This window comes from Rhododendron vialii, chromosome 4a (genome assembly GCF_030253575.1).
Source record: "Rhododendron vialii isolate Sample 1 chromosome 4a, ASM3025357v1".
Classification (NCBI taxonomy): domain Eukaryota; kingdom Viridiplantae; phylum Streptophyta; class Magnoliopsida; order Ericales; family Ericaceae; genus Rhododendron; species Rhododendron vialii.
The window spans coordinates 24,640,281-24,712,369 of NC_080560.1; the positions used below are offsets into that span (position 1 = coordinate 24,640,281).

General features: G+C 41.2%; 3 protein-coding genes, 1 long non-coding RNA gene and 1 other non-coding gene across 11 annotated transcripts; 4 read left to right on the forward strand and 1 right to left on the reverse strand.

Moving 5' to 3' along the window:
- Positions 1-3,485: 3,485 nt before the first annotated feature.
- On the forward strand, positions 3,486-4,236 carry LOC131323827 (uncharacterized). Its single transcript, XM_058355666.1, has 2 exons — positions 3,486-3,783; positions 3,880-4,236. Exons 1-2 carry the CDS (start codon positions 3,486-3,488, stop codon positions 4,200-4,202), a joined length of 621 nt encoding a protein of 206 aa, XP_058211649.1. The 3' UTR covers positions 4,203-4,236.
- Positions 4,237-10,814: 6,578 nt separating this feature from the next.
- Positions 10,815-14,659, forward strand: LOC131323533 (uncharacterized). 7 transcript variants are annotated; one of them, XR_009199202.1, is made up of 6 exons: positions 10,817-11,520; positions 13,091-13,165; positions 13,514-13,639; positions 13,952-14,066; positions 14,171-14,446; positions 14,559-14,659. It is a non-coding gene; the product is annotated as an uncharacterized LOC131323533 (long non-coding RNA). The 7 variants fall into 7 exon arrangements; XR_009199203.1 differs by lacking the exon at positions 14,559-14,659 and having other exon boundaries at positions 10,818-11,520; positions 14,171-14,202; positions 14,287-14,538; XR_009199206.1 differs by lacking the exon at positions 14,559-14,659 and having other exon boundaries at positions 10,815-11,520; positions 13,955-14,066; positions 14,171-14,538.
- Positions 14,660-18,696: 4,037 nt separating this feature from the next.
- LOC131323828 (uncharacterized) lies at positions 18,697-19,527 on the reverse strand. Its single transcript, XM_058355667.1, has 2 exons — positions 19,378-19,527; positions 18,697-19,263 (listed from the first exon to the last, which is right to left on the reverse strand). The coding sequence occupies exons 1-2, from the start codon at positions 19,525-19,527 to the stop codon at positions 18,697-18,699; spliced, it is 717 nt and encodes a 238-aa protein (XP_058211650.1).
- Positions 19,528-29,267: 9,740 nt separating this feature from the next.
- Positions 29,268-30,152, forward strand: LOC131323829 (uncharacterized). The gene has a single exon (XM_058355668.1). The coding sequence runs from the start codon at positions 29,268-29,270 to the stop codon at positions 30,150-30,152; it is 885 nt and encodes a 294-aa protein (XP_058211651.1).
- Positions 30,153-57,065: 26,913 nt separating this feature from the next.
- On the forward strand, positions 57,066-57,172 carry LOC131324972 (small nucleolar RNA snoR100). The gene has a single exon (XR_009199549.1). It is a non-coding gene; the product is annotated as a small nucleolar RNA snoR100 (small nucleolar RNA).
- Positions 57,173-72,089: the final 14,917 nt, after the last annotated feature.

Below are 72,089 nucleotides of genomic sequence, written 5' to 3' on the forward strand. Positions count from 1 at the left end.
TAAGGGGTAGAGTCTATCGTGACGCAAGGGGTGGAAACACAATTCGCAAGGGGTGGAAATTCGTTGGAAGAAGTGTGTGTGTGTGTGTGTGTGTGAGAATTGCTATGATACTTGCAAAAGGTGTTGGCGTGCATTGTTTGGATTTGTCATATACTTTGATTTGTTGTATACACGCTTACCCTCACATTACATATAGATTTCATAGAGAATTTCCTACTGGCTAGTGTAGCTCAACAAAATCCTTCTTTTCAGGTCCTAGTGCTGGGCAGTAGCTTGCATTGCATCCAATGCTCAGTGTGGAAGACATTTTTGGAAGAATGAAGTCTAGTTATTTAATCATCTTCGTAAATCACCTACTTTTGTTAAAGATGATTTTGTAACTGATTCATCTTGATTTCTTTTGACTAAACCATTTGTATTTAAAGACTTGTTCATACTTGTGTTTAAATTAATTTGGGCCGTGGTGCCAAGGATGTCTTTTTCTAAACTTGGGGACTTCATTTGTAATTAAGTAGGTGGGAAACTCATTTTTGGTATTATCTACCTTATATGAGTATCTTTTATCGAAATGAGTTATATATTTATGTTTAAAATCAAGGGTGTGATAGCTAGATTCTCTTCCTTCGGCAAATCCCCCGTGAATGACTTTGATTTCTCCTACGGGGCCGACTGGGGGGTTGTACCATCTTTACCTTTTTGTTTGTATCTTCTTTTCTGAAAGGTTTCTGGTACTTCTTCGTTACAAAACATTGAAGTATACCTTGTAGGATTAGGTCCTCAATCTGCTGCTTTAGGTCAATACAGTCATATGTGTTATGACCATGATTTTTGTGGAACCTGTAGTACTTATCCTTAGCTCTTCTACTAGGATCAGATCTCAGCTTCCCAGGCCACTTGAGGTTCGGATCGTCCTGTAGGTTGCTAAGAATTTGCTATGCCGTAGCTATGAGCGGGGTGAACTGCTTGTATCTACCTTGGGGCGGTCCTCCCCCTCCGTGTTTTGGGGAGGACCTCGAGATAAACTTTTTGTTCTTTGGTTCGCCTCCCATTTTGCGGGCAGCTTCTCTTCTTCTTTTGCCTGGTGGAGGAAACTCACCAACCTGTGATGGCCCTGGTTGGGGATCGAAAACATCACGTGAACGCCTTGTGTAGATAGCTTTCTTTGCATTCATGTATTTCTGAGCCCAGAGTATAAGCTCTACTAGAATTTTGGATGGTTCTTGAGACACGAGGTATAAGAACTGTCCTGAATATAGTTCACTTATGTATGTAGTTATGCTCACATTATAGTCGGCTTTATCTATCTGGACCACATCCTTGTTGAACCTTGCGGTATAATCCCTTAATGACTCCTATCTTCCTTGCTTTACCGTTAGGAGATGTGTTGCTAGTTTGCCGTAGCGTTGCCCAGCAATAAAGTAGCTCACAAAGCTTATGCTAATTAAGTTCTTTAAAGCTACGTATGCTTCCTGGTGGGATTTTATTGAACCATGCTTGGGCACTTCCTTTGAGGGTAACTGGGAATGCCCGGCACATTACTTCATCTGGTACTACTTGTAGATGCATTAGGAACTTGTATGTTTCAAAGTGATCTAGTGAATCAGCATTGTCTCTGGCTCCGACCTGATCCTGTAAAAACAAAGAAGGAGCTCAAGTCACCGCTGTGGTGGCGTGCCAATCACCCTCCAATGCCTAAGTCAGTAAAGAACTTGCTATATCATGAGGGAATTGAGATTCTCGGTTATAAGTTGCGTGTGTATACCTTTATGAGAGTTCTACCGTTATATTTATAGGCATCTTGATAGAAGGTTGAGTCCTCGTAGGACTGTATTTCGGAGATTTTTGATCGCTTTAACGAAGTGCGTGGAGTCCTGCCTTAGCTGGAACTCCACGTCCACCTTGCTTTAGCATGGAATCCTTATCCGTCATTAATCGTGTTTATCACTGGCATTTTATGCTTATCTTACTGACATCTTTCCTTTATCCCGTAGGATTATGGTTTCTCAGAGTGGTATTTTTTATTTGAATAAGTTTGTTTCGTGAATATTACTTATCCAGCCTTAGCTTTGTATCAGAGCTGGTCTTTAGTCCTTATGACAGCTTCGTCTGGTGGATGGGGCTGGCATACCCTGACTTTGTCACAGGTGATACTTTCCAGGGGTGCATAGGCAAAGCCAACTTTTACTCCCCAGGTCCGTATTTCTTGCAGTGCTGAGCTCCTTAGGTCTATCCTACTTATCAGGTACTCCTCTCTTTCCAAGCTCCACCTTTTCCCTGGAGGTAGGGAACATAGGTCAGACCTAAGTGGCGGTTATCGCTCTTTTTCCTTTTGCAGAGGGTTTTAAATACGTGGGTCACGTCATGGGACAGGTGTCGAGATCTTCACTATTCTGGTGTTTAGAGGTGGACGACGAAGATCAAGGAGTGTTCCTCGGGATTAATGCTCATCGTTTAAGCTTCTCCTTGGTTTGATCAAACCCTATTAGAGGAGTATTTCGAATCGAATCCACTCAGGCGATTTTCTTCTTTGTCGTTCTCTTTCGTCGTCAAGTTTTAGAGCCCGTCCCCTGTAGGTACGCTCCTCTTTCTTTGCTGTTCTTTCCTCTCTTTTACGCTGGATTCTCCTTCTAGTGTAGAGATCACAGGCCCAACGTGGGTCGCTTCAGGGGAGTTTATTTGCGCTAGGTTGGTTGGTTTTTCTTGTATCAATCTGCATTCCCCTATTATAGAGGATTTTGCACCTTACTCCCTTGTTCTTCAGAACAGGGTTTTTCGCGACCTCTTTTATCTATCAGCTTCTTTGTAGCCATGATTCTCTGTCGGAACCCTGATGTCAGAAGGTTTTATTAACTTTTCCTCGATTCTCAACGCTGAAGAGTCGACTGTGGAAGAGGAGGTCTCAATGCGTCGTAGTAGTGGTTTTAGGGTTTCGTTTGACTTGGGTCAGTCGAGTAGCTTTAGAGCGTCCTCGCTTCCAGTCAATCCCTTGAGGGGGTCCCGTGGGCGCCCCTCTTTTACCATTTTAAATATTCCGTCGATGATTATGAACGAGGAACTAGCTGACCTTCGAGTCCGGTATTCAATTCCCTCTTCTGTTACCCTTAGGAAGCCTTCTGAATCCGAGTGAGCCTGCTCTTTTGTTGAGAATGAAACATGTCTCTACGTTGGGGCTATAGAAGGAGGTCTTAGTTTGCCCTTCCTCGGCGTGGCTAGGGAAGTGTTAAGTTTTTTGGGTTTGGCACCAGGCCAGATTGTTCCCAATTCTTGGCGTTTGTTGATCGACTATGCTACTATTTGGGGAGCTATGTCAGATGGTCTTACTCCTCTATCCAAAGGTCCATTTCTCAATTAGTTCTCCATAAAAGAAGCCCCTGGGGGAACCGGATGGTATTATTTTACCAAGAGGCCTGGTGGAGAAGAGTTGATTACTGATCTCCCTAACGTCCATAAGAACTGGAAGGATAAATTCTTTTTTGTTGGGGGAGATGGATGGGAGCTCCCAAGTTGGGAGGTTGAATCCTATACGCAGTGTATTCCCAGTATATGGGGGGTACCCATTGCCAGTTGTAAGCCATAGCTTTTCTTTATCTTTTGACTATCATGGAATGTTCTTTCTTCTCAAAGGTGTCTGTTTTTATCTTTCCTCAGCTCATGCTCCATTCCCTTTAACCTCCACTGCAGAGGCGGAGCTTAGATTGGCCCAGAGCTACAAGATTCATAGCTGGGGGTTGCTTGTAACACTAAAGTCTTTAGCTACTTATCTGTTGGGTCCAGAAATATCTCGTGAGGCCTTAGCCCTTTCTAGAGGTATTTTATGCTTTTATTTTGGCACGTTATTGTCTGCTGACTTTCTCATTGTTTTCATTTCTTTCTTTTTAGAAGAAGAAGGTGAAGGTAAAGAAATGACACCAAAAATGGATAAAGCCTTGCTGGCCCAATTAAAAGCTGAGAGGGCAAAGCAATCGTTTGGGGCCGTAGCTCCAAAAAGGAAGAGCTCCCGTCTTCAGAGGGAGCTGAATGTTGAGAGCTTCTTGGATGCTGACCTTTCTAACGATCCTGCTCTTGACTTAGTGGTTGGGCAGATCGTTGAGGGAGATGCTGAGAAATCAAAAAGAAAGGTGAAGGGTGCAGCCGTGGAGAGTACCCCTCTTGCAAAGAAGTCAAAGACTGTTGTCGGTCCTTCTATTCTGGGTAACTATTAGGAGGCTCTCGAGTGCGCTTCTGGGCTGCTCTGTGTAGCTGATAAAGACTTGATGGCCGAGATGTCTCTCCAGGCTGTAGGGGAGCAAATGTTGGTCGAGTTGGCCATGGTATGCTCCTCTTTTCTATTTTTACAATTTATCAATTGTTATTTTCTTTATTGACTTCCTTCTCTCTTCTTGCAGGTTGCAGCTCGTGGCCGCTATCTCACCTCTCAAAGCCATAGCTTGGGGAAGCAAGTGGTTACCCTTATTGAGGCCAACATGAGGCTCACAAAGCAAGGTGCTACCATGGTGGCAGAGCTCCAGAAAGTGACAAATGAGAAAGATGATGCCCTCAAATCGAAGAGAGGCTTGGAAGAGGAGAGAGACGTTGCCATGGCTACTATTTGAAGTTTAGAGCAGAAGATTTCTGAATGGGATGTGGAGATGGAGGAATACAAGACTATGAGCTTGGGGATGTTGGAAAAGGTGAAGAAGGCTCGCAGGGATGCCATTGCACTCTTCTTGCAGTCCCCCGAGTACCGTCTGGACATAACCCAGCAATATTTTGATGGGTTTGAAGCTATGAGGAGCTGGGCGGCCTTGGCTTTCCCAAATTTGGATTTTTCCAAGTTTGAGGTTGATGATGATGAGGGGCCCTCATTTCTTGATGGGGGACAGAAAAAGGAGGAAGAAGGTGATGATGCGGTATCCAAAGACAACCATCCCGAGCTCTTCGATTGCATCCCATCTCCGAACTCCAGAAAAAGTCTCTCTCCCTTGAAACTCAAACTCCAGTAGCAACACCTCCTGGCCCATCATCAGGTGATGGGCAAGTAAACGAAGTCCTTACCTCTGGCCTTTGAATGGCCGAAGAAAAATTCAATTTACTGGGTTTGTAACTAAACACATTTTAATAGTTTTGTACTTTAACTGTGTTTAGTTGGGAGTAGTTTTTATTCCCACCTGGTTGGCTGGATGACTTCTAGAACTTTGTTCTTTTTGATAACTGATGGGGATGATCTCAATGAGATCATTTTTTGGGGGCCTTTTAGAGGTTGTTTGTTTTGATAACTTGACAGGCACAAGTTCAAATGAAAGCGTACTCTAAATTTGAGTCAGGTTATGGCAGTTTCAACAATCTTCGTATATGCTATAGTTGTGCTATGCATAGTGAATTTTGCCAATTCTTGCCCTTGTTATAGCTGTGCTTAAGCTTAGTCTTTTTGTCAGTGCTGTAAATCTTTACTGTACCAAGTTTTGAAGCTAGATATTCTATTCTAAGCTTCGTTCATTGCATAGCCGTGCTACGTCTTTTAGATTGGAAATTTTTCCCAAACTTCTTTAAATGCATAGCCGTACTACGTCCTTTGAGCTTGGAAAATTTTTCTAAGCTTCTTTAAATGCATAAATGTACTATGTCCTTTGAGCTTGGAAATTTTTCCTAAGTTTTATTTTTAATGCATAGCCGTGCTACGTCTTTTGAACTTGGAAATTTTTCCTAAGCTTCTTTAACTGCATAGCTGTGCTACGTCTTTTGAGCTTGGAAATTTTCCTAAGCTTTGTTTTTAATGCATAGCCATGCTACGTTTGTTGAGCTTGGAAATTTTTCCTAAGCTTCTTTAACTGCATAGCTGTGCTACGTCTTTTGAGCTTGGAAATTTTTCCAAGCTTTATTTTTAATGCATAGCTGTGCTACGTCTGTAAGAGAGTGGTAGTATTCCTACTCTCCTAAGTGTAAAAATTATTTGCGTCCAAACAATTAATACACTTATTGTAGTTCCCCGTAGGATATGCTTCAAGTCTGACAATTATTTCCGTAGAATATTGTATGTGTTTTAAACATGAGAGATTGGCTCTTGGAGTCCAAATCTTTTGCTTTAAAAAAAAAAGCGATCGTTTCAACTGCCCGAGGTAATCGGATGTGGAATTTCCCATTACTCTAAGCACTTGAGCTGGCGGTTTTAATTGCAGTTTTGATTATGGTCATGCTGATTGGTTTGGCAAACGGTTAGTGAACCATCTAAGTTGTGCTATAAAAACCAGCAGTTGTGACGTTTTATTCTTCATTCCATAATCAGTTTTCAAATTGCGATGGCGAACAACGAGCGAATCTCAAAGTCGTGCCAGGAGCTGCAACGCCTAAAGGCGGCCATTGATGGGCTGTCTTCAAAGATGGAGACCATGGCGGAATCAATTTCCGTCATGGAGAATACGGTCCGCATGGTGCTGATAGCCAACTGGGACTAGTTGGAGGCTTTCCGAGGGCAACCGGCTCTGCCAATTCCTTCCCCTCCGAGGGAGGGAGGTAGTAGTTAGGTTGCAACTTTGTGGGTTTTAACCACAAAGTTTTTATGTAAAAATTTGTCCATACCCCTTGGGGTGTGGCTTCATTAATAAAATTTTGAATAATTTTATTCTTCTACTTGCCTTTTTCAATATCATGTGTACAGGAAAATTGAGCAATCGTCCCTCGTGGGGAGTTTTATTGGCCACAGGGGCTAACAAAGAGAACACGTGTTCCTAATGACTACAACTTTGCTGCTAAAATTTCCTAAAAATTGGAATAAATTTCCTAAAAACAGAAATAAACTTCCATTGCAAGTACCTACTTGTAATACTTCTTGAGATGCTCCGCGTTCCATGAATTTGGCAGCTCTTTTCCCCTTAGGGTTGCAAGCCTGTATGCACCAACCTTTACATGATGCAAGACCTGATAGGGTCCTTCGCAATTTGGGCCAAGCTTGCCCACCTTCTTTGCAGTCGGATCAACTTTCCTAGGACTAGGTCACCAGTTCGAAAATCTCTTGGCCTAACCTGGGCTTCATGGCACTTGACCATTCTTTGCTGGTACACGACTATTTTGGCCATTGTTGTTTCTCTTGTTTCTTCCAAGAGATCCAACTCAGCCCCGAGATCTTCCTGGTTTTCTTGGTGATCCATGCTTGCGGTCCTATAATTGAGGAGTTCAATTTCAATGGGAACTACTGCTTCAGCCCCAAATGCAAAGGAGTATGGAGTTTTTCCAGTTGCAGTTCGGCGTGTTGTCCAATATGCCCATAGCACATTATAAAGCTCATCTGGCCAAGCTCTTTTGGCCTCTTGCAACCTCTTCTTAATCCCTTTTTTGATGGTTTGATTCGTGATTTCCACTTGCCCATTAGCTTTCGGGTGTGCTTTTGTAACGCCCCGAATTTTGGGTACGTTAAATAAGAAATTTTATTGAAAAATAAACTGAGTCGGGCTCTTTATTACAACAAAGCATAAAAGAAGTACTTTTATTACAAACGGAAGGGAACTAAGGTTCCTAACTACTGCTCCGCTTGTTCTTCCATCATAGCTAGCTCCTCGGCTCCGAAGGCCTCCAAAGTATAAAGCTCACCCTGCTCATCTATGAGATCTGACATATTATACCAGCGTTGCCACCGATATAATATGCTAGGGTCACCAAAAAGGCAACACCGTGAGCTACAACGCTCAATAGAATATTCCAAACCCTCTAACCCTTAACTTATGAACAAGAGAATCATAATAACAAGATATAAATCATGCGTAATGACAACAATTAATCAAATCCACATTCCTTATTCAAACTAACGTTAACGTTGAATTTTCTGACTCATCGTAGACCGTGACGTTATTTTCACCTTTCTTTTTCCAAACACCTTTCTAACTCACCCAACCTCGGTTCCGCCGCGCCGGGTTCCCGAGTATCCTCACAATGGTTCCGCCGCACTGGGCTCCCATTGGCACACAATTGCATTGGCTCCTCTCCACAGATAACCAAGCCACACACCCAACCTCGGTTCCGCCGTGCCGGTCTCCCGAGTATCCTCACAATGGTTCCGCCGCGCCGGGTTCCCATTGGCATACACACACACAACTCACATAATGCCACTCAAAACCGGTCATTATGTAGTTTCAAAATATTTCCTCCCTCGGATAAACACATTGTCATCTTCGTTAACACACCCTAGGTGCCATGTCTATACTTTCTTGGTTCTCGTGTCACGTTATCATGCATAGACTCCGTGGTGTCGGACTTTCCACATAAACAAGCATTTATCGAAACTCAAAATGAATCCAGCAAGATCATCCAACTCTAGACTACTTAACATGCTTGAATCACCAATAACAAACATCATGCATTTCATACGTTCCCAACAAAAGATAACCTTATCTTAAATAAAATGATCGAAGTTACTTCCTAATGAACTTATATTTAGAGTTAGGGTACAAAACTACTTTATACTTAGGATAGTAGATAAGGATAACTACCGTTCTTCTTGGCGGTGGTCGGCTACGAAGATTTGGTCGTCGATTTTGAAATTCGCCGGCGTAACGGCGTCGGATTGCTTCGAAAGGAAGAGAGATAGACTTTTCTCTTCCTAGAAACAACTTGCTAACTAAACTAAGCTACTTTTAGAGATCTAGTGGTGGTTTTGGAAGTGGTTTGGTGGTTTCTCTCAAGAACTCTCAAGAACACAAGAAAATAAGAATTTTAGGACTAAGAACACTTGGAATTTCTAGAGAGAAGGAAGAGCAAAGCTTGAAGGTGTGAGTTTGAAGCTTGGAATGGCTTCTATTTATAGGCCAAGACTCCCCTCTCTCTCTCTCTAGCCGATTCTCTCTCTCTCTCTCTCTCTCTCTCTCTCTCTCTCTCTCTCACTTTTCTTTCACTTGTCATGGTTGATTGAAAGGTTGATGGGTGAAGTTAAGGCTTGCTTGCACACTAACCACCTAGTTTTAGGCTTGCATGGCTAGTTTAGTACCTTGGATGGGACTATGGAAGATATGAAGGTAGAGTTGTACAAGATTTGGCGTTTAAAGAATAATTGAAGGACAAAAGGTGATGGATTTGGAAGATATTCAACCCAAAAGTTGAAAGGATGAAAGAATAACAAGGTACAAGTCCCATCCTCCTTCTTCTTCCTTCTCCCTTCCCTCTCTCTCTCCCTCTTCCTCCTTTTCTCTCTCGGCCTCTCTCCTCTCTCTCCTCTCCCTCTCTCCCTTTCTCTCGGCCTCTCTCTCCTCTCCCTCTCTCTCTCCCTCTCTCTCCTCTCCCTCTCTCCCTCTCTCTCTCACCCACATATATATATGTATATATATGTACTAAGGAATACTAATAATAATAATATATAAGCAAGTACATAAGTACTAAGATTCTAGGGTGGAAAGTCAAGATTCTCCCATTATACTAATACAAAAGGTACTAGTACTTAATTAATATAATAGTGTACTTTGTACTCTCGGGAATCTTAATAAAGGATTAGTTTAATAGGCCTAGTACTTAGTTGGCAAGACTAACCTATTGACCAATGGATAATAAATCCCATAATGGTTAATAACCAATGGGTAATAAAGGACGAGTACCTTAAATAATAAATTAAGCCTTATAAAAAGACTATATGTCCTTTTGCATGAGGCAAATACACATATGCATATATATATATATATATATATATATATATATATATATTTATATATATGTACTTATTAAGATATAATATTTGGAAAAGCTATTGTCCAATGGTTAATGATTACCCTAACAGTTATTGTCCAATGGTTAATGGTTGAAAGGTAACTAAATGGTTAACTAGTTTGGTTATACCAACTAGTTGGTTGAAAATCGACTAGGCATGGCAATTAGGGTTTCTAGTCGAGGAATATGATGATAAGGCATTCAATTGCTTGAAGGCAAACTGCTAGAAATTAATAAGAAACCAACGAGCAATTAAGAGAAATTAAGAAATTTTGAATAACAACGAGGTTTTTATTGAATGAAAAATCGGAGTTGTTACAGCTTTGGACGCATAATGTACATGTATTCCCTTGGAAACATAGTATGCTTTGAACTGAGCATTGTCAAATTGCTTTCCTCGGTCTATGACTATAACTCGTGGTAATCCAAATCAGCTGATAATTAATTTCCTAAGAAGTCAATTGTAACCTCTGCTATGATTGTGGCCAGCGCCTTAGCTTTGACCCACTTTGTAAAGTAATCCACAGCTATGATGGCATACTGAACTTGGCCTGCTGCCATAGGAAGTGGGCCAATTAGGTCTACTCCCCATTGGGCGAATGGCCAAGGTCCTTTCATTGGAGTTAAGACCGTGGGTGATCCATGAATGATATTTGCAAAGCGTTGGCACTTCTCACATTTTTGGACCATAGAGTAGCAATCCTTTTGCATGCTTGGCTAGTAGTATCCCAATCTAAGGAGTTTATAGGCCAGCATGCGGCTACCTTGGTGATCCCCACAAACTCCTTGATGGACTTCTTCCATAGCCCGTGCTGATTCTGCCGTGGTCAGACATCTAAGATATGGTAATGAGAAGCTCCTTCTATATAGCACATCTCCCATCATCAGGTATTTTGCAGCTCTGATTTTGAGCAGCCTAGCTTTGACCTTATCGTCTGGCAGTGTCTCGTTTGTTATGTAGTCAACTATGGGACCTGTCCATGAGTTGCCATAGTCAATAGCTTGTACTTGAACGTCCGGGGCAAAGATACACTACAACACATGACTTTTAATTGCATAATCTTATAGCGTTTTAAAAAAAATGCTATAATAGAGTTGTATATTGAGGCTACCATAGCGTTCATGGTACTGTAGCGGAGGGGAAGAAGTTTCACAGCGTTCCATTAAACTCGATTATAGCGTTCAACTCAATTACAGCGTTGCGGATAAAAATAAAATAAAAATTATAGCGTTCACTGAGGGAAAGGCGCCATTCTCCCAAATATTTAGAGCCAAAATCGACTGAAAATCCCTTCTCTCTCTTCCTCGTTCAAACCCTAACTCTCTCGCTCTCTCTCTCCCTGAACTTAGCTTCTGTAGTTTCCCTGTTCCTCTCTCTCTCTCTCTCTCTCCCTCAACAACTAATTTCCCTGTTCCCAAAACTTTTTAAGTTTACTTGAATTCTGAGAGAAAAATGGCGATTTAGAAACCCTAACCCCCAAATCGATTTCCATGCACCTCCTTTACAACGGCAAACATTGGGCCAGCCTTCTCCCTACCGTCCTCTATCCCCAACCTCTTTCCCTTTACCCGTTCCTATTTCTTTCCTCTTTCCAGTTGTTTCCATTCATCCGCTCGAAGGTAGTCGATTGCTGATCTGGGTCGGTGATCTTGGTCCTCTTTGGGTTCATCGGTGTTTCGAGCTGTCACCGATTCACTCCCAGTCATCGTCTATGGATTCTCAGTTGAGACCCCGATCTTTTCCACACTCCTCAATCTATCGCCGGCTGGGTGTCCGTTGGGTCTTTAGAGCTCATTCTCTCTAGCACTGTCGACCGTTCGCTGGGTTCTCTGCGTCACTCGACCTCCGTCACTAAGGTTAGTTCGTTTTGATTTGGTTGGATACTATGCTAGTGCTTGCTATTTCAAATCTGTATGTGTCTGATCTATTTTGTGGAGTATCTATCTTTGGTTAGCTGTGATTTTTTGCTACTGCTTGAGTTTTTTGTTATGACATAAATCGTTCGGCTATGGTAGTTGGGAACCAAAGCGTGGGAGGATGGATTCTTGTGATTAACAAACAGAGGAATAAGATTAATGGGTTAGGGAGTAATAATCAATCTTTGTTTACTCTATTCATTGACAACTTGCCAGAGGAGGTTAATCAAAATTGGCTCAGGAGAACTTTCACTAATTATGGTGTTGTCAAAGATGCTTTTATTCCTAATAAGCATAGCAAAAGAACTGGTTCCAAATTTGGGTTTGTTAGATATGATTGTCATGTCCTAGCAGAGGTTGCAATATCAAAATCCAATGGTTTGTGGGTTAGTGAATCTTTTGATCAATATAAGAACAAATTAGATTTGAAGGTTGAATTTTGGGGGTTTGTGATTCTGCATTGTTTATTAGAAATTAGGGGGGTTTTGGATCTATGTGCTCTAAGGCCATCCACAGTGGTATAATCAAAAGCCAATTATTTTTAAAGTTAGCAATGTTGGTACAAAGATGGCTCACAATGGTATAATCAAACTTAGCAATATTCTTAGAAATAATCAAATTTTGGGTTTTAGATAACCTAAACTAGCAACCTTGTTCAATAATTAAAATTTGTGGACTCCACACCACATAAGTTAACTAGTTCCAAAATTTGTATACACGCGTGTTTCAATTGGCATTTTTTTTTCTCTTCTTCGTCTACTCTATATCTTCTTCACTTCACCCACAAACTATTTCTTTTTCTTTCCATCAAAAAGTGAAGCTTATATCTCTCGATCATCTACAATTCAACCCATTATCGTCCGATTAAGGTATTTCACTCTTCTTTCCCGTTTCTATTTTTTTCCCCCCCAAAAAAAACCATAATAGGAGGGAAAAAATTAAGTCACTAATTTTTTCCCAAAATTAAGAGAGGGAATCGATATATTTTTGCCAAAACAAAACGTAAATAGAAGGAAGTGAATGACATGAACAGGGGGGGAGAGAGAGTGAAATTGTAGTGGACCCTTATTTTGGTTGTGGACTAGAAGTGACCATTGTGAAGTTCAACATTGTTAAGCTTAACAACCTCTTAAATGAATAATCAAAAGCTGATGTGTCAACTTTTGGTTATTCTTTTTTGATTATACTACTGTGGATGGCCTAAGTATTCTACCTTGTTTAAATCTCCATTTTATATACATAGTTCGCAGAGATAGAGCATAAGGTTCTCCACTGCATTAGGGTTTCCTGCTATATTTCCGATGCTATGGATCTACAAGTCATAGTTCGGGACCGTTTTCTTTTCTCTTGTTGTTCATATTTTTGTGGCTGCTCATATTCTTCTCTGCGGGCCGCATCTGTGTTTTCATTTCATTCATTCCAATGATTTTGGGGCTTTTGTGCTGATCCATTCCGAACTATTTGTATTTGTTTTAGGTCTGTTATGAGTTGTCTTTCTATATTTTGGTAGGACAAGGAACCTAATGACAGAAAAATCAGTAAACTTTGTGAATATGCTTTAAGAAACCCTCTCCGGATTCCTAAGGTTTGAGCCTTTTCGTATAACCTAAAGCTTTAACACCGAAGATGGCTTATAAATTGTTATTATGAAATATATGTTATGTGTAATAGAGCATTTTCAACATAGTTTTTTGTTGTTGGTTGTGTACTTAAAATGTAATGGACCTAATGGTATGGAGACGAGCAGCTTTTACTTGTCTTGGAGTAAACTACCTTCAGTAATTTACTAGACTAGTCACTTGTCTTGGAGTAAACTATCTTAAGTAATTTACTAGACTGGTCACTCCACTTCAATGAACTATACATCTTTTTTCCTTTCCTCTCTTTTTGTGCTTGATTACTATGCTAATTGAGTTCCAAATCTTATTCTCAGATCACGAGCTCTCTTGAGCAAAGGTGTTACACAAGGATTTAAGAAGTGTGTCATTTGCATTCTATAAAAGTTTTCCCGACTCCTATGTATCAACAGGAAGTTGTTAATATCTTGGAAGGAGCAGATGTGAGTTCTTCCTTTGATCAAACATTAATTTAATTTGTATTATGTTTGTTTACCCTCTTTTTGTCTTTTATTTTTTTTGGGTAGAATGACTATAATCTAGATTGCATCCCTGGAAGAAAATTTTGTTGTCCTTGTCTTGTTTGTTGGATAAGTTTTTCCGATCAATACCTTCATTATGAGTGGTAACTACTTCAGGCAATGTCACACACACTTTCTCAAGTATTAATATTAGTTTCTCACGTTCTTTGTTCTATATGCTTCATTTTGCTTTCTGAAACTTGTTTATAGTATTCACCATATTTAACTATGCAGCAGGGGATATTCTGAGCCTCTTTGCCGTCATTAACTATTCCTCTAGCTTCGCTTTGGTCAACTATAGGATGGAGCAACTCGCATATGCTTGTATTTGGGCCGCTCATCATAACAGGTTGTTTGTCACATCTTTAGTTTAATATTAAGCTGCCTGTTTGAACAAACCACATGGATCAAACAACGATGTTCTGATTTCCCTGCTTACTTTCCCTTTGACAGCTTATATGTAAGCAATGAGCTATTTTTTTAAGGTAATTTTGCATATGGTTAAGTTGTGTATATATCTTATTGATGATTTCAAGTTAAGAACTATCTATCATCTTGTACATATCTAGATTGGAGGAACATTACTTGGTGGATGGTGGATAGTGGAAGTCCTTGAAAATTCATGCAGGTATGGTCTAAGTGTGTTTTGCTTCATATCTCTTTCAAGGTTGAAGTGAGAGTCACAGAAGTTATATAGGTTAGAGATATCATTGCAGGATAAGATGTAAGGTACGTAGATGAAGATTTGCCCTTGTTGTTCTATTGAGGCTTTTTTTGTGAGTTCACAACTTATGTGTTTTTTTAATTGCTTTCTTCTTCCCTCTCTTTAGATCTGTTGAAGGTCAAAGGAAAAATTAGATAGGCAACTTTGCCACACTTTTGGTGGTTCGGAAATCATAACAAAGACACCACCAAAACCCCAAATGGCAAAACGATGGCCATCTTCTATTACAAAGTGTTCGACAAACCTATATGCTAATCTTTGTATTCGCTCATATTTCTATGAGCACTATGTTCTCTATTTGACACTGTCTTTCAAAATTTATGTTCCAATATAGCTTAAGGCCCGACTAATACTTAAGTGGGTATGGTTGAAGTTCCTCTTTGCTTCGTTTTCATGGGCGGAGAAAGCATGCATTCTTTTCACTGTAGAACATACTTAAATGTGTATGGTTGAAGTTCCATACTTAAATGTGTATGGTTGAAGCATGCATTCTTTGTTTTCATGGTTGAAGTTCCTATTCATTGGATTGTTTTGTTTTTTCCTTTTGTCTCTTGGATTAGCAGTTTTTGGAGTTGGGGAAAGTGCTTGGTTAGATTATGTATCCTCCAAATTTATTGTCGTTTGTTGATTATACTTTCACAAGTGAATGGTTATTCAACTTATATTTGTTGTTGTGATGTGCTAATAGCTTAATACTGCAATCTCAAAAGTGAATTGGATGCTAAGTGCTGAAAAATATCATTTACCACAAAAAAAACTAAAAAAGTGCTGAAAAATATCTTTGATCAAAGAATTTTTCTATAATGATAACAAAAAATGTCTTGGAAACTCCTAAGAGAGAGTGTTGTCTCCCAACCAAACTTGATCGTAGAACCTAGTTGCTCCTCCTGAATAAACCTTGATTCTGAATCCTTGTTGCATAATCTCAAACAAGCAAGATGAATGGTGTTGTTTGCAAAGAGCATACATTACTGAGCCCATACTTATTTGTAATCACTTTAACAGAGGGTTTCTTTCTCTTGGGAGAACCTCCACCACCATTTTGCCAATAGAGCTTGGTTATGAACCATAAGCTTTTCTATTCCAAGACCACCCTGTGCTCTGCTTCTTGTCACCACATCCCATTTGACAAAATGAACTTCTTTTTACTGGACCCTCCCTATAGGGACTGTTGAATTCTTTCTAGTTTCTTTGCCACCACCATAGAGATTTTAAAGAGTGACATGTGGTATATAGGCATATTAGTAAGTGTTAACTTAATAAGAGTGATCCTCCCTCCGATAGAAATGTACCTAGCTTTCCAAATGGCATGTTTTTTGGAGACTCTATCCACAATTGGTTGCCAAGTCTTAGTTCTCCTGGGATTTGCTCCTAAAGGCATACCCAGATATTTCATTGGAAGGTCCCCTTTCATGCATTCAAACAGATTTGCTAAGGCTTCCACCTCTTGCTCATTATTGTTTAACTTTTGGCCCTTTCAAATAAGATGTTGAGGGCTTCCACCACCACGTTAAAGAGGAAAGGGGATAAGGGATCTCCCTGCCTTAGACCCCTGAGTTTTAAACTTCTGACTAGGAGAATCATTGATCAGGGCTGACATTAACACTGTGGAGATACATTCCCTATCCCAGCTACACCATTTGTCCCCACATCCTATCTTTCTTAGCAAAACCAGCAAGAACTTCCAATTCACAATCATAAGAACTTCTCGAAAGGGTCTGTGCCTCTATGGATCTATAGATATGTACTTTGAACTATTTAATCATGTTGCGATGATTGATTGTGTTCCTTTGAACAGTTATGTACGGGCATGAAACAATTTCTTTTTCTTCTTATTTCTGTATTCTTTGATTAGGCTTTCAAGAGGTCCATCACGAATAACGTCCATTTTCTTTACTTGCCTTAATGTTATTTATAAGATCAAGGTATGGTGGATAGTTGTTACATATGGTGGATAGTTGTTACAACATACAGCTGGGAAGAAGAAAAAGATTTGAACGGTTTTCTTTACTTGCCTTAATGTGATTTATGTGTCTTATCTTGCAAGGCTATGAAAGATGCCGATGACCCTCCAACACATCGTAGACATGCATCTACGGCTTCTGACATGAGCAACATTAGTTCTCAGTGCTTTTCTTGTAATAGAGGTTAGTTTGCGAACTGTGTTTAATTTGCGACACTACAACACATATGGGCTTAACAATGATGATAGTGAGTAACTATATCCCAATTGGTTAATGTGAACTACTCTCGCCCACTGTGTGTATATATGTCGACACACGCACAAAACTCTAACCCATTTGGTTAATGGGGATGATTAGTGTTACCGATTTTGTGAGAATTTTATTCTTCTTATTAAGGTCTCTTTACTTGAAGATTGTTATGCATGTATTCATTTTTGTTTTGGAAAGAGCTGAAGATTGGTTTCCTCAAGATTGATTTTGTTTGAGAAGTTGGTCCCTCCAGCTACTCCATTGGTTATATTAAAGGACTATGCTCAACGTCTCATGTATAGATTTTCTTTCCTCAATTATCTTAGTTTAAGGGCTAGCTAATAATAATTATGGGAATGATTCGAGCTCGTTCCCCTGCTTCTTGTTTTCTTTTGCTTCGGAGTAATTAAAACTTTGAGCCATTGATTGTAGTTTATGGGTAAATTTCATTTATCTTTTGCATGAGCACTATGCTCATTGTCTACCACCATTGATCAATAATGTATGTGTTTGAATAGCTAAGTGGCTCAGCTGGTAGTTAAATGTGTGTGGTTTAAGTTCCAGCTTTTTACATAGTTTTCTCACATTAACAGTTATGTTCCACAATTGCGCTTGGATTTGTATAGGTCGTTCGCCAATTGGTCTTGGAATGGCTGCTTCTGATATTGTTCTTGGTTCTTATCTGCTACTGATTTCCCGATTGGCATGCATATTGGGTCCTAGATCATATATGCCTTGACTTGTTTAATGAAGTCCAAGTGAGACTAGCTAAGACTTAAACAATGAGATCAGTGCACGTTAGCTTGATTAGATTTTGATATGCGGAGGACTTAGATTTTGTTGACAATTATCCATCATATTCTTCTTTTTCTAACTGCAATTTTTACTTCATGTTTGGACTGTTTGCTAACATTCTGCTGCTTTAAAATTGTTTTTCTAGTTAATAATTTTTACTATATCTATGGTGTTACTTTGAATAGTTCTATACTTAAGGGTATGTGTTCGTTTGTTGGGAGCAAAAGGGAGTCAGAAAAGACGTAAGTTTCAAATAAAGAACATCTCTGCGGATGAAGAATTGGGGGTACTTGAAAGAGATGGCTGCCTCGTTTATGATATTAGTGTTTTTTTATGAGTGTAATTAGTCTGACTCTTAAATGTAGTTTGTGTTGGAAAATTATTCTCCAAGCTATTGTAATAAATCTTCATACAATGGTTGAATTATTTATCTTACATTGAAATCGCATCACGTTTGGATGTACTTTGGTGTTGAATGGAATGCAAATTTTTCTGTATGAAAATGCTAGTATATTGGCAATTGTAATATTTAAAAAAAATGCTAAAATTGGCTAAGATAGCATTCACAAAACGCTATTGTTTACCTTTAACAGCATTCATTGCATGCTATAAAAAGAAATAACAGCATTCATTGCATGCTATAAAAAGAAATAAGATAACAAGCAAAAAACGCTATCAAAGGTAGAAAATACAAAAGCAGACAATGAACGCTATAGAAAGTTTTTTTAATAGCGGGCAATGAACGCTATAAAAAGTTTTTAACAACAGGCCATGAACGCGATAGAAAGTTTAGATTAATAGCATGGGCTAATACAGCGTTCTCTAGAATGCTGTCTATTACCTACTATAGCGTTTTTTGCATGCTATTAAAAGCGTTTTTTGTTGTAGTGATACTTGGTAACTCCAAATATCATACCGGATGTTAGCTCCTCCGAGTGAGGTGACATAACACTCCCATGCTGCTTTCTGATCTCCTCTGACGCGAGTAACTCCCTTTGGTGTTGGGAACTTTATCATCAAATGATATGTGGAGATTATTGCCCTAATCTTATTCAGAGTTGTTCTCCCCAATATTGCATTGTATGCTGAGGGACAGTCGACTACTAAGAAATCTATTATTCATGTGATCTGACTTCCCTCTCCCCCCATAGTGATTGGTAGGGCTATTTGACCAGCTGGGTAAACGGGCGTACCTGTAAATCCAACTAATGGTGATGTCATAGGTCTTAACCTTTCTCGTCCAACCTTTAGTTGGTCATATGCATGGAGGTAGAGAGGATGTCAGCTGAGCTTCTGCTATCTATCTGTACCCTACGTGTGAGGTAGTTTGCTATGACAATGGTTATTACCAGTGGGTCATCATGAGGGATTTGAACTCCCTTGATATCTTCCTCTGAGAAAATAATGGGTATTTCTTCCTTTTTCTGGACCTTGCTTGGGCGGCCAACCGTGTTGACCTCTAAATGTTCTTCTAATCTTAGTTTTCTTAGGTGAGTTTTTCTAGCATTGCTGGACTCTTCGCCTCCAGCAAATCCTCCATGGATGACCTTGATCTTTCCAATGGGACCTGACCGGGGGGTGGCGCCATCTCTACTCTCCTTGCTGGTATTTTCCCTCCTGGATTGCTTCTGGTACTTCTTCGTTACAAAATGTTGAAGTCTCCCTCTTTGGATCAGATCCTCGATCTGCTGCTTTAGGTCAATGCAATCATCTGTGTTATGACCATGGTCTTTGTGGAACCTGTAGTATTTGTCCTTAGCTCTCCTATTAGGATCAGTCCTTAACTTTTCGGGCCACTTGAGGTTCGGATCATCCTGTAGGTTGCTAAGGATTTGCTTTGCCGTAGCTATGAGCGGAGTGAACTGCTTGTACCGGCTTTGGGGCGGTCCTCCTACTCCTCCCCGTCACGGGGATGATCTTGAATCCACCTTTTTATTCTTTGGTTCACCTCCCGTCTTGCTGGTGGATTCTCTTCTCTTCTTATCAGGCGGAGGAAACTCGCCAACCTGTGATGGCCCTGCTTGGGGATCAAAGCCATCATGCATATGTCTTGCGTAGACAGCTTCCTCTGCATTCATGTGTTTTTGAGCTCTGAGCATAAGCTCTGCCAGAGTTTTGGGTGGTTTTTGAGATAAGAGGTATAGAAACTATCATGAGTATAGTCCAGCTATATACGCAGTTATGCTCACACTATCGCCAGCTTATCACGCATATGTCTTGCGTAGACAGCTTCCTCTGCATTCATGTGTTTTTTAGCTCTGAGCATAAGCTCTGCCAGAGTTTTGGGTGGTTTTTGAGATAAGAGGTATAGAAACTATCATGAGTATAGTCCAGCTATATACGCAGTTATGCTCACACTATCGCCAGCTTCATCTATCTGAACCACCTCTTTGTTGAACCTGGTGGTGTATTCTTTTAATGACTCACATCTCCCTTGTTTTACTGTCAGGAGATGTGTTGCTGGTTTGCCGTAGTGTTGGCCAGCAATGAAGTAGCTTACAAAGCTTGTGCTAAGCTCTTTGAAACTACGTATACTCCCAGGAGGGAGTTTATTAAACCATGCTCGGGCACTCCCCTTAAGAGTTACTGGGAATGCCCTGCACATGACTTCGTCTGGTACTGCTTGCAGATGCATCAGAGATTTGTAAGTTTCCAAATGATCCAATGGTTCCGTGGAGTCATTGAACGCTTCCAACTGGGGCATTTTAAACTTCCTTGGAAGAGGAAGCCCCATGACTTCGGGTGTAAAAGGTGAATCTGTATTCTGCACCAACTCTTTTACCGTAGCAGGAGTCTATGCTTTGATATGTTTCATCAGCCCTTCAATCTGATCTTGCATTTTGAGCAATGCATCTTGTTCGTGGGGCAGTTTTTCTAGGGGTGGTTTGCCATGCTTTTTTCGATTTTGGCTTTCTTTCTCACTGGATTCACCTTCTTCCCTGTCATCCTCTTCTTCTTGTCGATTGTGTCGTACATTTAGGATGCTTGGCTCAGAGATCTGCTTTCGCAGATTTGCGTTTTGCTGCATCGCTGTTTGTAACCCTTGGGTTAATGTTTTTATTTGCTTCTGCATCTGAGCAAACGCTTCTGAGGTCATCTGATCACCTCCAATTTTGTTTGTTGCGGCAGCCTTGGCCTCTTCTACCACCTTAGCGGCTTTTTTGGCAGCGGTAGCGGCTTTCACTGCCTTGACCACCTCGGCAGCCTTGGCTGCAGTGGCAGCCTTTGTGGCGTCGTGGACACCCATTTGTGGGGGGTCTGAAGCCATTTGTTGTTCTACTTCATCGGGTCTCTACCATACAAAACTAGTCACCGTTAGGAAAAAGTCGAATACCCACAGATGGCGTCAGCTGATGAATCAGCTTTGTCTCTGGCTCCAACCTGATCCTGTAAAAACAGAGAAGGAGCTCAAGTCACCGGTGTGGTGGCGTGCCAACCACCCTCCGATGCCTAAATCAGTAAAGAACTTGCTATATCGTGAGGGAATTGAGATTCTCGGTTATAAGTTGCGCGTGTGTACCTTTATGGGAGTTCTACCGTTATATTTATAGGCATCTTGATAGAAGGCTGAGTCCTCGTAAGACTGTATTTTGGAGATTTCGGATCGCTTTAACGAAGTGCGTGGAGTCCTGCCTTAGCTGGAACTCCACATCCACCTTGCTTTAGCATGGAATCCTTATCCGTCATTAATCGTGTTTATCACTGGCATTTTATGCTATCTTACCGACATCTTTCCTTTACCCCATAGGATTATGGTTTCTCAGAGTGGTATTTTTTATTGAAATAAGTATATTCCGTGAATATTACTTATCCAACCTTAGCTTTGTATCAAAACTGGTCTTTAGACCTTATGACAGCTCCGTCTGGTGGTCGGGGCTGGCATACCCTGACTTTGTCACAGGTGATACTTTCCAGGGGTGCATAGGCGAAGCCGACTTTTACTCCCCAGGTCCGTATTTCTTGCAGTGCTGAGCTCTTAAGGTCTATCCTATTTATCATGATCTAATGGGTCCGTGGAGCCATTGAATGTCTCTAATTGCGGCATCTTGAATTTCCTTGGGAGAGGCAGCCCCATGACCTCGTTTGTAAAGGGTGAATCCGTATTCTGCACCAACTCTTCTATCGTAGCAGGAGTTTGTGCTTTAATATGTTTTATCAGCCCTTCAATCTAGTCCTGCATTTTAAACAGTACCTCTTACTCGTTGGGCAGCTTCTCTAGAGGTGGTTTGCTATGCTTCCTCCAATTTTGGCTTTCCTTTTCACTGGATTCGCCTTCTTCCTTGTCATCTTCTTCTTCATGTCGACTATGGCATAAGTTTAGGATGCTTGGCTCCGAGATCTGCTTTTGAAGATCTACATTCTCCTGCATCGCAGTCTGTAACCCTTGGTTTAACGTTTTTATTTGCTCTTGCAAGAGAGCAAATGCCTTTGGGGTCATTTCAGCGCCTCTTGTAATAACTCTGAATTTTGATAAATAAAAAAAATTGTTTTATATTCGAGTTATTATTTAAATTACTTGGATTGATTTAATTTTCTTTTATTTCCTTGTAGTTTGTCATAATTACACTTTAGCCCTTCAGAGTTCGTTTCTTGACTTTAAGCCCTACTTGGCAAGTCTAGTTAGTTTCTAACCAATTAGTTGGAGGAACCGAGCTAGGAAGTCACCTAGTTACCATAGATGGACCTTTTTGCCATCTTTGAACCTTGTGAACCTTTCAACCCTAGACTTGAAATTGTTTATTTATTTTCTTTTATTATTTTGATTTTCTTCTTTATCCATTGGACGATAAAAGTTAGGGGAACTGTTATCCATTGGATAATAGAAACCCTATTCTTTATATTAAAAGTATTCATTGAAAGATTTGATTAAGTACTAATATCTATAAAAGAATAGAATTTTATAATTGTTTAAAAGGACATTTTGGTTATTTTAATATAAAATTTCCTTTGTCCATTGGTCAATAAATACTTGGGGATTTATTATCCATTGGGTAATAGCTCCAATCTTCCTACTAAGTACTAGGATTTAATAAACTAGTCAATTTCTAAATTCCCATGTGATGTTGTACCTATATTTTATATTGTATGTACTTATTAGATTTAAAGCCTAAGATTTCCTAGGTACCTTGATATTATTTTCTATTGGGGTTTTGTACTCAATTGGATTAAGATAATGGGAAGGTGATCTCCCTTGATCACATTAGTACCTATGTATATATTATATATGTACTTGGATAACTAAAGAATTGACTTAGTACACATGTGCTTATTAACTAGTTTAATAAGAAAATCTTAGCCTTTAAGTTTCCTTGACTCAAGTACCAAAAGTACCTATTGTTTATTGTTTTCTTGTACATTGTAATATATATATATATATATATATATATATATATATATATATGTGTGTGTGTGTATATACTAGTGCAAGAGGAGAGAGAGAGAGAGAGAGAGAGAGAGAGAGAGAGGGGCCGAGAGAGATGAGATAAAGGCCAAGAGAGAGAGAGAGAGAGGAGAGATTGGATTGTACCTTGATTTGATCCCCATGATCTTCTTACATCTTTTAAATCCATGGTTGTATACTCTTCCAAGCAATATCTAACCTCCATTGTCCTATTTTGTACATTTATCAATTTTAAACTATGTACAAACTCACCTTTCTTACACAAATCTTCCAAGATCAAATCCAAAGGACTAAACCTAGCCATGCAAGCCTAGGACTAGACTTTGATCTTCCAAGAAAGCTTGATGTTTGGTATAACAAAATGAGATATGGAGAGAGAGAGAGGGGGCCGGCCTTGAGGGGGAGAGGGAGAGCCTTGCCTATAAATAGCAAGCTCACTCCAAGCTTGAACTCACACCTTCACTCATTGCTCCAGCTTCTCTCTAGAAAGTCTAAGTGTTCTTAGTTCAAAAAGTTCTAGTTTTCTTGAGTTTCTTGAGAGTTCTTGAGAGAAACCACCAAACCACTTCCATAACCACCACTAGATCTCTAAAATAGCTTAGTTTAGTTAGTAAGTTGTTTCTAAGAAGAGAAAAGTTCATCTCTCTTCCTTTCGAAGCAATCCGGAGCCGTTACGCCGCCGAATCACAAAACCGACGACCAATTCTTCGTAGCCGACTACTGCCAAGAAGTAAGGTAGGAATCCTAGTCCATTCACTCTATGTATGGTATAGATTTGTATGTTGAAAGGTAGAATCATCTTATTCCCTATCTCTAAGTATACGTAGAATGCTCCTAACCGTTTTCTTTAAATATATAAGGTTATCTTTCACCTATGATGTTTGAAACGCATGATAATTTACGAACTTGTTTTCGCTAAATGGAAGTTTGAGCATGTTGGAATAATCAACTTTTAACTTCGAATAAACATATGTTGTTTTGAACTTCCCACAAAGGAAGAAAGAACGGTTTTTGAAAGATAGAAACTTATCGCTTGTTTAGAAGTATTCGTATTTTGATCTTTAGGTTGGTTATGAGCATGCATACATGAATTGCTTGTGGTATAATATTGAGTTGGATGATCTTGTTAGATTAAAGATTACAATGAATGATGTCGTATGTGAAAAGTCCTACCGCGGAGTCAATGCATGAAAACGAGACACGGAAATCGAGAAAGTTAGAAACATGACACCTAGGGTGTGGTTAATGAAAATGTGTGTTTTGAAAAGGATGAAATGTTTTGGAAGCCGCAATGTGGCCAGACGTGGTAGCCCATTGTGTGGTGTGTGTTTTGTGTGCCAATGGGAACCCGGGACGGCGGAACCATTGTGAGGATACTCGGGAGACCGGAACGGCGGAACCGAGGTTGGGTGTGTGCTTGGTTATCCGCGGAGAGGAGCCAATGCAATGTGTGCCAATGGAAACCCGGGACGGCGGAACCATTGTGAGGATACTTGGGAACCCGGAACGGCAAAACCAAGGTTGGGTGTGTTAAAAACGAGTTTTTGAAATAATGAATGGGATATGAAATGAGGAAAATGAGACACGACTTACGAGATGTCGCGTAGGAGAAACTCATAACTCTTGGACACCAACGTTGATTGAATATCGAATGCGGATTTGTCATTGTTAATTATTTTGGCAAGATTAGCATGTGTTATGTGGAAATTGTTGACTTTATGATGTATTGTTTGTAAGTTAAGGGTCAGAGGGTTTGGATTATTCTATTGAGCGTTGTAGCTCACGGTGTTGCCTTTTTGGTGACCCTGACCTATTATATTGGTGGCGACGCCGGTATAATATGTCAGACCTCATAGATGAACAGGGTGAACTCTACACCTTGGAGACCTTCGGAGCCGAAGAGCTAGCCCGGATGGAGGAAGAAGCAGAGCAGTAGTTAGAAACCCTAGTTCCCTCCTTATTTGAATAAAAGTACTTTTGTAAGGTTTATGATGTAATATTGAGCCAAACTCTTAGACTCTATTTCAATTTTCAATAAAATTGTTTTTTTAACGTACCCAAGATTGGGGGCGTTACAGCTCTAGTTTTGCTTGTTGCTGCGGCTTTGGCCGCCTCTGCTACCTTAGCAGCTTTTTTGGCGGCGGCGGCATCCTTGGCGGTTTCGGCGGCCTTGGCAGCCCTCGCTGCGGCCTTTATGGCATCGTGGACGCCCGTTTTGTGGGGGTCTAAAGCCATTGTTATCTTGCTTGATCAGGTTTCTACCATACAAAGCTATTCACCGTAAGGAAAAAGTCGTTTCCCACAGACGGCGCCAGTTAATGAATCAACTTTGTCATCAGCTCCGACCTGATCTTGCAAAACAAAGCAAGAGCTCGAGTCACCAGTGTGGTGGCTTGCCCACCACCCTCCGATGCCTAAATCAGTAGAGTATTTGCTATATGGTGAGAGAATTGAGATTCTCGATTATGGGTTGCCTACCTTTTGTTGTAGTTCTACCGTTATATTTATAGGCATTTTGATAGGAGGTTGAGTCCTTGTAGGACTGTTTCTCATAGATTCCGGATTACCTCTTTGAGGAATGTTGAGTCCTGCCTTGGCTAGGAATGAATGTGCATCCCGCCTTAGCTAGAGATCCTTATCCGTTTTTTGATTATGCATATCACTAGCGCATTATGCTTATCCTATCGATGACATTCCTTTATCCCTTAGGATTTTGGTTTCTCAGTGTGGTCTTTTATTGGTATAGGTATATTCCATGGATAATATTACGAATATTATCCTCTCTGCCATAGCTAGGGGCTAAAGCTAGTCCTTGGACCTTGTGACAGCTTCGTCTAAAGAGCGGAGCTGGCACGCCCTAACTTTATTCCAGGTAGATTTCCAGAGAGGTTCAGATGAGGCTAGTTTATACTCCCCAGGTCCGTAATTCTCATAGCGCTGACCTCCTTGGGTTTACCATACTTATCAGTGGGTAATGAATGAGGTTTTCTCATGATCTCCTTCATGCATTTGGATTTGGTTATACCCTGAGAAGGCATCCATGAAGCTGAGGAGCTCATGTCTAGCAGTAGAATCTACCAAGGAGTCAATTCTTGGTAAGGGAAAGCTATTCTTTGGACATACTTTATTGAGGTCAGTGAAGTCTACACACATCCTCTATTTGCCATTGGCTTTCTTTACCATAACTACGTTGGCTAACCAATCAAGGTAGAGGACTTCGCGGATGGATTCTGCTTGTACAAGTTTGTCTACCTCCTTGGTTATAGCTTCATTCCGTTCTGGAGCAAATGTTCTTTTCTTCTGTTTGGCAGGGCACATGGTGGAATCCACATTTAATTTATGGGGTATGACCCTTGGGTTAACTCCTAGAATGTCCTCGTGGGACCATGAAAAAACATCTTTGTTCCTTCTTAGACTGTAGTAGCTCTGTTCGTGCCACTGTGCTCAATCCAGTTCCAATTCTTACTGCCCTTTCTTGCTGCCCCGATTCTAGGGGCTCTTCTATGAGCTTTTCTACTGGTTCTCCATGCTGGAGTTTTTCTTCATCACGTGTATCAAGACTTTCAATATTCTCATACTGCTTTCTGATCTCCTCTTATGCAACCAATTCCTTCTGGTGTTGGAAACTTTATCATCAAATGATACGTGGAGATTATTGCCCCAATTTTATTCAGGGTTGTTCTCCCCAGTATTGCATTGTATACTGAAGGACAGTCGACTACCATGAAGTCTATCATACATGTAGTTTGCCTTCCTTTTTTCCCCATAGTGACCGGAAGGGCTATTTGCCTTGTTGGGTAAGTAGGGGTGCCTGCAAATCCAACTAGTGGTGACATCATTGGCCTTAGCCTCTCTCGTCCAATCTTCAGTTGGTCATAAGCATGGAGGTCGTGGATGTCGGCCGAGCTCCCGCTGTCAATCAATACCCTTCTCGTGAGGTAGTTTGCCACGATAATGGTTATAACCAGGGGGTCATCATGAGGGATTTGGACTCCCTTGATGTCTTCTTCTGAAAAAATGATGGGTACTTCCTCATTTTTCTGAAATTTGGTGGGACGGCCAACTGTGTTTACTTCCAAGTGTTCCTCAGTTCTTAACTTTCTCAGGTGCACTTTTCTAGCATTGCTAGATTCTCCTCCTCCGGCAAATCCCCCGTGAATGACTTTGATTTCTCCTACGGGGGCTGACCGGGGTGTTGTACCAACTCTACCCTCTTTGTTTGTATCTTCTTTTTTGAAAGGTTTCTGGTACTTCTTCGTTACAAAACGTTGAAGTCTACCTCATTGGATTAGGTCCTCGATCTGTTGCTTTAGGTCAATACAGTCATCTGTGTTATGACCATGATCTTTGTGGAACCTACAATACTTATCCTTAGCTCTCCTACTAGGATCAGATCTCAGTTTCCCAGGCCACTTGAGGTCCGGATCGTCTTGTAGTTTGCTAAGAATTTGCTCTGCCATAGTTATGAGCGGAGTGAACTACTTGTATCTACCTTGAGGCAGTCCTCCCCCTCCCCGTTTTGGGGAGGACATAGAGTCCACCCTTTTTTCTTTAGTTTGCCTCCCATTTTGCGGCGGCTTCTCTTCTTCTTTTGTCTGATGGAGGAAACTCGCCAACCTGTGATGGCCTTGGTTAGGGATCAAAAACATCATGTGAATGCCTTGCATAGACAGCTTCCTCTGCATTCATGTGTTTCTGAGCTCTGAGCATAAGCTCTGCCAAAGTTTTGGGTGGTTCTTGAGACACGAGGTATAGGAACTATCCTGAATATAGTCTAGCTATGTATGTAGTTATACTCACATGATCGTCGGCTTCATCTATCTGGACCACTTCGTTGTTGAACCTTGTGGTGTAATCCTTTAATGACTCCCATCTTCCTTGCTTCACCGTTAAGAGATGTGTTACTGGTTTGCTGTAGTGTTGCCCAGCAATAAAGTAGCTTACAAAGCTTGTGCTAAGCTCTTTAAAGCTACGTATGCTTCATGGCTGGAGTTTATTGAACCATGTTCGGGCACTTCCTTTGAGTTTAACTGGGAATGCCTAGCACATTACTTCATTTGGTACTACTTGTAGATGCATCAGGGACTTGTATGTTTCCAAGTGGTCCGTGGAGCCATTGAATGTCTCTAATTGCGGTGATAAGTAAGACACACCTAAGGAGCTCAGCACTACCAGACTTGCGGATTTAGGGAGTGCGAGCTAGCTCCACCAAACACCTATGGGGGCTTACGGGGAGCGGAGCTATAACCTTCCAGCTCCGTCCCCCAGACGAAGCTTGAAGGAAGTCCAAGGACCAGCTCCGGCCCCTAGCTTCAACGGGAAGCATGACGTTTACGATATCACACGAGAAATATACTTATTTCGATAAAGATGCCACGACAAAAAGGATAAATCCTAAGGGATAAAGGAAGGGTAAGATAAGCCCAAAATGCCAAAGATATGCATGATCATAGATGGGTATGGAATTCCTAGCTAAGGCAGGAATCCCATAGACTCCTAGCTAAGGCGGGACTCCACACTCCTTAGAGAGGAGATCCGGAACCTACGAGGTATAGGCCTACGAGGACTCAAACTCCAATTACAATGCCTATAAATATAGCAGTCGAACTCCAATACCAGAGACGAACTCTACAACAAAGAATCTCAATTCCTCTACCAAATGACAAGGATTCTACTGAATTAGGCATCGGAGGGTGGTAGGCACGCCACCACACCGGTGACTCAAGTTATCAGCTTTGTTTTGCAGGTCTAGGTCGGAGCTGTCATCAAAGCTGCTTCATCAGCTGGCACTGTCTGTGGGAAACGACTTTTTCCTTACGGTGAACGGCTTTGTATGGTAGAGACCCAATCAAGCAAAACGACAATGGCTTCAGATCCCGAACGAATGGGTATGGACGACGCCGCAAAGGCCGCCGCTGCTGCCAAAACTGCCAAGGCAGCCAAAGTAGCCAAAGCAGCAAAAGCCGCCAGGGCCGCTGCCGTCGCCGAAAAGGCCGCTAAGGCAGCAGAAGCGGCCAAGGCCGCCGCGGCAAACCCAGCAAGAGGTAATCAGATGACCCCAGAAGCGTTTGCCCATATGCAAGAGCAGATAAAAACTTTAACTCAAGGGTTACAGACTACAATGTAGGAAAACGCGAACTTACGAAAGCAAATCTCTGAGCCAAGTATCCCGAGATTGCAAAATAGTCACCACGGAGACGACGAGGACATGGAGGAAGGCGAATCTAGTGAAAAGGAAAGCCAAAACTGAAGAAAATATAGTAAGCCACCCCTAGAGAAGTCGCCCCACGAGCAGGAGGCGATACTCAAGATGCAAAACCAGATCGAAGGATTAATGAAGCATGTCAAAGCACAAATCCCTGCGCCACGGTAGAGGAGTTGGCGCAAAACACGGATTCACCTTTTACACCTGAAGTCATGGGGCGTCCTCTTCCAAGGAAGTTTAAAATGCCCCAATTGGAAACATTTAATGGCTCCACGGACCCGTTAGATCATTTGGAAACATATAAATCCTTGATGCACCTACAAGCAGTGCCAGACGAGGTAATGTGTCAGGCGTTCCCAGTTACCCTCAAGGGAAGTGCCCGAGCATGGTTCAACAAGCTCCCACCGGGAAGTATACGTAGCTTCAAAGAGCTTAGCACAAGCTTTGTAAGTTACTTCATTGCTGGCCAGCGCTACGGCAAACTAGCAACGCACCTCTTGACGGTGAAACAAGGAAGATGGGAATCATTAAGAGAATACACCACCAGGTTTAATAAAGAGGTGGTCCAAATAGATGAAGCCGACGATAACGTGAGCATAACTGCATATATTGCTGGGTTGTATTCAGGAAAATTCCTATACCTTGTGTCTCAAGAGCCACCCAAAACCATGGCAGAGCTCATGCTCAGAGCTCAGAAGCACATGAACGCAGAAGAAGCTGTCTACGCAAGGCGTACACGTGATGGTTTTGATCCTCAAACAGGACCATCACAGATTGGCGAATTCCCTCCAACAGACAAGAGGAAGAGAGAAGCTGTCCGCAAGTTAGGAGGTGAACCAAAAAACAAAAAGGTGGACTCAAGGTCATCTCCGAAGAGAGGAGTAGCCGGAGGGCCGCCCCAAGGAAAGTACAAGCAGTTCACTCCGCTCATAGCCACAGCAAAGCAAATCGTCAGCAATCTGCAAGACGATCCATGTAACACCCCGATTTTTGGGAACGTTAATTTAATAAATTTTCCACATTTATTAAATGGAAAGAAACATAAAGTCATTACAAGCCAACTTATCCCCAAATTCGTGTTACACTTATTTAAATAGATAAGGGAGGGGTACTAGGGTAACTTCTACTCCTCTGGACGTCCGTCTTCTTCTGCATTATTCTGCTCAGCACCAAACTCTTCCAAATTATAAAATTCCCCTTGTATGTGTCTAAAATCTGGCATAAGATGCCAGGGTCACAAAAGTAACACCGTGAGCAATTGAGCCCAATAGCTAACTCTTACCCCTATGTCCCATACACTAACAAAAATAACATATAACAATTTATCAAAAACAAAATTGAGCATCACAAAAATACTCAAAGGTGTCGGTGTCTTTCAGAGTTATCGCAGCGTATCGTAAACCGTGTCATCATTTTTCAAGTATCGATTCCACTTTCCATTTTATTTTCTCGAGCACCGGTTCCGCTGACCATCTTTCAGGACCTACCGGGCTCCCAGGCTAAGTTCAGATTTTGCCACCCAAAAGCACTGATTCCGCTGACCGTCTCTTTCAGGACCTGTCGGGTTCTTAGTCTTTAACCATTTCCCATTTCATAACGCATACACGGCACTAGTTACGCTGACCATCCTTTCAGGACCTACCCGGCTCCTAGGCCACACACGCACACCCGAGCCATGATTCCGCCGACCATTCTTTTAGGACCTACCGGGCTCTCATGCTCACACACGCACACTTGAGCCATGATTCCGCTGACCATCTTCCATGGACCTACCGGGTTCTAATGCTCACACAATCATTAATCTTTTCCACATTTCATTTCTCGTTTCTCGTGTTTCTTAGACATGCATCATTTTCTCGCGCTCACATTATTCTTTCAAAGTTTGCTACAATTATGCGATAATAATAAATCACTAATTTCATGCATTTCTATTTTTGACAACATTAAAAATTATAACATCACAACTTATCAACAAACATGCAATTAATTAAGCATTACAATGATAAAATCAACTTCTCAACTTAAACATTTTAATCATGTGATATCATAAAAATAATAAATAAATAGTTAAACATGTAGCACATCAACATTATACTTAGGTGAGCAGATAAGAGGTTTCTACCGTTCTTCTTGGCGGTAGAGCAGCTATGGAGTACGTCGGGTGAAAATGCGGACGAAGTAACGTTGTTTCGGCTTGATCGAAGAATTTAAAGAGAAGAGTTTTTTTTTTCCCTCTTTCTCTTCCTCCCCTTCTATTCTCTCTCTAAGCTAACAATTGGAATGAGAAGTAAGGAAGCGAGGTGTGGTGTGTGGAGGGAAGGAAAGGAGACTTGCCTATTTATACTAATAACAAGAAGAATCTAGATCACATCTAGAGATCAAATCAAATCTAATAAAATCTAAAGCAAATCTTATATAATCTAAGAAAATCCAAGTATATCTAATAATATTTAATCAAATCTTATAAAATCTTATAATATCCAATAAAATCTATATAATATCTAACAAAATCTTTATAATATCTAATAAAATCCAATCAAATCTTAATATATCTAAGTATATCTTAGAATATCCAATCATATCTTATCCTAATCATATCACATCTAATAAAATCCAATGAAATCTTATCCTAGATTTTTAGGATCACGGACCGAAGGTTAGGGTTTGCATGTACACATATACTTATATATAATAGGGTTTTAGTATTTTCTTTTCTTAAAAAAAAATTATATCATTTACTAAAAGAATAGTAAATTAAAATATAAGAATTGCAAGATAAATGTTTAGTATTTATTATGAAAAATTAGGGTTGTTACAACCAATCCCCCTTAGCAAATTTCGTCCTCGAAATTTAAATACGCATTATGATGGAAATAGGTGAGGGTAATTCTTTCGGACAACATCCTCTCGTTCCCAGGTAGATTCTTCTACACCTTGGTGCCTCCACAGAACTCGCACTAATTTGATCACCTTCCCTCGAATATTCTTTTCACTGTGATCTTGAATCTCTATTGGTTGTTCCTCGAATGTCGTGTCGTCATTTAGAGTGACGTCTTCCCAGTTGATAACATGAGTGGGATGAGCTATGTACTTGCGTATCATGGAGACATGAAACACATTGTGAACTCGATCCAGCTATGGCGGTAATGCCAAACGATAAGCTACCTTTCCTATCTTCTCTAAAATATCGAATGGTCCAATATATCGTGGTGACAATTTCCCCTTTTTCCCAAATCGAATCACCCCCCGACTCGGTCTGATTTTGAGAAACACATGATCTCCAACTTGAAAAGATAGGGGTCTGTTCCTCTTGTCCGCATAGCTTTTCTGTCGGCTCTGAGTAGTAATTAGCTTCTGTCGTATCACTTTGATCTTTTCGATTGTGCTTCTGACCAAATCTGGTCCAACTAATCCAGCTTCTCCAACATCAGTCAAACAAACAGGCGAGCGACAGGGTCGTCCATACAAGACTTCATAAAGTGCCATCTCAATACTTGACTGATAGCTATTGTTATAAGCGAATTCAACCACAGGTAAATGTCATTCCCAATTCCTAGAGAAGTCAAGTGCACAAGCTCTCAACATGTCTTCCAAAGTTTGAATTGTCCTTTTTGTCTGTCCGTCCGTTTGAGGATGAAAGACGGTACTGAGTCGAATGTCTGTTCCCATCACTTTCTGCAATCCCTTCCAAAAGTTTGACACAAACTGTGGGTCTCGATTAGATATTATGGACATAGGTACTCCGTGTAATCGCACAATCTCTTGAATATAGAGCCAACTTAGAGTCTCCATGTTTTCAGTCATTTTTACTGGTAGAAAGTGTGCAGACTTGGTGAGACGGTCGACGATTACCCAAATGGCGGTGTTTGATTTTGTGACTGGGTTGATTTTGGTGATCTGGGCAACCCAGTCACAAAATCCATAGAAATGTGCTCCAATTTCCAGGTTGGAATCGGTAAGGGTTGGAGATCTCCCCCTAGCTTCTGATGCTCAGCCTTGACTTGTTGACAAACCAAGCAAGTTAACACAAAGTTAGCCACATCCTTCTTCATTCCCTCCCACCAATATGTTCTTCGCAGATCATGGTACATCTTCGTACCACCCGGATGAACAGCGAAGTTTGAGTGATGAAATTCTCGTATTACGGCTTCTCGGAGGGTGCCAATGTTAGGTACAAAAATCAAACCCCTGAATCTAAGGCTATTGTCGGTGTGAATTGTCCACCCAGTAAGGGCTTTTCCTGCAGCTATCTGGAACCGTATAAACTCACAATCTTGTTTAAACCTTTGCGCCAGTAAGATTTCTTGGTGTAGTGCAGGTACAACAACAATAGCACACAAGTGTGCTTGTCCATTGTTTGATGATGGTTGCAGGTTGAACTCGTTAAGTGTCTCCACCATCTCCCATTCTTTCATAGCTACCTTAGCTTTCTGCTCTCGATTCTTTCGACTCAAAGCATCAGCTACCACGTTAGCTTTGCCTGGGTGGTAAGACATGGTAAATTTGTAATCCTTGAGATACTCCATCCACCTTCTCTGTCTCATGTTCAGCTCTTTCTGAGTGAACAAGTATTTGAGACTCTTGTGGTCGGTGAAAACTTCAAATTGCTCACTGTATAGATAATAATGCCAAGACTTGAGAGCGAAGACCACAGCTGCCAATTCCAAATCATGCGTAGGATAATTCCTCTCATGTGGTCTAAGTTGACAAGATCCATAGGCAACAACCTTCCCATCTTGCATCAGTACACAACCCAAACCATCCTTAGAGGCGTCACAATAAACTGTATAACCTACATTTCGCTCTGGAATGATAAGTATGGGTGCACTAGTCAGTCTCTTCTTCAGCTCTTGGAATGCTTTCTCACAAGCTTCACTCCATTCAAACTTGACCCCTTTTTGTGTTAACCTTGTCATCGGCTTGGTGAGGATTGAAAAGTCCTCAATAAATCGTCGATAATAACCAGCCAATCCTAAAAAACTTCTGATTTAAAACACTGACGTGGGTCGCTTCCAATTCAATATAGCTTCTACTTTGCTATCATCCATAGCGATTCCTTCCTTAGACACAACATGTCCCAGGAATTTAACCTTCTCAAGCCAGAACTCACATTTGCTAGCCTTAGCATAGAGTTGGTTATCTCTTAGCACTTGTAGTACGATTCTGAGGTGTTCTTCGTGCTCCTCCTTTGTGGCTGAGTATATCAATATGTCATCAATGAACACAAGCACAAATCGGTCCAAACAAGGTTGAAAGATTTTGTTCATGAGACACATGAATATAGCTGGAGCATTAGTGAGTCCAAACGACATCACCACAAACTCGTAATGTCCATATCTGGTTCTGAATGCAGTCTTGGAAATGTCTTTGTCTTTGATCCTTAGCTGGTGGTACCCTGATCGAAGGTCAATTTTTGAGAAGCAAGTTGCTCCTCTCAATTGATTGAACAGGTCATCGATTCTAGGCAACGGGTAACAATTTTTGATCGTGACACGGTTTAGTTGCCTATAGTCGATGCAAAAACGGAGTGTTCCTTCTTTCTTCTTCACAAATAAGGCTGGTGCTCCCCAAGGTGATGTGCTTGGTCGGATATACCCCTTGTCAAGCAGGTCTTGCAACTAATTCTTGAGCTCCTTCAATTCAGCTGGTGCCATGTGGTATGAGGCCATAGAAGTTGGTGCAGTTCCAGGTTGTAGTTCTATTGTGAAGTCCAACTCTCGGCGAGGTGGTAATCCAGGGAGTTCGTCAGGAAAGACGTCAGCATATTCGCAGACAACATGTGGCAATCCTAACTCCTTACGATCAATTTCTTCCAACTTGAGACTTGCTAGCCATCCAAATAGCTGGTCTTGCCACCTTGACCGTCGGTTTGTTGGATTTGGAGGTTGTCTATCCCTCTTAAATTTGAAACAGGTTCCATTAGAAGCATAAGCTGTCACCATCTTTTGATGGCAATCTATGACAGCTCGGTGTGACGATAGCCAGTCCATTTCCAAAATTATATCAAAGTCAGCCATATCGATTACTCGCAAGTTAAGCGTAGGTTGGCCACTTCTATCTCGCACCCTTTACAGATTAGGTTTACAAATATCTTCCCTCCCAAAGGTGATGTTACGTTCATACAATCCTAAAGGTTCTAATTCTAATTCTAGTGCATTTACACAAGCAGTAGAAATGAACGAATGCGAAGCTCCGAAATCGAATAAAGCTTGAACACAAGTACTGAATAGCAGTAGCGTACCTTGGATCACAGAGGGATCCTGTTCCTCCTCTTCAGCTTGCAGAGCAAAGATACGCCCTCCAGTGTTCTGCTGTGTTCCAATGGGTTTCTTGCCATTCCAAATTTTCTGCGGTGGCTTAGCTACTTGTGGCATCTTGACATTTTGTTGCGACTGTAGTCCACCTTGATTTTGATTGCCAAAGCCAACAGATTGGAATTGTTGTCGATTCCCACCTCCCATTGGTCTCTCCCTTCTGGGCTGGGGACATTGACTACTATAGTGTCCCAGAGCTTGACAATTGTAGCACTACATAGTCGAAATGTCCCTAACAGTCCCCTGCGGCGGCCTCTAGAATTGATTCTGCATTGGTCTAGTGTTCCTCCATTGCTGGTTGTTGGGCTGCTGATTGAATGGCCTAGCTGGGTATGGTCCTCGGTGGTTGTTGTTATTGCTACTCTGGCCAGTTCTAATTGGTCCTCCAACGGTGGTCACCGTCTTTTTCAATCTTGCCTTAGAGTCCATGTCTTCCGTTTCCAGCCTCAATGCACATTTCACCACTTCAGAATAAGTGGGAAAAGCGTGCCCAACCACAGCCGTACGAGTTGAATTGAGCCCCCATTCGAACCTCCTTGCCTTGTCATCTTCTGTCAGAATGATATTCTGAGCATAGCGTGATAGCTCTTCAAACTTGGCGGCATACTGGGTCACCGTCATCGATTCTTGCTGGAGGTTCATAAATTCCTGCGCCTTTGCTTGTTTCATCGGTGTGGGAAAGTACTTGTCTAGAAATATGTTCTCGAACTCAGCAAATGTCATAGTCGTGACATTGTGAGTTGTTTCCATTAACTCCCAACAATTACGAGCCTCTCCTTTCAGCTGATAGGTGGTCAGGTGATTAGCACCCAAGATTGTATAATCTTGGGGCTTTAATCCTCTAATTTGTAGCTTTTTTATGTTTAAGGAGTCGTTTTTATCCCATAATGCACGTAAGGTATTTTTGTGTGTATTTCAGGAAAAACGTGCTAATAAGGCAGTTTTGAACGCCAAGAGACGTTCCGGGGTGCAACCAAGTGTTCAAGTGCCCGGCGGTATACATTTCATTATCACCGGATCCTAACGGCATCATATGAAGCCTCGTAGGTTGTTCGGTGGTCAAAGTTGGCAAGGAGTGAGCCAAAGTGTATCAAATGAGGCATTTGCATGGAGGATGGCCATCGAGGGTATCCAAGAGTACAAGGCCATAAGGCATACTTCTGCCAAGTCCCGTTGATCATGAAATGAAGCATTGGAAAGCCGTCGGGGCACGCCAAGGCATGATGGCCTAAGCTGACCTTGTTCTGCAGTTTTCACACAGAGGTACCAATACCTCATTTTTTAGGTATTGGTACTATCATGCCGAATTAGAAGACAGTTGAGTTGGTACCAATACCTCATTTTTTAGGTATTGGTACCAATGCATTTCGACCAGCTTTTTGTGCTGAACATTTCAACCTTCCATTAATAGAAAGTTTCCACTTTTGACATATTTTTGGGATATTTTAGGGACCTTTTGGTCCATTGTATGGCTGATTTGTAAGGCCTATAAATAGCTTTGTAAGCCATTATTGGCCATTGTGTAATCTTTCAACTTTAAGTCTTTTAAATTCCTAGAGCTCCTTTGGTAAGTTTCAAGCTTTTCTTACTTGTTTTCTTCAAGAGTACTAGCAAGTAATTAAGTTACGTTAATTTCTCATAGTATTAAAGTTGCTCGTGTGGTTTGGATCACCTTACAAATCAAGTTTATTTCCATTTTTATCGGTTAATTATGTTTTCAGTTCTTAGCATGCTTTCTAGTCTTTTTACTATGTGTGAGTAGTTCAAAGGTTAAGTCATGGGGTGAGGTTCACCCTATGGATAAGTCGATTAAATGGTTTCTCTTAACTTTAGCTTAATTTCAAGGTTTTGAATGAATTAAACTCATGATTTCTAGTTTTGATCATGGGGTTGGTGGCTTCTTTGATCAATGAAGTTTATCGCCTTGTGCTACGAGCTTGATAATCCTACGCGTGCGAACGATCTTTTTTCGTCTCTCACTTGCGTTAAATGAGTTCAATTTGAATTAGAGCTTTGAATTAAGTTATTAGCAGTCTTCAGCTTTTAATTCTTCTAGTGGAATCCGAACGGTTTCGGTCCACTCATGAGTTAGATGAAGGAACCGTTTGACGGCTAAGTCGTGGGTAATCGATCCGTTTGACTCGACCATCTTAACCTAGTTTATTTCCAAGTTTAATTTCGTCAATCGAATCGAAAACCAAAGTTGGCCGCTTGAACGCCGCAATCTTTAAGCAACTTCTATTCCAAATTCGCTAAAGGAGATTTCTCTGTGGGAACGATCCGGTCTTACCGGTTACTATGCTTTCAATGACCTAGCCCTACGCTTGGGGTGTGAACCTTTCTAAGAGGTTAGGTTGCGACGAAGCACCAGGGCCACATGGTCTCCATCTTGAGTGATATCCAAAGTTCGGAATATCACCTTGGTTTCTTTCAGCAAGGCTTCTGCCAGGGTCGGGTCAGGTCCTCCATGGAAGGCTGGTGGTCGACGCTTGCAAAACTCATTCATCGCTTGCGCACGAGTCATCGGTCCCTGTGCGGTGGTGGTCGGTTTGCGTTGTTAGTTGCTGCGATGAAGGCTTGCAGCAGTTGGGCCAGGTCTACCGTTCCGTTCGCTTGGTTAGTAATTGGCGGACCATTGGATGTTGATCTTCCATTCTGTCCATTACTAGTATTATCATTTCCTAAGCTATTTCGCGTAGTCACCATCTACAAGTTAAAATTTCTAAGGATTTAGTATAGAGGCTTCATCTATATAAGAAAGGCTATATATTAGACTTAACAATGTAATGTGCAACCGTACACAAACAGTAGGCAGACACAAGGGTAAGTGTGCGTACATAAATAATGATCAAGTACTAAAAGAAGCATATAAAACAAGCAATAATTGAAACAAGTCGAGTACCTCAGAGATAGTCAAGGCTTCCTAAGTTAGGTTTTCGTCATCCCTCTTCCTAACTACTATATTAAAAGTCTAACCACTGCTAAGCCTTCCTAACTGATCTAGAAGATGTCCAAATATCGGACCGTATATACGCCTATCTCAGTCTCGTAGGGTGCTTCATCTACAAGGAAAGATATATATATTTTGAATTTCCAAATTCCACATTCGATCCTTGATTTAAGTCATCATCCAATTGTTCAGAAATTCCCAGCTCGGCGATACTGCCAATTTTCACACCTTGCTTTAACCCGGAGGTTGTTCTGTCAAAATTCCACCACTATGCCAAAAATTGCCTTTGCCGGCGGTTTTTTTACCGGCGGTAATAAAACCGTCGGAAAAGAGTCTTATTACCGGCGGTAATGACAAACCGCCGCAAAAGGTAATTATAAACGCCGTTTATTAACGGCATTAGTAAAACCGCCGGTAAAAGTAACTATTACCGGCGGTAATGTAAAACCGCCGGTAAAAGTAACTATTAACGGCGGTAAGCAAAAACTGCCGGTAATAATACATTATAATATAAATATTATTATTTTTCTAATAAAACACATAATTTTATGTAGCTCAGTGGGTAAGTGCTCGGGTATTAATCAACGGGTTGCGGGTTCGAATCTCGGCAATGTCAATTTTTTTTCCGAAACTATTACCGGCGGTACAAAAACCGCCGTTAATAGTTCGAAACCATTACCGGCGGTAATTTACCGCCGTTTTTGTATTTCCGACAATTGTTTTGCCGACGAAACTTTTACCGGCGGTAATTTATTTTTACCGGCTGTAATGTACTTTTACCGGCGGTTTTGAGACTATTACCGGCAGTTTTTTAATGCCGCTAATGGAAAAAAATGGCGTAGTGCACCCAATTTGGGACGGTAAACTTAAACTCATTTCACGTTTGTGCAATGGTTGAACTATCTTATGGTCTACCCATACTTCCCAAGGCCGAGGTTTTAAACCTAGGGCTCTGATATCAAGTTGTAACGCCCCGATTTTTGGGAACGTTAATTTAATAAATTTTCCACATTTATTAAATGGAAACAAACATAAAGTCATTACAAGCCAACTTATCCCCAAATTCGTGTTACACTTATTTAAATAGATAAGGGAGGGGTACTAGGGGACGTCCGTCTTCTTCTGCATTATTCTGCTCAGCACCAAACTCTTCCAAATTATAAAATTCCCCCTGTACGTCTCTAAACTCTGGCATAAGATGCCAGGGTCACAAAAGTAACACCATGAGCAATTAAGCCCAATAGCTAACTCTTACCCCTATGTCCCATACACTAACAAAAATAACATATAACAATTTATCAAAAACAAAATTGAGCATCACAAAAATACTCAAAGGTGTCGGTGTCTTTCAGAGTTATCGCAGCGTATCGTAAACCGTGTCATCATTTTTCAAGTATCGATTCCACTTTCCATTTTATTTTCTTGAGCACTGGTTCCGCTGACCATCTTTCAAGACCGACCGGGCTCCCAGGCTAAGTTCAGATTTTGCCACCCAAAAGCACTGATTCCGCTGACCGTCTCTTTCAGGACCTGTCGGGTTCTTAGTCTTTAACCATTTCCCATTTCATAACGCATACGCGGCACTAGTTCCACTGACCATCCTTTCAGGACCTATCGGGCTCCTAGGCCACACACGCACACCCGAGCCATGATTCCGCCGACCATTCTTTTAGGACCTATCGGGCTCTCATGCTCACACACGCACACTTGAGCCATGATTCTGCTGACCATCTTCCATGGACCTACCGGGTTCTCATGCTCACACAATCATTAATCTTTTCCACATTTCATTTCTCGTTTCTCGTGTTTCGTAGACATGCATCATTTTCTCGCGCTCACATTATTCTTTCAAAGTTTGCTACAATTATGCAATAATAATAAATCACTAATTTCATGCATTTCTATTTTTGACAACATTAAAAATTGTAACATCACATGTAACGCCCCTGAATTTTGGTCAGTAAAAATTTCGTTAAATATTTGAATTTTATTTGAATTACTTATTTTCTCTTGAGTGGCTATATGATTTCTTGTTAATTTCCATCGTAGTTAGATTTTGGTCATTGGTTAAACTCTCGACTAGAAACCCTACTTGACCAATTTAGTTAGTTTCTAACCAACTAGTTGGAGGAACCGAGCAACCAACTCACCTAGTTACTAGATGAACCTTTTGAACCTTTTGCCTTTACCCATTGGTCCATATTGTTAGGGTAATTTTTGTCCATTGGACAATAAGCTTTTCATTATAATATTTGACTAAAAGTACATGTAGTCTTTTCAAATCTTATTTTAAGTATAAAAGTACTTGTACTTCTTTTATCCATTGGTCTTTAACCGCTAGGGAAACTATTATCCATTGGGTAATAGCTCAAATCTTCCTACCAAGTTCAAGGATCCTACTTTATATTCAAGGGTTGATTTCCCATGTGATTTTATGCATTAAAATATTAGGGTATATCTAAACCCTAGATTTCCAAAGTACTTTATTGAATAAAATAGTACTTGTACTTTATTATTATTTTAATAGAGAGAATCCTAGCCTTTTATTTAATTGGGGTACTTGGTACCACACCTATATTTAAATATAGGGCTTTTGTCACATGCTTTAAAGGACAACTTTGATTATTTTAGTATAAAAGTTTTCTTTTAACTTTTGTCCATTGGACAATAAAAGTTAGGAGAATTATTATCCATTGGATAATAGAAACCCAATTCTTTATATTAAAAAGATTTAATGAAAGATTGAACGAAGTACTATTATAATTGCTTAAAAGGACGTTTTGGATTATTTTATTAGAAAAGTTTCCCTAGTAACTATTGTCCAATGGATAATAAAAGTTAGAAGATTTATTATCCATTAGGTAATAGGTTGTTCTTTCAACCAAGTACATGGGTTATTAAACTAGTCTTTTTTCTTAAACCCCATGTGATGAAGTACATATTATTTTATTATAAAAGTACTTAGTAGCCTTAAGACCTAAGTTTTCCTAAGTACTCTTATATTATTTTATATTGGGGTTTTGTACCCAATTGGATTAATTTATTGAGGAGATGATCTCCCAAGATTGCTTAGTGCCTAAGTATACATAGATGTAGGTACTTGGTTGAGTATTTAATTGCCTTAGTACACATGTGCCAAATTTATTAGTTTAATGGGGAAATCTTGACCTTTTAAGACTACCTTTGATCTTTTGTACAAAAGTACCTATATTTTATTTGTATTCTTGCATTGTAGTGTATATATATATATATATATATATATATATGTGTGTGTGTGTGTGTGTGTGTGTGTGTACTTTTGCACAAGAGAGAGAGAGAGAGAGAGAGGGGGAGGGAGGGAGATTTGTTTTATAAGTCACCATAGATTTTCTTCCACCAAAATCTTTCCAAATCACATCCATAGTACAAATCTAGTCAATCATGGCCTTTTACCTATTGGACAATAATTGTTAGGAAAATTTTTACCCATTGGGTAATAGCCAAGGTTTTGGCTATAAATAAAGCCATTCCCATGCCATTCAACTCACACCTTTCCAATCTTCAACTTCTCTCTCTAGAATTCCTTTGTTCTTCATGTTCTTGAGTTGTTCTTGAGTTCTTCAAGAAACTCATCCAAAGCCGCCACTAAACCGCCACCCGACCACCCTTCAATCCATAAAGTAGAGTAGTGTTAGTCAAGAAGAAGTTTTGAGAGAGACCCTTCTCTTTCGAAGCTACCGGGAGCATTCCGTAGGAGGTTACTCCATCCGATAGCCGACTTGCCTTTCGTAGTCGTCACTACCGCCAAGAAGTAAGGTAAAACCCCTTGCTCCCTAACTCTACGTATAGAACCGTATGTTAGAAAGTAGAATACCTCTACTCACTTCCCTAAGTATAAGTAGATTATCCTTAACGGATTTCGAAAGATAGAACTTATCATTTGTTTAGAAGTATTTGTATTTTGATCTTTAAGAAGATTATGAGCATGCATATATTAATTGCTTGTAGTGTGATAAAGCATAAGTGATTTCACTCCAAGGGCGTCCGTACATCTGGCGTTGTGCTTTGAATAAGCATAAGTGATACACTCCAAGGGCGTCTGTACATGTGGCGTTATGCTATAAGTGGTGATTAAGCGTAATAAGTAATATAGAATTGGATGATCTTGTTAGAATGATTCATGCTTATTTTTGTCCTACCGCGGAGTCTTTGCATGTAACGAGACACGAGAATCGAGAAAGTAGAAACGTGGCACCTAGAGTGTGATTAACGAAAGGAAATGTTTTCCGAGAAAGGAAATATTTTGAAACTACATGATGACCGGTTTTGGTTGCATAATGTGAGTTGTGTGTGTGCGTGTGTAAAAGTAAGATTTTTGAAAAACCCAATTAGAACCCGGAGCGGCGGAATCATTGTGGGAATACTCGGGAACCCGGAGCGGCGGAACCGAGGGTTTAGTTTTTTTTTTGAAAAACCCAATGAGAACCCGGAGCGGCGGAATCATTGTGGAATACTCAGGAATCCGGAGCGGCTGAACCGAGGGTTTTGAAGTGTGGCTTGGTTATCCGCGGTACAGAGCCAATGCAATTGTGTGCCAATGGGAACCCGGGACGGCGGAACCATTGTGAGGATACTCGGGAGACCGGAACGGCGGAACCGAGGTTGGGTGTGTGCTTGGTTATCCGCGGTACGGAGCCAATGCAATGTGTGCCAATGGGAACCCGGGACGGCGGAACCATTGTGAGGATACTCGGGAACCCGAAACGGCGGAACCGAGGTTGGGTGTGTTAAAAACAAATTTTGGTTTGAAAAAGGTGAAATATTTTGGAACCGCAATGTGGCCGGACATGGTAGCCCATTGTGTGGTGTGTGTTCCAATGGGAATCCGGGAAAGCGGAACCATTGTGAGGTTGTGTGCGTTCCCATGGGAACCCGGAGCAGCGGAACCATGGTGAGGTATGGCTTGGTTATCCGCGGTACGGAGCCAATGCTGGTGTGTGCCAATGGGAACCCGGTGCGGCGGAACCATTGTGAGGATACTTGGGAACCTGCAACGGCGGAACCGAGGTTGGGTGTGTTAAACAAATGATTTTTAAAGATAGATTGGTATGTGAAAATGTTGACACGGTCTACGATGAGTCGCGTAGGAGAAACTCAGAATTTTGGACACCAACGATAGTTGATTAACGAATATGGATGTGTCATTGTTAGCTTTGTATACATGTATCATGTGGAAATCGATGATTGTATAACCTGTTGTTTGTAAGTTATGAGTTAGCGGGTATGAGATTGTTCTGCTGAGCTTTTGTAGCTCATGGTGTTACCTTTGGTGACCCTGACATATTATATCGGTGGCGACGTTGGTATAATGTGTCAGTCCTTGTAGATGTTCAAGACGAACAGTTCACCTTGGAGGCTTTTGGAGCTAAGGAGTTGGCTAGGATGGAGGAGCAGGTGGAGCTGTAGTTAGGAACCCTAGAACCCCCTTCATTTGGGTAAATATTGAACTCTTGTGGGAGTTTTGTTGTAATAACGAGCCAGACTCCATTTGGTTTTATCAATAAAATATTTATTTAACGTACCCAAACTTCGGGCCGTTACATCACAACTTATCAACAAACATGCAATTAATTAAGCATTACAATGATAAAATCAACTTCTCAACTTAAACAATTTAATCATGTGATATAATAAAAATAATAAATAAATAGTTAAACATATAGCACATCAACATTATACTTAGGTGAGCAGATAAGAGGTTTCTACCGTTCTTCTTGGCGGTAGAGCAGCTATGGAGTACGTCGGGTGAAAATGCGGACGAAGTGACATCTTTTCGACTTGATCGAAGAATTTAAAGAGAAGAGTTTTTTTTTTTCCTCTTTCTCTTTCTCCCCTTCTATTCTCTCTCTAAGCTAACAATTGGAACGAGAAGTGAGGAAGTGAGGTGTGGTGTGTGGAGGGAAGGAAAGGAGACTTGCCTATTTATACTAATAACAAGAAGAATCTAGATCACATCTAGAGATCAAATCAAATCTAATAAAATCTAAAGCAAATCTTATATAATCTAAGAAAATCCAAGTATATCTAATAATATCTAATCAAATCTTATAAAATCTTATAATATCCAATAAAATCTATATAATATCTAACAAAATCTTTATAATATCTAATAAAATCCAATAAAATCTTAATATATCTAAGTATATCTTAGGATATCCAATCATATCTTATCCTAATCATATCATATCTAATAAAATCCAATGAAATCTTATCCTAGATTTTTAGGATCACGGACCGAAGGTTAGGGTTTGCATGTACACATACTTATATATAATAGGGTTTTAGTATTTTCTTTTCTTAAAAAAAAAATTTTATCATTTACTAAAAGAATAGTAAATTAAAATATAAGAATTGCAAGATAAATGTTTAGTTTTTATTATGAAAAATTAGGGTTGTTACAATCTAGACCTCAAGTGGCCTGGCAAGCTAAGAACCGATCCTAGTAGGAGAGCTCGGGATAAATACTGCAGGTTTCACAGAGAACTCGGACACAACACAGATGACTGCATTGACTTGAAACAACAGATTGAGGATCTAATTCAAAAAGGGAGATTTCAACGTTCTGTAACAAAGAAGCACCAGAAACAACCTAGGAGGGAAGACACAAACAAAGAGGGTAGAGACGGCACTACCCCCCGGTCAGGTCACATTGGAAAGATCAAGGTCATCCATGGAGGATTTGCTAGAGGTGGAGAATCCAGCGATGCTAGGAAGGCGCATCTAAGAAAACTGAGGACAGAGGAACATTTGGAGGTTAACACAATTAGCCGACCAAGTAAATTTTAGAGAAAAGAGGAAATACCTATAATATTCTTAGAAGAAGATGTCAAAGGAATTCAAATTCCCCATGACGACCCTCTGGTTATAACCATTGTCGTGGCAAACTACCTCGCACGAAGAGTGTTGATCGACAACGGAAGCTCAGCCGATATACTCTACCTCCATACTTATGACCAATTAAAGGTTGGACGAGAAAGGCTAAGGCCTATGGCTTCACCGCTAGTTGGGTTTGTAGGTACGCCTGTTTACACAGCTGGTCAGATAGCACTACCAATTACTATGGGAAAGGAGAGAAGTCAGATTACGCGTATGATTGATTTCATAGTAGTCGACTGCCCCTCGGCATATAATGCAATCCTAGGAAGGACGACTTTGAACAAGATTAGGGCAATAATCTCCATGTACCATTCGATGATAAAATTCCCAACGTCAAAAGGAGTTGCCTGTGTCAGAGGAGATCAGAAAGCAGCACGGGAATGTTACGTTACTTCACTCAGAGGAGCTAACATCACCATGAACATAGAGAATCTCGACACTCGGGATGAAGAAAAGCTCCAACATGGAGAACCCGTAGAAGAGCTTGTGGAAGAACTTCTGGAGCTATGGCAACCAGGAAAGATAGTGAGAATTGGAACAGGATTGAGCACGGCTGCAAAGTTAGAGCTACTACAATTCCTAAGAAAGAATAAAGACGTTTTTGCGTGGTCCCACGAAGACATCCCTGGAATTGACCCAAGGGTCATATCTCACAGGTTGAACGTTGACCCTATAGTGCGTCCTGTTAAGCAGAAGAAAAGAACCATTGCTCCGGAACGAAATAAAGCTGCAGCCAAGGAAGTAGATAAGCTCATACAAGCGGGGTCCATCCGTGAAATTCTTTATCCCGACTGGCTAGCCAACGTGGTCATGGTGAAAAAAGCTAATGGCAAATGGAGAATGTGTGTAGATTTCACCGACCTCAACAAAGCATATCCAAAGGATAGCTTTCCTCTCCCAAGGATTGATTCATTGGTAGATTCTACTGCCGGACATGAACTCCTTAGCTTTATGGATGCATTTTCAGGATATAATCAAATCCAAATGCATGAAGGAGATCAAGAAAAAACCTCATTTATCACCGACAGGAGATTATATTGCTACAAAGTAATGCCCTTCGGTCTCAAGAATGCAGGGGCGACATACCAGAAGTTGGTTAACAGGATGTTCAAGCAACAGATCGGACGCAACGTAGAAGTATACGTGGATGACATGCTGGTTAAAAGTGCTAAGGCATATAACCATGTTGCGGATTTGGAAGAAACCTTCCAGGTTCTCAGAAAATACCGAATGAAGCTCAACTCAACAAAATGTGCGTGGTGTCTCAAAGAGGGATCGAGGCAAATCCTGAAAAGATTCAGGCTATACTCGCCATGCGTTCACCACGGAATATCAAGGAGGTCCAAAAGCTCACAGGACGAGTTGCACCTTTGAGCAGGTTTATCTCACGAGCAACTGATAAGTGTCAAACATTCTTTAAGGTTCTAAAAAAGGCCTTTGAATGGACAACCTCAGAGGAAATAGCTTCCACCCAATTGAAGGAGTATTTAGCATCACCACCGCTGCTGAGTAGGACCCAAGGTGCAGAGAATCTATTCCTGTACTTAGCTATCTCCCCTCAAGCCGTCAGCACGATTTTGGTTCAGGAAGAGCAAAGAACCCAACTCCCAGTGTACTATACCAGCAGGGCGCTACGGGGAGCTGAATTAAGATACCCCAGAGCCGAAAAAATAGCCTTTGCAATGGTGATAGCAGCCAGAAGGCTACGGCCATACTTCCAGGCTCATCCAATCAAAGTGCTAACAGACCAACCACTTCGAAGAATTCTCCACTCCCCAGAGACATCAGGCCGGCTAATTCAGTGGTCAATAGAGCTTGGCGAATTTGATATAGAGTATAAGCCTCGAACTGCCATCAAGGTGCAGGTGCTGGCAGATTTCCTTGCAGAATACACGTATCCAGAGCCAGAGGAGCTCCCCAAAGAAGAACCCAAACCTTGGGTCCTTTAGGTTGACGGATCAACAACCAGAGAAGCAAGCGGAGCTAGCTTAATTCTAACATCTCCGAAAGGGCAACGCCTTAGCTACGTGCTTAGGTTTGAGTTCAAGACAACCAACAATGAGGCCAAATATGAAGCCCTAGTGGTTGGACTGGAACTGGCAAGTGCTGTTGGAGCTAGCCATGTGCTGGCCAAAAGCGATTCACAGCTGGTCGTGGGACAAGTCCTCGGAGAATATACCGTCAAGGAAGAAGTAATGCAGAAGTATGTGGATAGAGTGAAGGCCCAAGTTGCGAAACTGCAAAGCTTCAATATTGTCAGAATCCCAAGGGAAGAAAACAATGAAGCAGATTATTTGGCAAAGCTGGCCACGGCCAAGGAGGATGCTATTCCACGGAATACACCTATAAGATACTTCGAGTTGCCAAGTATCTTCCCCCCAGAAATACAAGTTCAAGCTATCAATTACAGTGCCTCATGGATAGGTCCCATAGTTGATTACATAACTAATGGGGCACTACCAGACGATAAGGTCAAAGCTAGGCAGCTCAAGATCAGAGCTGCAAAGTACCTGATGATGGGAGACGTGCTATATAGAAGAAGTATCTCATTACCCTACCTAAGATGTCTGACCACGATGGAGTCTACACAAGCTACGGAGTTTGACCACGACGGAGTCTACCAAGGAGTATGTGGGGATCACCAAGGTGGCCGCATGTTAGCCTACAAACTCCTCAGGTTGGGATACTACTGGCCCAGCATGCAAAAAGATTGCAACTCTATGGTCCGAAAATGTGAAAAGTGTCGGCGCTTTGCAAATATCATACACGGATCACCTACGGTTTTAACCCCAATGAAAGGACCTTGGCCATTCACCCAATGGGGATTAGACCTGATTGGCCCGCTTCCCATGGCAGCGGGCCAGGTCCAGTATGCCATAATAGTTATGGATTACTTTACAAAGTGGGTCGAAGCTAAGGCACTGGTCACAATCACAGCGGAGGTTACGATTGACTTTTTGTGGAAGTTAATTATTAGCCGATTTGGATTGCCACGAGTCATAATTATGGATCGAGGGAAACAATTTGACAATGCCCAGTTTAAAGCATACTGTATTTCTAAGGGAATACATGTGCATTATGCCTCTAAGGCTCATCCAAAAGCTAATGGGCTGGTCGAAGTTACGAATCGAACCATCAAAAAGGGGATTAAGAAGAGGCTGCGAGAGGCCAAAGGAACCTGGCCAGACGAACTTTATAATGTGCTATGGGCATATCGAACAACACCCCGAACTGCAACTGGAGAAACTCCATATTCTCTTGCATTTGGGGCAGAAGCAGTAGTCCCCATTAAAGTGGAATTCCTCAACTACAGGACCGCAAGCATCGACCACCAAGAAAACCAGGAAGATCTCAGGGCTGAGCTAGACCTTTTGGAAGAAACAAGGGAAACAGCAATGGCCAAAATGGCTGTCTATCAGCAAAGAATGGTCAAGTACCATGAAGCACAAGTTAGGCCAAGAAAGCTTTCGTACTGGTGATCTAGTTCTAAGGAAAGTAGATCCCACCAGAAGGAAGGTGGGCAAGCTCGACCCAAATTGGGAAGGCCCCTATCAGGTCTTACACCATGTCAAAGCTGGTGCATACAAGCTCGCAACCCTAAGGGGAAAAAAGCTACCAAACTTATAGAATGCAGAGCATCTCAAGAAATATTACAAGTAGGTGCTTACTATTGAAGTTTATTTCTATTTTTTAGAAGTTTCATTTCTATTTTTAGGAAACTTTCAGTTTTCAATAAAGCTTTAGCAGAAAAGATGTTTTTAGGACCACATGTTCTACTTATGAGCCCATGAGGCCAATAAAACTCCCCACGAGGGACAATTGTTTGCTTTTCCTCCTGTACGCATGATTAGAAAAGAGAAGCAGAAAAATAAAACTCAAATTTTATTAATAAATCCACACCCTAAGGGGTGTGGATAGCTTTTTACATAAAAACTTTGTGGGTAAAACCCACAAAGTTACAACCTAGTCACTACCTCCCTCCCTTGGAAGGGAGGGAATAGGAGGCGCCGGTTGCCCTCGGAAAGCTTCCAACTGGTCCCAGTTGGCTATCAGCACCATGCGGACCGTCTTCTCCATGACAGAAATAGATTCTGCCATGCCCTCCATCTTCGAAGCCAGCCCATCAATGGCTGCCTTCAAGTGTTGCAGTTCTTGACGCAAGTCAGAGATTTGCTCTTCATTCGCCATCACGAAGAGAGAATTGATTATGGAATGAGGAGTAATCTCTGAGACTTATTGGTATTTATAGCAAAAGTTAGACAATTCATTAACCGGTTGCTGAACCAATTGGCATGATCATAATCAAAGCTGTGGGTAAAACTGCCACCTTAAACTGCTTAGAATAATGGGAAGTTAAACATCCGATTACCTCGAGCAGTTGAAACGACTGCTTTCAAATTAAAGCAACAAATTTAAAACCCCAAGGGCTAATCTGGTATGTTACAAGCACGTAATTAATTCGACGTAGCACAGCTATGCCAAATAAAGAGCTCAGGAATAATATCCAAGCTCCTCGACGTAGCACAACTATGCAAAATGAAGAGCTTAGGAATAATATCCAAGCTCATCGACGTAGCATAGCTATGCAAAATAAAGAGCTCAGGAATAATATCCAAGCTCCTCGACGTAGCACAGCTATGCAAAATAAAGAGCTCAGGAATAATATCCAAGCTCACGGACGTAGCACAACTATGCAAAATAAAGAGCTCAGCTCATTAACGTAGCACAGCTATGCACTCTACGGAATTATAACTCACCCAATTGGTATCCCAAGGGAAATCAAATAAGCCTCTCCATTGTTTAAGCACAAACGATGAACACACTTAGGGGAGTAAGACGTAGTATATCTATGCAACAAAAAAGCAAGGATTTAAATAGAATTCCAAGCTTAACAGGCACATGAATTTAACGCCCCACTATTTTCTAAAAATAAACTCCAAAATACATTGTATTTTCAAATGCTTCTAGGCCCCTATTTTCTCCATAAATAAATTACATCACCAAAATAAACTTAAGCCGTCTTCTAAATAATCTTCTAGATACTCCAAAATTATCAACTCTTCCAAGACCTCTCCGAAATTAATCCTTATATGCTCCGATTCAATTTCCACTAATCCAGCTCCACACCTGAAAAAGAAATTATCCGGGAAGTATACGATACAACAGAATAACAAATCTCATAAGTCGAATCAATAAACAATAATCAACCACCAAGTTGAAGCAACAATCACAAGGGACCTCATACCATGTCCTCCTTAGTACATGACCAAAGACACTCCCCCAATACCTTCCTCACCGAGTCATCCTCGACCCATTCTGGCTATTGAATAGGCTATTGGTGCATGAGTTCACTCGATCCCTGTACTAAAAGATTCTATAGTACTCAGCCAACAACATCATATTCGATACCAATTATTCCACTTTCCAACAATATTCCATAGGAGTGAACAAATATCATGAGATAATCAAAAAGAGTACAAAATTGAGAGTGAAGAAAGGATTCCGGAAGAAGGAAGCATATCGTATACTCCCCGGATTACCTCAAATATGTTGTGAACCATATGCATAACCGAGTACCACTACTCCACACCAATTGAATTCGGTTTATCATAAAACACCTCGGCTCCTCCCCTATTTTCTCTTATTTTTCCGACTACTCTTTTTCACCTTTTTTTTTCTCTCTCTTAAAACTCAATCAAAGAAAACAAGAAATGAGGAGGTGTGGTGTGATGTGCATGGGTGTGAGGCTTACCTATTTATACTAGTAAGAAGAATAATCTAGATCATATCTAAAGAATCAAATCAAATCTTTATAATATCTAAAAATAATCTTATGTAATCTAATCATATCTTATATAATCTAATAATATCTAATCAAATCTAATCCAATCTTAATAAAATCTAGGGATATCCTGGAAAAATCTATATCAAATCTCTCTCAAATCTCTCCTAAATTCATCCATATCTTTCCTAGATTGTTAGGATCACAAACCAAAGGTTAGGGTTCTATAATAGCTGGGTACAAGGATATCATGGTTCAAGATACCAAAAAAAAAATCATATGATATCAAAGGGTTTTAAACAGCTAGTTTCTAGAGTTAAATAATAATAATACAAACACTTTAATAAATAATAAAAGAATTTTTAGTAAAATATTTATAAAAAAAATTGACGTGAAAATTCGGGTCATTACAATGAATCTGCAAAAGCAAGCAAAAGAACACAAAGACTATATGGAATTACCATAGCACAAAGTGAAAGCATCCTTTCATTCCACCTATACCTATCATCCAAAGTGAAATAGCCTCTAACAGGCTCTAAAAAATGATCTCATTAAGATCATCACCAGCAACCATCAAATAAAGTTTTCAAGGTCGCCTAACCAGTCAAGAGTTAAGGCCAAACCTAACGGCCAGTCAAAAATATGAAAGTATTGAAAGGTGTTTAGTTACAGACCCAAATGAATTTAAAGTTTCAAAGTCAACAGCCTGCCCATCACCAGATGATAGGCCAGGAGGTGTTACTGCTGAAATTGGAGATTCGAGAGGAAGAGAGACTTTCTCTGGAGATTAGAGAAGGGATACAATTGATGAACTCGGAACGGATGTGTCTTTCGACGCTGCATCATCACCTTCCTCTTCCTCCTTTCGTCCCCCGTCAAAGCTAGAAGGCCCCTCTTCGTCATCAACTTCGAATTTGGAAAGGCTAAGGCCGCTCGGCTCCTCATGGCTTCGAACCCATCAAAATATTGTTGGGTTATGTCCTGACAGTACTCAGGGGACTATAGGAAGAGTTCAATGGCTTCCCTTCGAGCATTCTTCACCTTCTCAAGCATCCCTTGGCTCGTGGCCCTATATTTCTCCATCTCCACGTCCCATTCAGAAATCATCTGCTCCAAACCTCGAGCAGCTGCCAAGGCAGTATCTCTCTCCACCTCTAACTCTTTTTTCAGCTTCAAAGCAACATCTCTCTCGGTTGTAGCCTTCTGAAGCTCTGCAGTCATGGAAGCGCCCTGTTTTGTAAGTTTAAAGTTGGCCTCCGTAAGGGTAACCACCTGCTTGCCCAAGCTATGGCTCTGAGAGTTAAGATATCGACCACGGGCCGCAGCCTGCCAGAATAGAAGAAGAGTCAGAAAAGAAAGCAACGAATCATAAAATGATGAGGCAGAGAAAGGGAACATACCATGGCTAACTAAACTAACATTTGCTCCCCAACCGCTTGGAGGGACATCTCTGCCATCAGTTCTTTATCAGTTGCATAAAGCAACCCAGAAACACGATCAAGAGCTTCCTGACAATTACCCAAAATAGAAGGACCAACAGAGACCTTCAACTTCTTTGCAGAAGGAGTACTTCCCACTACTGTGCCCTTCGTTTTTCTCTTTAATTTCTCAGCATCTTCGTTAATAGTATGCTCACCCAGCAAGTCAGAAGTGGGAAGGTCAGCATCCAAGAAGCTATCAACGTTCAGCTCCTTCTGGAGACGAGAGCTTTTCCTTTTCGGAGCCACAGCCCCAGACGACAGTTTGACCCTCTCAGCTTTCAATTGGGCCAGTAAGGCTTTATCCATCTTTGGTGCCATCTTTTCACCTTCACCCTCTTCTTCTGAAAAGAAAAAGAAATGGAAACAATGAGAAGGTCAGCAGACAATAAAACACCAAAATGGAGACATAAAATACCTCTGGAAAGGGCTAAGGCCTCACGAGATGTCTCTGGGCCCAATAAGTAAGTAGCCAAAGACTCTGGTGTTACAACCAACCCCCAGCTATGAATTTCATAGTCTTGGGCTAATCTAAGCTCTACCTCAATAGCCGAGGTCAAAAGGAATGGGGCACAAGCTGTGAAGGGATAAGAATGGAAACCATTAAGGGTAAAGAACATTCCATGGAACTCAAAAATAAAGAAGGAGCTATGGCTTACAATTGGTAATGGGAACCCCCCATTTACATGGAATGCGCTGCATATAGGATCCAACCTGCCAGCTCGGGAGCTCCCATCCATCACCCCCAACAAAAAAGAATTTATCCTTCCAGTTCTTATGAACGCTAGGAAGATCAGTAATTAACTCTCCTCTGCCAGGCCTCTTGGAAAAATAATACCACCCGGTGCCCCCAGGGGCTTCCTTTATAGAGAATTAATTGAGGAATGGACCTTTGGATAGGGGAGTGAGACCATTTGACATAGCTCCCCAAAGGGCGGCACAACCAATCAACAAACGCCAAGAATTAGGAACAATTTGGCCTGGAGCTAAACCAAAAAAACTTAACACTTCCCTAACCACGGCAGGGAAGGGCAATCGTAGACCTCCTTCTAGAGCCCCAACATATAGACATGTTTCGTTCTCAATATAGGAACAGGCCTGCTCGGATTCAGAAGGTTTCCTCATTTGTAACTGTCGACGCAATGGTTGAAGCAGAAAAAGAGGGGCGCCCACGGGACCCCCTCAGAGGGCTAACTGGTGGGGAAGAAACCCTAAGGTACTCGACTGGCCCAAATCAACTGAAGCCCTAAAAACACTACGACAACGCATCGAGACCTCCTCTTCTACAGTTGACTCTTCAGCATTAAAAATCGACGAAAAGTTTATAAAACCCTCTGACATTAGAGTTCCGACAGAGAATCGTGGGTACAAAGAAGTAGATAGATAAAAGAGGTCATGAAAAACCCTGTTCTGAAGAACAAGGGAGTAAGGTGAGAAATCCTCTATGATAGGGGAATGCAGATTGATACAGGAAAAACCTACCAACCTAGCACAGATAAACTAACCGGGCGCGACCCACGATGGGCCTGTGATTTCTACACTAGAGGGAGAATCCAGCGTAAAAGAGAGGAAAGAATAGCAAAGAGAGAGGAGCGTACCTACGGGGGACGGGCTCTAATAGGATGACGAAGAAGAACGATGAAGGAGGATCTCACACGGAAAATTGCTTGAAAAGATTCGAGCGCCTCTCTGATAATGATTGATCAAAAGCAATGAGAAGCTTAAAAGGTCAGCATCAATCTCGAGAACGTTTCCTAGATCTTCGTCGTCCTGAAAATCGGAATAGCAAGAAATCTCGACACCTGTCCCATGACAGGACCTGCGTGTTTAAAACCTTCTGTAAAACAGAAAAGAGTGGTAACCGCCATTTGAGCTTTTCCAGTGTTCCCAACCTCCAAAGCAAACCTTGAGCTTAGGAACAGGGGAGTACCGGATAAGTAGGACACACCTAAGGAGCACAGCACTACCAGACTTGCGGATTTGGGGAGTGCGAGCTAGCTCCACCAAACCCCTATGGGGGCTTACGGGGAGCGGAGCTATAACCTTCTAGCTCCGTCCCCCAGACGAAGCTTGAAGGAAGTCCAAGGACCAGCTCCGGCCCCTAGCTTCAATGGGAAGCATGATGTTTACGGTATCACACGAGAAATATACTTATTCCGATAAAGATGCCACGACAACAAGGATAAATCCTAAGGGATAAATGAAGGGTAAAATAAGCCCAAAATGCCAAAGATATGCATGATCATAGATGGGTATGGAATTCCTAGCTAAGGCAGGAATCCCATAGACTCCTAGCTAAGGCGGGACTCCACACTCCTCAGAGAGGAGATCCGGAACCTACGAGGTATAGTCCTACGAGGACTCAAACTCCAATTACAATGCCTATAAATATAGCAGTCGAACTCCAATACCAGAGATGAACTCTACAACAGAGAATCTCAATTCCTCTACCAAATAACAAGGATTCCACAGACTTAGGCATCAGAGGGTGGTAGGCACGCCACCACACCGGTGACTCAAGTTATCAGCTTTGTTTTGCAGGTCTAGGTCAGAGTTGTCATCAAAGCTGCTTCATCATGCGGCATTTTGAATTTCCTTGGGAGAGGCAATCCCATGACCTCGGCTGTAAAGGGTGAATCCGTATTCTACACCAACTCTTCTACCGTAGCAGGAGTTTGTGCTTTAATATGTTTTATCAGCCCTTCAATCTGATCCTGCATTTTAAACAGTACCTCTTGTTTGCGGGGCGACCTCTCTAGAGGTGGTTTGCTATGCTTCCTCTGATTTTGGCTTTCCTTCTTACTGGATTCGCCTTCTTCCTTGTCATCTTCTTCTTCATGTAGACTATGGCGTAAGTTTAGGATGCTTGGCTACGAGATCTGCTTTCGGAGATCAACATTCTCCTGCATCGCAGTCTATAACCCTTAAATTAATGTTTTTATTTGCTCTTGCGTGAGAGCAAACGCCTCTGGGATCAGTTTAGTGCCTCTAATCTTGCTAGCTGCAGTGGCCCTGGCCGCCTCTGCTACCTTAGCAGCTTTTTTGGTGGCAACGGCGGCCTTGGCAACCTTAGCCGCAGCGGCGGCATTCGTGGCATCGTCGATGCCCATTTGTAGGGGATCTGAAACCATTGTTGTTTTGCTTGATCGGGTTTCTACCATACAAAGCTATTCATCGTAAGAAAAAAGTCGTTCCCACAGACGGCGCTAGCTGATGAATCAGCTTTGTCGTCAGCTCTGATCTGATCCTGCAAAACAAAGTAACAGCTTGAGTCACCGGTGTGGTGGCTTGCCAATCACCCTTCGATGCCTAAGTCAGTAGAATAGTTGTTATATGATGAGTGCATTGAGATTCTCTATTCAGTGTTGCGTACCTCTTGTTGGAGCTCTACTGTCGTATTTATAGGTATTCTGATAGCAGGTTGAGTCCTTGTAGGACTGTATCTTGTAGATTCTGAATTACCTCTTTGAGGTTTTGAGGGATCCCACCTTAGCTAGGAATCCCAATCTACCCCTGATTACGTATATCAGAGATGTTTTGTACTTATCTTGTTGGTGGAGTCCTTTATCCCTTAGGATTTGGGTCTTTCCTTATCCTGTTGGGATATCTTTATCGGAACAAGTATATTGATTCTTGCTTGTATAGCTAAGGTCCAGAGCTAGTCCTTGGACCACATGACAGCTTCGTCTAAAGAGCAGAGCTGACCTGCTCTGATTCTCCTTCAATTAGGATTTCCCAGAGAGGTCCAAATAAGGCTGGTTTATACTCCCCAGATCTGTGGTTCTTGTAGTGCTGACCTCCTTAGGTCTACCATACTTATCACCACCCAATAAAAAGGTTCCATCCGCTAACTACCATTCCAAATCCCCAAAAATTGACAAAAGGAATATTTGCTTGTGATTATACATGATAGATCACATAAAGATAATTATTCCTTACATTATGCAAGGAAAAAACGATTGATTTTAATGTTCGGATTCATTGTACGACTAATTGCGACTAATCATGGGCACATGTGGTTGTTTAATTCTCTAATAACTGAATAAATATCTTTCGCTACTATTTTCGATGAACTAGATTTTATTATCATAAAAAATCTTATTCTTCAGAATATAGGGTTCTACTCAAAGAAAATGGATTTCCTTTTAGTTACCGACTACAATCCCATGATGGCAAAGATGGAACCAAAGGGGTCTAGTGGCGATATATATAGTCTCGCCATTGCTATATGTTTTTTCTTATTTTTTATTATATACTAGTCATAAATCTTCTAATTTTTTTTCAAGAAAGGAAATCTAAAAAAGTATTTTAAAATTAAATTCAATGAGCCAAAGTGAAATAATATAAATGATGATGTGTAATTAAGAAAAAAATCTCCACATTAATTCTAACCCTAAAATAACTTAACCTAAAAAATTAAAGAAATTTTTAATTATAATGTCACTCCTTAAATTTATAATGGTTTTGGGAGTGCGGTTATCAATTTGGGAAATCCGCATAGGGATCTAGAAAGTAACATTATAAATTTGGAGAATGACATTATCTTTGTGCATACCGATACTCTGAACTATCAATTAATAAAGCAAGGTAATATGCACATAAATTGAATTGGGTCTCTAGGCCTGCCGTCTCTGATGTTATTTGGCTTTAATTTGGGGCATGCTTCCGCAGCAAAACACGTATAAGGGGTTACTGTTTAAGTGATATTCTGATATCAGCCATTTTGTACATATTGTCAAAAGTTAGGTCTGTCTCCAATTCTCCTCCGCTCATACCCACAATGATTGGAAACTACATAAGTTCTGTTGTTGTTATTGTTGGAGTAACATTATCGATACACAAAATTAAAATTAGTTTTTTTCATACTCCATGTGCAAATAAAAAACATCAATTACTATAGTTTTTATTATGTTATTTTAATTTTTTTTGGAGCCGATGACTATTAATATTGTAATGTATCTTTTTAATTTTTTAAGTATATATTTCGTCACTGTAAGAGTAAAATCCTGGTCCGTCCTTGCACGAGGGATTTCCAACAAACGACAAGGCTTTTGTTTTCTATAGAGAGAAAACAGTGTAGGTGTGATCAAATTCTGTTTTTGGAGTCAAGCTGTATATATCACAGCAACATCCCAGAAAGAGATGAATTCAGTTGATGAAGCCATATTATAAGCAGATCGAGTGGGATACGATCATGCCATGCGAGGTTGGAAATTTGAACTAGATTCTTCTTATTTGGGGTATTGTAGTATAAGGTGAGACCAAAAAACGGCATCTCTTCGAATATGCTTAATTCACAAAGAGGCTCTATGCTTAAGAATATCAGGTAAGGTATTGGACTTAATTAACAGAACTTTTTTCTCTTCGTGTGCGCATGGCCGGCCCAATCCAAAGCCCAAGAGGCATGGGCCTTGGACATCTCAAAAATTTCAATTTTTAAGGGCACTCTAATATTTTCACTATTTGAGTATGAGTATGGTTCTTTTTAAACTCAATAGAATGAAAAAAATGCTCAATTAGAGGTAATGAGTTAGTTCAACCCACCATCCCATAAGCTCAAGTTTCCAATCCACTAAATTTCCAAAATCATTTCCCCCAAACCACTGAATAACACCTCCCCAAAATCGTTTCTCCCAAAAAACTTAACAGTCTCGGCGAAATCAAGAGAAGAAGATCAACGCGCACCACAAAACTCAAAGAACAGTGGTATACACCAAGGTAAATCAATGGCAATCAGTTCATTGTAACCAACTAACTAAAGTAAGGGCACACTTTTTTTTATTAGGTTTTGGGCACTAAAAACCCTTGGATCGGCCCTGTGTGTATGGATGGTGGATTTATCGAGAGAAAGGGAAAAAATATGAAAGAAAACATTCCAAAAGCGGTGAAGTGAAGAAAATGAATTATCCAAAATGGTACACAAAAATAAAATGATGAGATTCTTATCCTCTTTGATCAACAAGGGAATGTGATTCCTACCTCTATCTTCCCATCAAACTAGCTTTCCCTGCACCTTGAATGGGGAATTTTCCCACCCAACAAAAGGATCCATCAAGTTTGGCAGATATTCTCAGGTACCATTTGGCAACAACAAAAAAAATCCACCTTTTTAATTAGCATGTTTCCTTTTCAGTATGTCGAATCATCCAAGCGTAAGATGGGCGAAGATCTTTTAGCCTCGAAAATTAGTTGGAACAAATCAAATGGTGCAACCACGTCTAAAAGGTTTTTTTTTTATTATTATTCTTATATACATTGAAAGAACGCACTTAATCTTATGGCAAGGAAAAATGACTGGGAATTACCCTGCGCAGCCTCCACCTAGTACAATGCCACCTCAACTAAAAACCTTGACGCGAGTTTACAGTTGGGGGTTTTCTGTGGACTTGAGTCCGACTCCTATATATGTCCGTAAAGTCTTTGGTAGGGATCAAATTTATAGTATTTCCTTACTCAGATACCGCTTCCTGGCTGTTCAAACCAAGATCTCTCAGGATAAAAGAACAAAGGCTTTCACATCAGTCCTAGTTCCAGATCGAAGCGGTGAGTGTACGTTCTAATAATTGCAGGAATGTGGCAAGCAAATTAAAGCCCAATCAGTTCTAGTCCCAAACGCTGGGGAAACTCCTAATCCTGCATGGGCCTATGAACTCGTTCCAACTCCTAATCCTGCCTGGGCCTATGAATTCGTTCCAAGAAACCGTATACTGAATTGAACAAGGGGCTGCCAATGACACCCTTCTGTACGTGCCTTAATTACTTCCCTGGCAATCCCTCCCATTTTTTAGTTTGAGAATTTTGGCTTTGTGCCCTAAACCTAGATGCCATGACACAAGGCATATTTAATCATATTGGAAAAGGTTTAACTACGTTCACGTACAGAAAAAAGACTGCCTATTTGGGCGCCCATTTTTCACCTTTTCAACTTCTTTTTTTTTAGTTTTGGGTGTTTGGCTAGTGGGGAAGAAAATGAGTTTTGGCAAAATGATTTTTCCAATTTTGAAGATCCAGAGCAAAAGTCAAAAAGAATGCCGGAAGTCCTTTTTCCACTTCTAATGAGCTAAGAGGAGAAAAGACCAAATTAACCTATATATTTGGTTCTAAGATTCTCTTAGGGTGCTCATTAAAAGGTTTTAGAGCCAAAAATTTATTAAGACCATTTAGGATAAAATAATCAGAAAAATAAAATCTTCACATCGGTTCAAACGGATTGAAAATTTGAGCAATTAATTTGTTAATCATATTTTTTAATATATATAAAGGGTGTAAAAGGTTTTTTCTTTTTCTTTTTTTTAGGAGAAAGGTGTAAAAAGTTTTGTGCGTGCTGATACAATTAAAAACGAAAAAAATTTAAAAAAAAATTGATTAAACCATTATTTATACACAGTAAATCTCATAATAAATAAACAAGGGCAATATGGTAAAAAATCAGGTCATAATTCATTTTCATCACGTATCTCCCAAACACTATCAAGTTGCAAAATACATTCTGCACATATCATTCAAACACTTTACCAGATTGAAACTACATTCTGACCAAAAAGCCAAAAAGTTGAAAATGAAAAGACAAAAACTAAGCTCCCAAACACCCCAATAAAGGCAAATGACTGAATGAGATAAGATCAAGGGGATCGTGGGGGGAGGCCATTAGGCCAAGTACACTTGTAATAGCATCTACTGCCTTAACCCGTTTCGGGATTCACATTCAAAATTTTAAGTAAAAACCCACTTAAATTCATCTCCAATCTTTCACTCAACTCCACATTAATTGCTTTTATGCACTCCTAACCCGGACTTCGGGTTTATGTTGTGCAGTGAAATGTGTTGCACACCTTCAAGTCGTCAGATCGTACATCCGATAGCTCAGATCTCATTCTCGGCAACCAACAATTAAGAGTCATTCATTGCCGAGATGAGATCTGAGCCCCGAGCCGTCGGATGCACGATCCGACCACTGCACAACACCATCCCCCAATTCTCCTAACCCAAATTAGGGGAGATCCTGTTGTACGGTTATGAGAGAGAGAGAGAGAGAGACCGTGTGCATTTTTTTTCTCTAAAAAAGCCCATTCAGCTTTTATTTTGCCATCTCAGCATATAAAACATCCATTTCAACATGTGAGAATGCCACGTGTGCGATTTATGTTAGCAATTGGATGGAATATGATGCCTAGTGCCTTAATTAGAGGGTTTTGTAAAGCAAAGGTGTTTAATTGAAATTATGTAAAGTTTAGATGTTTATGAGACATTTGGTCGAAAGTTCAAGCGTTATTTTAATATTTGCCCTATATTTTATCTCTTAATCAAAAAACAAAACTCTCTATTTTATCTGTAAACAAGCGAATACCGAGACTGTTGAACATACTCTTAAGGTTAAACAAAATCCTATGCAGCAAACCAAGTCTATTAAGGTTAAACTTTTGATTGTCGGGTTTTTTAATGGGGTTGAAGTAGGATAAAGAAAATTTGTGGAGTCTACAAGACAATAAATGAGATTGTATATGTCACAAGATTAGTCATATGATGTTGTCTTAGATAGGATAAAGAAACAAAAACTAAATTTTACTGAACTATTGAAGGACGAGAGAAGACAATCTAGACTACGATATAGTTTAATTCCAGATTTTCCATTATATTGGTTAATAGTATAGCCTTACAGAAGAAAATATAGTGAACTCAAATATATAACTTTGCATATTATAATGTGTACAAATAGACGGACTAACTATTACTTCTATTTCAAAAAGTATATCGTGTGGTACACATTCCTCAAAACCTTTAATCCCTCTGTATGGTCGAGGTATCAATTAAATGTGTTACGAGGCATGTGGGGAGATATGGGGTTCAAGAGATAATAGATAAAATTATATGTACCAGACGATATTAAGATGAATTACTACAATGAGATTATCTAGTACTAGGTTCTCGTGATATATATATGTAACGACTCAGATTTTTAGTAAATAAAAATTTCGTTAAATATTTGAATTTTATTACTTAATTTTACTTTTAAAAATTATTTTTTAAAATCCTGATAATCCGTCATAATTAGATTTTAGTCCTTTAAAATTATATTTCTTGGCTAGAAATCCTACATGGCAAGTAGAATTAGTTTCCAACCGATTAGTTGGAGGAACCGAACTACCACTTCACCTAGTTACAATCTCTTAACCCTAGATGATCTTTTTTGACCATCTTTAAGCCTTATGAACCCCTCCCAACCCTAATCGAACCTTTTAGACCTAGGAAGGTAATCATTACACTTTATGTATAGTCATTTCAAACCTTGCTTATCATCATTATTCCTCTACCTATTGGATCATAGTTGTTAGGAAAAATTTTATCCATTGGATAATGGAGACTAGACTTACCAATGAGTATGGATTTGACAAGACAAATCATGAACCATAGGAAGCCATCATTTTGCTTCCAAAAGAAGCAAACTTAACCTTACCATGTATGCAACCCTAAGACTTATAGCCCTAAACCTAATTACCCTCCAAAATTACTTTCCTAGATTCTCTAAGAGCATAGATATGCACATATATAGGCCTAGATGACCCTAACCATGTTCTTTTCATTGAGTTGTCACTTGAAAGCCTTGTCACTCATCACCCCCTCTTCCTAGACCAAATGGGACTACTTAGCACTTTAGTGTACTTATACATATACATAGACATATATACATATACATATAAATACCTACATAGTACAAGAGAGAGAGAGAGAGAGAGAGAGAGAGAGAGAGAGAGAAAAGGCCGAGAGGGGAGAGAGAGAGGGAGGCCGAGAGAGGGAGAGAGAGGGGTGAGTGTGTGCATGTGTTTTGTACACTTTTGCAAGCAATCATGCTTGCACCTCTTAGCCAACCTCACACTCAACCTAAGTACAATTTGACAACCCAATCCTAGACTATTTCAAGCACTCCACCTAGCCCTTAATCATCCTAGTTTCTACTTACTAACTAGACCTAGGAATGACTACACATGGGAAGACTACTTCTTAGCCTAGTTATCATATTCTCCTTACTTTCAAGACTTGCCAACCTAGGTTATAATCACCTAGGATGGCCTTACAAGCCTTAGGAAATCTCCATAATAACCTATACTTACACCTATGATGGATTGACAAGGCTTTGGCTTGTTGAAAGGTTTGATTTGACAATGCCATGGAGCAAAAAAAAAATGGAATGAAGAGAGAGAGGGGGGGCCGGCCATATGGAGGAGAGAGGGAGCCAACATTTTGCTATAAATAGGACCCCTCACTTACCATTCAACTCACACCTTCAAGCCTTCAACTTCTCTCTCTAGAAATCCTTGTGTTCTTACTTTGTTCTTTCTTGTTCTTGGTGTTCTTGAGTTTCTTCTTGAGTTCTTCAAGAAACTCATCCTAGGCCGCCACTAAACCACCACTTGACAACCCTCTCTATCCAAAAGTTTAATAGAAAGTCAAGATTTAGTTTCGAGAGAAACCTTTCTCTTTCGAAGCTACCGTAGGAAGTCACTCCGTCCGATAGTCGACTTACTTTTTTGTAGCCGCCCTACCGCCAAGAAGAACGATAGAATTCCTCTACTTACTTACTCTAAGTATAAATCGAAGTTTGTATTTTGTTAATATGAAAAACATGAAGAAAGATAGCTAGTATACTTATTTTGCTAAAGGATATACGAGCATGTTGAAAAAAATCAATTTTACTCCAATAAACATATGTTGTTTTGAACTTCCCAAAAGGGAAGAAAGAACGGATTTTAAAAGATAGGAATTTATCATTTGATTGGAAGTATTCATATTTTGATCTTTAGGATGGTTATGAGCATGTATACGAGATTACTAGGTTTATTTGCCTCGATGTGTGATAAAGCATAAATGGTTGTCACTCCAAAGGCGTCCGTACATGTCGCGTTATGCTTTAAGTGGTGATTCAAGCATGATTAGTAATATAGAGTTGGATGATCTTGGTAGTTTAGTTTCAAGATTTCAATGAATGATTTATATGTGAAAAGTCCTATCGTGGAGTCGTTGCATGAAAATGAGACACATAAATTGAGAAGGTAGAAACATGACACTTAAGGTGTTGCTAATGAAAGGTGTGCTTGAAAAAGGAAGTTATTTGAAAACCGCAATGTGGCCGGACTTGGTAGCCCATTGTGTGGTGTATGTGTGTGTGTGCCAATGGGAACCCGGAGCGGCGGAACCATTGTGAGCATACTCGGAAACCCAAAGCGGCGGAACCGAGGTTGGGTGTGTAGCTTGGTTATCCACAGAGAGGAGCCAATGCAAAGTTTTGTGTGCCAATGGGAACCCGGAGTGGCGGAACCATTGTGAGGATACTCGGGAACCCGGAGTGGTGGAACTGAGGTTGGGTGTGTAAAAATAGATTTTGAAAATGTTGATTTGGTAAATGAAAGGTGAAACCAGTGACACGATCTACGAAATGACGCGTAGGAGAAACTCAGAAAATCACGGACACCAACGTTAGTGGATAGTGAATGTGGATGTGTCATTGTTAACTGTTTTGTAAATTACGCATGTACTATGTGATCTATTGTTTGTAAGTCAAGGGTTAGCGAGTATGGATTATTCTATTGAGCTCCTGTAGCTGATGGTGTTACCTTTGGTGACCCTGACATATTATATTGGTGGCGACGCTGGTATAATGTGTCAGACCTTGTAGATGAACAGGGTGAACTCTACATCTTGGAAGCTTTTGGAACTGAGGAGCTGGCTAGGATGGAGGAGCAGGAGGATCAGTAGATAGAAACCCTAGTTTTCCCTTCCGTGTTTTGATAAAAGTACTCTTGTGAGAGATATGATGTAATAATGAGCCAGACTTTATTTAAGTTTTCAATGAAAATATTTATTTAACGTTCCCAAAAGTAGGGCCATTACAACTTGGTATCAGTGCTCTAGGTTCAAACCTCGGCCATGGGTAGAATGGGTAGAACCATCAGATAGTTTGACCGTTGCACAAAACATGAATTGAGTTTAAGTTTACCGTCCCAAATTGGATGGAATTCTGATAAAACAATCTTCGGATTGAAGCAAGGTGTGGAAATTAGCAATACCGCCAAGCTGGGAATTCCCAAACAATTGGATGAAGACTTAAATCAAGGATCAAATGTGGAACTGAGAAACTTGAAAGTTTTCTCTAGTAGTGATTAAAACTCTGTCTTAAAATGTTACTAATTGAGGTTAAAATTCTTTCCTTGTAGATGAACTACCTGAATCCTTACTAAGTCAACCTACTTGCTGAAGCGCACTAACTTGCAAGTACCCTAAGATCTATGACGAACCAACTAGTGGGAGATCCCTATTTCCCCTATGCCTTCCCTACACTTATGACTTCTACCAAGAGAATGGCGCCATCCTACTCCGCGAAAATGAGGAGGAGGAGGATGATACCAAAGCAGCACCCTTCTTAATCCAAATAGCACCTCCAGCCAACGCGGAGTTTGTGCTTGAAGAGCCCGAGGAGGATCCCAAAGAAGAACCTGAGAAATCCTGAGGAAGAACCCGAGGAAAAACTCGAGGAAGATCCTGAAGAGTTTCCCATGGAGGAACCAATGGGTTGGGAATCTGAAGATGAGGAAATATTGATTCTAGGGGCAGAGCCCGAAGTCATAGATATACCCTCTGATGATGTACCACCACTGTTCGAGACCGACATAGGTGCATATAGGGCCCAATTTCCAAACATCTTCTAGACCAGTTAGGAAGGCTTAGCAAGTGGTTGGACCTTTTGATGTAAACAGAATGTAGTAGGAAGCATAGGCTAATGTAAGCCATCTATGTTCTCCTCGTTTTATTAAGTAATGAAAGACTTGTATTTCCTGTTGGTATATGATCACTGTTCATGTGTGCACCTGTACCTTATACAGATTTGTATGCAACGATTCTCCTTTCACCGTTAAGTCTAATATATAACTTTCGTTGTTATTATAGATGTCGAACATATCACAAGAAGGATGCCCACCCTTCACCCCACGAGCCTTGGCCGACTACCGGTCGTTGCTAGCATCGGGGTACACAGGACCAAAACCCCCACCGAAGGATGGCATGGAACTCTATGAAGTCCCAATCACCTAGGAGATGCCCCCGCCAGCTACGAACCTCGAGTACTTTCCACCGACCGAAGTCCCTGCACCACCTGTGGAGGACTTCAAGCAACCATTCAGCTTTCCTATATTCGACATGGAGACTGACCCAGAATTGGGGGCTACAATGCTGAACCTCTCCTAGTACTACCTAGAACCACTAGAAGAACCAGCCATTCTGATTATGGAAGAGCTGCTCGCACAAGAATATGAGAGTACCTTCTTAGAACCGAGACTGCTGCTGAGAGGAGCTACAAGATGTGGCTAAGAGAGATTTATGGAGTCAATCTACCCTAGAGTGGTATGGCAGCAGCAAAGCTTGGCAAACCGTAGGACCATGTAGTAGGATTATGTAGGATCGTTTCAACTTGTATTAGGAAATCTTGCCGTATGTTCCTATTATAGTAGAATTCTATGCTTATGATTGTATCTCTCTTTTTTCTATGAAAAACTTGCTTGATTTTAAAGAGTACTGTTGCATACTACGCAATAAATTGCTTTTGACTTTTAGAAAGATATACCATTTGCAAAAGGAAAATTGTTTAGGTGGACTAAAACTATCCCTTTCAATTTCTACTCGTAGATGGTGAACCGACGTAGTGGACTAGGATACGAAAGCGGAGAGTCCTCTAACGCAAACCCCGACCTAGCTCAGATCATGCAATCATTCATAACCGCCTTGAACGCCAACCGCCAAAACCAAAACCATAACGACGGACCCATGAACTGAACTCAAGCAATGAATGAGTTCTGCAAACGCCGACCCTCAACTTTTCACGGAGACACCAACCCTGTTGTGGCTGAGACATGGATGAACGAAGTCAAAATGATCCTCAGAACCCTAGGGATTACCCAGGACGGAGATCGTGTGGCCTTAGTCACTTACCAATTGAAGGGAGAAGCCCGCTGTTGGTGGGACTTGATGGAGGCAACCCATACCATAGCCACTATGACTTTTGCCGAGTTTGAAACTCTGTTTCTCGACAAGTACTTTCCCACGCCCCCTTGTCTAGCCAAGGAACAAGAGTTCCTAAATCTAAAGCAAGGAACGATGACCGTTACTCAGTAAGCGGCCAAATATGAGGAACTGTCCCGATATGCCTTAACCTCCATACCAACCGAGGACAAGAAAGCAAGAAGGTTCGAGTGGGGACTGACAATTGCTCGGAGGCCTGTGGTGGCTCAAGCCTTTACCACTTATGCTGAGGTTGTGAAGTGTGCTCTTCGGCTAGAGAATGAAGAGACTGACTTTAAAACCCGATGGAGGAAGGTGAAGAGCACCGGTGGACCGATTCGAACCTAACCACCCAACAACAATTGCGGATCCTACCCCACCAAACCCTCTAACCCGCCTCAGAGTAACCAACCCTCGAGGACTGCTACACAGGACGTGGAGAACCGCAGAGGAACGGCCGAAACATAGCAACAGTTTAGTGCTTCAACTGTCAGGCTATGGACCACTATAAGAAGGATTGTCCCCAACCTCAAAGAGAGAGGAATGGGAGCTTTGGAAATCAGAAAGCTCAACAACCTGGACAGGTCGGCTTCATGAAGTAAAATCCTGGAGGCCCATCGCAGCAACAGAATGGGCGGAACAAAGGAAAGCAGCCCATGGGAAACCAGCAAGGCACTGGAGGGCATATCTTTGCGCTATAGACTGAGGAGCAGGAGCAGGATCCCTCTGTGATCCAAGGTACGCTACTATTATATAGTACCTACGGATAAGCCTTGTTTGACTCTAGAACATCGCATTCATTTATATCTACTGCCTGCATAACTGCTCTAGCACTAGAAACAGAATCCCTAAGTACAAGTACAAAAGTAACATCACCGTTGGGTTGGGGGGGAGGGGGGGGGGGGGAAGTATAGCAGTTAGTCTAGTGTGTAGAGGGTGCGAGTTAGAAGTAGCCAACCTGCGCCTGACCTGCGACCTCAGAGTTATCGACATGGCAGATTTCGACGTAATCTTGGGAATGGACTGGCTATCGGCTCACCAAACAGTCATAGACTGTCATCGGAAGACGGTGACAGCTTACACCCTAGAAAGGACCCGTTTCCATTTTAAGGGGGATAGAGAAATGGTGAGTTCGACGACGAAAAGATCAAGGTGACAGAATCAATTGTTTGGATGGCTAGCTAGTCTCCAAATGGAAGAAGCCGATATGATGAAATTGGGATTACCACATATCGTTTGCGAATACGCCGATGTTTTCCCTGAAGAAGTCCCTGGCTTACCACCCCAAAGAGAGATAGACTTCTCTATAGAACTCTAACCATGAACGGCCCAATCTCTATGGCACCGTACCGAATGGCCCCTACAGAACTGAAGGAGCTCAAGACCCAATTGCAAGAGCTGTTGGACAAAGGATTTATCAGGCCAAGTACATCACCATGGGGAGCACCTGCATTGTTCGTGAAGAAGAAAGAAGGAACACTTCGACTGTGTATTAACTACAGGAAGTTAAACCAAGTCACAGTCAAGAACCGATATCCGTTGCCTAGGATCGATGACTTATTTGATCAATTAAGAGGAGCAACCTGCTTTTCTAAAATCGATCTCCGATCAGGCTATCATCAGTTAAGGATTCGGGATATGAGGATATCGCCAAGACAGCCTTTCGCACCAGATACAGACACTACGAGTTTGTAGTAATGCTGTTCGGACTGACCAACGCTCCGACAATATTCATGTGTCTCATGAACAAGATCTTTCAACCCTACTTAGACAAATTTGTAATGGTGTTCATTGATGACGTCTTGATATACTCTGCCAATAAGGAAGAGCACGAAGGACACCTTCGGATAGTACTACAAGTACTCTGAGATAGCCAAATCTATGCCAAGGCAAGTAAATGCGAGTTTTGGCTGGAAGTGGTTAAGTTCTTGGGGCACGTAGTATCCAAGGAAGGGATCGCGGTGGACGAAAGTAAGGTCGAAGCAATGCTGAATTGGAAATAGCCAACCTCAGTGTTCGAAATCAGAAGTTTTCTAAAATTGGCTGGGTATTACCGCAAATTTATCCAGGATTTCAATCCTAGCCAAGCCAATGACAAGACTGAATCAGAAAGGAGTGAAGCTGGATTAGGATGAAGCTTGTGAGAAATCCTTTAAGGAATTGAAAAAGAGACTAACCAGTGCACCGATACTCATCATTCCTGAGGGGGGTGTAGATTATACGGTTTACTGCGACGCGTCAAGAGACGGCTTGGGATGTGTGCTAATGCAGAATGGAAAAGTTGTAGCCTACGAATCCCGACAAATTCGACCGTATGAAAAGAATTACCCTACCCACGACTTAGAATTGGCTGCAGTAGTATTCGCCCTCAAATCCTGGCGTTCCTATCTGTGGGGAGAACAATTCAAAGTTTTTACCGACCACAAGAGCCTCAAGTATCTTTTCACCCAGAAGGAATTAAACCTAAGACAGCATTGTAGGCTCCCCGGCTGGCGCTCACTCGAAAGTCGCCACCCGAATTTTTGAGATGGATGATCCGAGAAACCGAGAACTCGTTTGAAAAGACTTTTGGTCTAGCGAAAAAGGTTGAGACTTTGAGTTCGGGAGCCACGTTACGAATGGGGAAGGTTTTGTTAAAAAGCACCCCACTCACCTGGTAAAATCGGTCTCTACTAGACATTTTCAAAGGGGAAAAATTTCATACATATGGAAAATGGAACTCTTTAATAACAAATAAGCGGGGAAGGGACATGGGAAAACATATCACGTTGGCGTACACGTGGTGCCATTTGTACAGGGGTGATAAGAGTTTGATTCATGAAATGAAGGTAACTAAACAGCAGACTGTCCAGATCAGAACCATTATCATACGACTTATCACAAAACCACGCACGGTCTTGTGATATGCCGTGCAGTCTACCTATTCTGTTGTCAGACTATTATCAGTACTCAAAGCAGCGCCCGATGTTCTAGATATCCCGTGCGTGACTCCTTTAGAGACATCAGAGAATATCCAGCCACTGACTAGTTTCAAAATAGTACCATTTTTCCTTAAGCCATGTACAGAAAATAAGCTTTTGAGATGTTTATCTGTTTGAGATAAACAGAATAACTTTGTTTAAGAAATAAGACATGGCTTGTAGAGATGATCCTGTTCTGAATATACTAATGACAACATCTCAATAACACAAACAGGGCTGATGAAGAATGGCTACGATCCAAGCAGTCTGATCAAATAAACAGAGATTAATGAAAGAACGTGCGTTTGGATACACTACACCATGCGACACATCAAAACATCGCATAGTATGGTGTACTCAACACAGTGACTGTTTTTGCTTTTGAAAATAGCTTTTATGCCAATATTTCACCAAAAGGGGGTGAGCCTATCTACAGAAAAGTTCCCTCAAGGTCAGAACTAAGCCTAACCCAAGGAAACTTGGTTTTTACCTTTGATCTTGAGCTTAGACAAAGGCGGATGTTAATGGATGAATGGGGGTGAGATCGGACGAGATAGGATGGGTGTGGGTGTGAGTGGTTGTTGGCTGTTTTGGTGGGTGAGATCTCAAAGTGAGTAAAAGACTAACTTTGATGGTGAGGAGAAAAATGGAGCATTTTAAGAAAAGAGAGGCCTTGAGAATGTTTTTGGAGCACTTTCTCAAGACTTGGAAGTGAGGAGTGGGTGTGAAAGCGTGATGAGAGAGAAAGAGGGTTCAAGGTCCCTTTCCCTTGAGTGGAGAGATGTATTTATAGGCAAGAGCCAAGGATTTTGAATTCAAATGGTGGAAGTATTTTCTGGGTGGGCTAGAAGTGCTTTTTCAGCTAAGCTAGCTTGTAGCTGTGGCTCAAGTGGGCGTGGCCAACAGCTAGCTTAGCCAGTCAGAACTTTATCCAAAATATCGTGCGGTTTACCTCATGACCTCGTACAGCGTAATGAAATTCATTACACCTCGCGATGTAGAGTTGTGTCGTGCAGTACTAAGAATCCAATCCAGGACTTTTGGGTTTTTGGTTTGGGCTTTTGGGCTGAGAGAGTCCTTTATCCAAGCTCTCGAAGGTATTGTTTCATTTATTACATCATCGGGACATCCAAAGCCCTTTTGAGGTCCGGATTGGGGTGTTTACAATAGTCCCTCTTTAACGTAACTCGGACACCATTAGTTGGTGCGAGTGACACTTAAAGAACAGGCATCCCAACCCGTTGCTCCAAGGTCTTTGAACGGAGATAAAAACGCATGAAAATTGAAATGCAAGCAAATGACGATGGTGGTCGCGCTCGTGGGGCTGCCTACGTACCCTGTATGCAGGGATCGACCAACATAGTTCAATCGGGACAGTGCAATTCTTGAGAAGATTGAGTACTTGTAGGATCATGTGTCAAAAAACAAATGCAAATAACTGTGTATGTGCATGACGAGCCCTTGAAGGGCAAAAATTCGAGACGAGCCCTCAGGGGGCAAAATTTGAGACGAGCCCTCGAAAGGCAAAGTTTTGAGATGAGCCCTCGGGAGACGAAAATTTGAGACGAGCCCTCGAAAGGTGAAATTTTGAGACGAGCCCTTGGAAGGCAAAATTTGAGACGAGCCCTCGAAAGGCAAAAGTTTGAGACGAGCCCTCGAAAAGCAAAATTTTGAGACGAGCCCTCGGCAGGCGAAAATTTGAGATGAGCCCTCGGGAGGCGAAATTTTTTGGTAAAATGCTGGGGTTATTATGACGAGCCCCGGAGAACGAATATAGCAAAAAATGCGAATATGGCGATTCCTTGGGGGACAAAAAATTCTACGAGTCTCGGAGAATCCTTTAATCCAAGCACAACATTCTAAATAGACTTTTCTGCAAAATGGCTGGAATATTTGATTTCCAAGAGGATTTTGGTGGCTTGGTTGAACAGTTTCCGAGAAAAGGTTTTTAATCCTAGAAAGCCAAAATGCCGTGCGGCTCAGCACTCCAGTGGGCGGCATTTCAATTTTCCATGCAACTCTTCAATTTTTGAGAACAGTCGGGTGGTTTAAGGACGCCCATTAATGCAGGTGTGCCCGTTCGACGGCTTCAATGTCTTTATAAGGGAGGGTGGTGCCTCATTCCATGCACCACCATCAAAATCTCTCAAATCTTTTCACATCTCTCTACACTTTTCAAGAACTCAAAAGTTTCAAGAGCAAGAATGGCTGACAGCGACTTGGTTGCACGAGTGACCTCCCTGGAGGCCGAGATGGCCTTCTATCGCGAGGAGATCAAGCAACTCAACACACAAATCGCGAGGCTCATCTCTACGATTCGCACCCTTCGTCGTGCAATGTCGAATCTCCAGGACTTCGCTTTCGACCAGTTGGACGACAAGCATGATCCCAAGTACGCGCCGGCGCGTGGGTCTGATGACACTGCAAAAGATTCCGAGGGGAATCCGAAAGGTTCCGACGACCATTCGGGCGGCGCGAACGATGCTTCCGGGGAGGGGAGCGACTAAGGAAGAAGACAAATACGAAGAAAAGGTAGGGGCAGTAGGAGTTTTCTGTTTTCCTTTTATTTTCTCTTTCTTTTCTTTTCTT

What these genes read in the sequence shown, in the direction of transcription:
- LOC131323828 (XM_058355667.1), bottom strand. Translation starts at nt 19,527, where the DNA reads ATGAATGCAGAGGAAGCTGTCTACGCAAGACATATGCATGATGGCTTT. An exon ending in GTGAACCAAAGAATAAAAAG is followed by an intron (nt 19,264 to 19,377) that starts GTGGATTCAAGA and finishes AGCAACCTACAG; the next exon opens with GATGATCCGAACCTCAAGTG.
- LOC131323829 (XM_058355668.1), top strand. Translation starts at nt 29,268, where the DNA reads ATGGGGCGTCCTCTTCCAAGGAAGTTTAAAATGCCCCAATTGGAAACA.
- LOC131323827 (XM_058355666.1), top strand. Translation starts at nt 3,486, where the DNA reads ATGGATGGGAGCTCCCAAGTTGGGAGGTTGAATCCTATACGCAGTGTA. An exon ending in GTTGGGTCCAGAAATATCTC is followed by an intron (nt 3,784 to 3,879) that starts GTGAGGCCTTAG and finishes CTTTCTTTTTAG; the next exon opens with AAGAAGAAGGTGAAGGTAAA.